The sequence below is a fragment of the Oncorhynchus gorbuscha genome, linkage group LG14 (assembly GCF_021184085.1).
Source record: "Oncorhynchus gorbuscha isolate QuinsamMale2020 ecotype Even-year linkage group LG14, OgorEven_v1.0, whole genome shotgun sequence".
Taxonomy (NCBI): domain Eukaryota; kingdom Metazoa; phylum Chordata; class Actinopteri; order Salmoniformes; family Salmonidae; genus Oncorhynchus; species Oncorhynchus gorbuscha.
In genome coordinates, this window is record NC_060186.1 from 3,634,561 (window position 1) to 3,706,649 (window position 72,089).

The 72,089-nt window shown below is 46.5% G+C and overlaps 1 non-coding gene across 1 annotated transcript; it reads right to left on the reverse strand.

The window, feature by feature from the left end:
- Positions 1-14,578: 14,578 nt before the first annotated feature.
- On the reverse strand, positions 14,579-14,682 carry LOC123995989. Its single transcript, XR_006831935.1, has one exon. It is a non-coding gene; the product is annotated as a U6 spliceosomal RNA (small nuclear RNA).
- Between the last annotated feature and the right edge of the window lie 57,407 nt (positions 14,683-72,089).

Sequence of the window (72,089 nt, forward strand, 5' to 3'; positions counted from 1 at the left end):
GGGATGGAGGGGGAGCTAGAGGAGGTAGGTAGGGAGGGATGGAGGAGATGTTGATAGTCAGAACAAACAAGTCCTGATAAGTGTCTTCTATTCCTCTTTCTGACAAACCAAAGCAGGTTGCCAAGCTGGTTTACAATGAGATGAGTGGTCTTCTACAAAGGTCCCAGCAGGTTGCCAAGCTGGTTTACAATGAGATGAATGGTCTTCTACAACGGTCCCAGCAGGTTGCCAAGCTGGTTTACAATGAGATGAATGGTCTTCTACAACGGTCCCAGCAGGTTGCCAAGCTGGTTTACAATGAGATGAATGTTCTTCTACAACGGTCCCAGCAGGTTGCCAAGCTGGTTTACAATGAGATGAATGGTCTTCTACAACGGTCCCAGCAGGTTGCCAAGCTGGTTTACAATGAGATGAATGGTCTTCTACAAAGGTCCCAGCAGGTTGCCAAGCTGGTTTACAATGAGATGAATGGTCTTCTACAAAGGTCCCAGCAGGTTGCCAAGCTGGTTTACAATGAGATGAATGGTCTTCTACAAAGGTCCCAGCAGGTTGCCAAGCTGGTTTACAATGAGATGAGTGGTCTTTTACAAAGGTCCCAGCAGGTTGCCAAGCTGGTTTACAATGAGATGAATGGTCTTCTGCAAAGGTCCCAGCAGGTTGCCAAGCTGGTTTACAATGAGATGAATGGTCTTCTGCAATGGTGTCCCAGTGTTTCTTAAATATCACACTTGAAAGTCAATTGTACTTGGCTCGCGTAGCACCCCGTATTATTGGCATATTCAACAGCTTTTATGAAATACATTACCTTCAACAGTGTTATATTGTGATCAAGCCATCAATGTTTTGTGATTATTGGTGTGGTAAAAATGTTAGCTAACGGGTTAGCAATTAGCAAAGCTTGACATTTTAGTGGAAATATTACTACTGTCAGTTACTACTGTCAGCTCTTTAATAAGCAGTTTAGCAAAAACAAATTGTCATGCCCTGACCTTCGCATTCTTTGTTTTCTTTATTATATTTGTTAGGTCAGGGTGTGACATGGGTGATATGTGTGTTTTTTGTCTCATCAAGGGTGTTTTGTAGGTTTATGGGGTTGTATCCATCTAGGTGTTTATGTAGGTCTATGGTTGCCTAGATCGGTTCTCAATTAGAGGCAGCTGGTTATCGTTGTCTCTGATTGGGAACCATATTTAGGCAGCCATGTTCTTTGTTTTTTTTTGTGGGTGTTTGTTTGCTGTGTCAGTGTTTGTGCCACACGGGACTGTTTCGGTTCGTTTATATTCACTTTATTGTTTTTGTATTTCATAGTGTTCAGTATTTTCTATTAAAACACGGACACTTACCACGCTGCGTATTGGTCCGATCCCTGCTACTCCTCTTCAGACGAAGAGGAGGAATTCCGTTACACAAACAAGTCCTGTATTATCGTCATACGGTTCCCAGTTATTGGCCACCTTAATGTTATGTTCAATTACAAGTTATACGTTACCGTTCCAACGTTTGGGGTCACTTAGAAATGTCCTTGTTTTTGAAAGAAAAGCACATTTTTTGTCAAATTGATCAGAAGTACAGTGTCGACATTGTAGTGTCTATCAACCTTTTAAACGGTAGTGTAATTGACTATTGTAGATGCTGATTAAAAAAAAAACAATATCTACATAGGCGTTCAGAGGCCCATTGTCAGCAACCATCACTCCTGTGTTCCAATGGCGCGTTGTGTTAGCTAATCCAAGTTTATCATTTTAAAATCATTAGAAAACTATTTTGCAATTATGTTAGCACAGCTGAAAACTGTTCTGATTAAAGAAGCAATAAAACTGGCCTTCTTTAGACTAGTCGAGTATCTGGGGCATCAGCATTTGTGGGTTCAATTACAGGCTCAAAATGGCCAGAAACAAAGACTTTCTTCTGAAACTCGTCAGTCTATTCTTGTTCTGAGAAATTAACGTTATTCCATGCGAGAAATTGCCAAGAAACTGAAGATCTCGTACAACACTGTGTACTCCTCCCGTCACAGAACAACGCAAACCGGCTCTAACCAGAATAGAAAGAGGAGTGAGAGGCCCCAGTACACAACTGAGCAGGAGGACAAGTACATTGAAGTGTCTAGTTTGAGAATCAGACGCCCCACAAGTCCTCAACTGGCAGCTTCATTAAATAGTACCCAAAAAGCACCAGTCTCAACATCAACAGTGAAAAGGCGACTCCGGGATGCTGGCCTTCTAGGCGGAGTTGCAAAGGAAAAACCATATCACAGACTGGCCAATAAAAAGAAAAGATTAAGATGGGCAAAAGAACACAGACACTTGACAGAGGAACTCTGCCTAGAAGGCCAGCATCCCGGAATCGTCTCTTCACTGTTGACGTTGAGACTGGACAGAGGAACTCTGCCTAGAAGGCCAGCATCCCGGAATCGTCTCTTCACTGTTGACGTTGAGACTGGACAGAGGAACTCTGCCTAGAAGGCCAGCATCCCGGAATCGTCTCTTCACTGTTGACGTTGAGACTGGACAGAGGAACTCTGCCTAGAAGGCCAGCATCCCGGAATCGTCTCTTCACTGTTGACGTTGAGACTGGACAGAGTAACTCTGCCTAGAAGGCCAGCATCCCGGAGTCGTCTCTTCACTGTTGACGGTGAGACTGGGACAGAGTAACTCTGCCTAGAAGGCCAGCATCCCGGAGTTGTCTCTTCAATGTTGACGTTGAGACTGGACAGAGTAACTCTGCCTAGAAGGCCAGCATCCCGTAATCGTCTCTTCACTGTTGACGTTGAGACTGGACAGAGGAACTCTGCCTAGAAGGCCAGCATCCCGTAATCGTCTCTTCACTGTTGACGTTGATACTGGACAGAGGAACTCTGCCTAGAAGGCCAGCATCCTGGAATCGTCTCTTCACTGTTGACGTTGAGACTGGACAGAGTAACTCTGCCTAGAAGGCCAGCATCCCGGAGTCGTCTCTTCACTGTTGACGGTGAGACTGGACAGAGTAACTCTGCCTAGAAGGCCAGCATCCCGGAGTCGTCTCTTCAATGTTGACGTTGAGACTGGACAGAGTAACTCTGCCTAGAAGGCCAGCATCCCGTAATCGTCTCTTCACTGTTGACGTTGAGACTGGACAGAGGAACTCTGCCTAGAAGACTAGCATCCCGGAATCGTCTCTTCACTGTTGACGTTGAGACTGGACAGAGTAACTCTGCCTAGAAGGCCAGCATCCCGGAGTCGTCTCTTCACTGTTGACGGTGAGACTGGACAGAGTAACTTTGCCTAGAAGGCCAGCATCCCGGAGTCGTCTCTTCAATGTTGACGTTGAGACTGGACAGAGTAACTCTGCCTAGAAGGCCAGCATCCCGGAGTCGTCTCTTCACTGTTGATGGTGAGACTGGATAGAGTAACTCTGCCTAGAAGGCCAGCATCCCGGAGTCGTCTCTTCAATGTTGACATTGAGACTGGACAGAGTAACTCTGCCTAGAAGGCCAGCATCCCGGAGTCCCCTCTTCACTGTTGACGTTGAGACTGGACAGAGTAACTCTGCCTAGAAGGCCAGCATCCCGGAGTCGTCTCTTCACTGTTGACGTTGAGACTGGACAGAGTAACTCTGCCTAGAAGGCCAGCTTCCCGGAGTTGTCTCTTCACTGTTGACGTTGAGACTGGACAGAGGAACTCTGCCTAGAAGGCCAGCATCCCGGAGTCGTCTCTTCACTGTTGACGTTGAGACTGGACAGAGTAACTCTGCCTAGAAGGCCAGCATCCCAGAGTCGCCTCTTCACTGTTGACGTTGAGACTGGACAGAGTAACTCTGGTGTTTTGCGGGTACTATTTAATGAAGCTGCCAGTCTTAAAAAAAACAAGGAACATTTCTAAGTGACCCTAAATTCTTGAATGGTCGTGTATCCGTTTAATATAGTTCAAAATAGACACGCCCACCTCGTATCCAAAGTGTTCAAAATAGACACGCCCACCTCGTATCCAAAGTGTTCAAAATAGACACGCCCACCTCGTATCCAAAGTGTTCAAAATAGACACGCCCACCTCGTATCCAAAGTGTTCAAAATAGACACGCCCACCTCGTATCCAAAGTGTTCAAAATAGACACGCCCACCTCGTGTCCAAAGTGTTCAAAATAGACACGCCCACCTCGTATTCAAAGTGTTCAAAATAGACACGCCCACCTCGTATCCAAAGTGTTCAAAATAGACACGCCCACCTCGTATCCAAAGTGTTCAAAATAGATACGCCCACCTCGTATCCAAAGTGTTCAAAATAGACACGCCCACCTCGTATCCAAAGTGTTCAAAATAGACACGCCCACCTCGTATCAAAAGTGTTCAAAATAGAAACGCCCACCTCGTATCCAAAGTGTTCAAAATAGACACGCCCACCTCGTATCCAAAGTGTTCAAAATAGACATGCCCACCTCGTATCCAAAATGTTCAAAATAGACACGCCCACCTCGTTTCCAAAGTGTTCAAAATAGACACGCCCACCTCGTATCCAAAGTGTTCAAAATAGACACGCCCACCTCGTATCCAAAGTGTTTACCAGACAGTTGAAAACAATGAGATGAAGGGGACTAAAAGATGATCTGGTTTATAATTAAAGATCTTGGCTGGATGACGACATGGTCTACGTCCTAAATGGCACACCCTATTCCCTATATATAGTGAACACTTTATAGACCCGGGGCCCATAGGATGTTATTTAGGACACAATCTTGACGATGCCACAGATCAATGACATTGATCTGATGTGTTGATTAGAAGCAGGGATGTAGGAAACAGGTAACTACGTCAGGTTTGATCAACATGTGTTGATTAGAAGCAGGGATGTAGGAAACAAGTAACTACGTCGGGTTTGATCAACATGTGTTGATTAGAAGCAGGGATGTAGGAAACAAGTAACTACGTCGGGTTTGATCAACATGTGTTGATTAGAAGCAGGGATGTAGGAAACAGGTAACTACGTCGGGTTTGATCAACATGTGTTGATTAGAAGCAGGGATGTAGGAAACAGGTAACTACGTCGGGTTTGATCAACATGTGTTGATTAGAAGCAGGGATGTAGGAAACAGGTAACTACGTCGGGTTTGATCATGTTTGCAGCTTGTTCAACATGTGTTGATTGTGACGGTCACACTAGTCTGATTAAACAGAAGCTATGAACTGTGGAAGAACCCAAGAGAATGTAAGGACAGCAGAAGTCAACGTAATCAGACCATTCAGATGTAAAGTATCCCATTAAAGCTCCAATCCGTAGCTGGGAAAAATAACAAAGTGGACGCCTCGCCTCTGTTTTCCTAAAAATCTGAGGGGACGATCCTAAAGAAATGTAACCATTCTGGAATTCATAGACAGAGCTATGACTGCAAGGACTGTCCATCCATGATATCAACATGATCGTTTTAAGCATGTTTTGAGGATATACAGTGTTTGTTTACATTTACATTGTTTACAAACATTGGAGTTAAACAAACGTATATTTTGTGTTGTGATGGTGTGCGACCGTTGAACTAAATTCATGAGGCATTTATAAGCTGTATTCTTCAAGAATCAATGGATATATCATACATTTCTAAGTAAAAAAACATTAATGTAGCAACTGCAGATTCTAGCTTTAAATATTATACTGAATGCATTTGACCAACACTTCAACGCAGCTCATATTGTCTCAATCCTAAATGGACCTCTATTCCCTATATAGTGCACTACTCTCTCTCTGCCTCTCTCTCTCTCTTGCTCGCTCTCTGCCCCTCTCTCTGCTCTCTCTCTCTCTCTCTCTCTCGGTCTCTCTCTGCCTCTCTTTCTGCTCTCTCTCTCTCTGCCTCTCTCTCTCTCTGCTCTCTCTCTCTCTCTCTGTCTCTCTCTGCCTCTCTTTCTGCTCTCTCTCTCTCTGCCTCTCTCTCTCTCTCGCTCTCTCTCTCTCTGCCTCTCTCTCTCTCTCTCTGCCTCTCTCTCTCTCTCGCTCTCTCTCTCTCTGCCTCTCTCTCTCTCTCTCTGCCTCTCTCTCTCTGCCTCTCTCTCTCTACTCTCGCTCTCTGCTCCCTCTCTCTCTCTCTCTCTCTGTGTCTCTCTCTCTGCTCTCTCTCTCTGCTCCTCTCTCTCTACTCTCTCTATCTCTCTCCCCTCTACCCCCCTGACTCCCTCAGTTCCCCTGATGTATATGCTTTCCAAAGTGATTTTTGGTAAATTCCCAGTTTGTTTACCTCTACTATCCTAGCCATTTATCATGAGTGTGAGAATTGATAAACTCAGTTATGGGAGCGACATACAATTAGCATATGTATTACCAGATAGTACTTTAATAATGCTAATCCTGAAAAACAGCAGTCTCTCTCTGACTTTGCCAAGGAACCCAGGTGTTGATTTATTGACGTCCGACGTCTTTTCTGCCTTGGCTTAGATCTGCTCAGCATAACAAACACCAAATCACACCACGCTGTCTCTCTCTCTCCCCCCTCTCTCTCTCTCTCTCTCTCTCCCTCCCTCTCTTTCTCTCTCTCGCTCTCCCTCCCTCCCTCCCTCCCTCCCTCCCTCCCTCTCTCTCTCTCTCTCTCTCTCTCTCTCTCCCTCCCTCCCTCTCTTCTCTCTCTCTCTCTGCTTCTCTCTCTCTCTCTCTCTCTCTCTCTCTCTCTCTCTCTCTCTCTCTCTCTCTCTCTCTCTCTCTCTCTCTCTCTCTCTCTCTCTCTCTCTCTCTCTCTCTCTCTCCCTCCCTCCCTCCCTCCCTCCCTCTCTTTCTCTCCCTCCCTCCCTCCCTCCCTCCTTTCTCTCTCTCTCTCTCTCTCTCTCTCTCTCTCTCTCTCTCTCTCTCTCTCTCTCTCTCTCTCTCTCTCTCTCTCTCTCTCTCTCTCTCTCTCTCTCTCTCTCTCTCTCTCTCTCTCTCTCTCTCTCTCTCCTCTCTCACTCCTCTCTCTCTCTCTCTTTCTCCTCTCCTCTCCTATCCCCTCCCCACTCTCTCTCTCTCTGCTGTCTGGGTGATATTGTACACTGCCTGACTGTTTCATTGCTGTGTGTACTATAGGATACCTTTCAGAGACCAGCGGTTTTCCTTGAAAGTAGCCATATTGGTTCTTTCTTTCTTTTTCCCATTCCCAACTCTCTCAGACAATAGCTAATAACATTCTGTCAAAGGTGGCCTATTCTTTTTCCTTTCAGCTCTTATCAGGCCGTATAATTATACACACAAATTGACCGGTTCTCTTCCTTTGCACCCGGGGGCATGAATTGTTGAAAACCTCCCATAAAAATGGATAAGAGGAGGTTCAATTGGAATAAAGAATCTGGGAGTGAAACCAATAACTCCTAATGCCTTTATCTGAGGCCTGCCGAGTATACATCTGCTGTGTGGGCTAGCTCTTTCATTATAGCAGGCCTGCTGTGTTTATGGGCTCCTAGGAACCCCATCTGAATATAAAGCTAGGAGAAATCAATACTGCCTATCTGATCGCATCCTCTCCTCTCCTCTCCTCTCCTCTCCTCTCCTCTCCTCTCCTCTCCTCCCTCTCCTCTCCTCTCCTCTCCTCTCCTCTCCTCTCCTCTCCTCTCTCTCTCTCCTCTCCTCTCCTCTCCTCTCCTCTCCCCTCCCCTCCCCTCCCCTCCCCTCCCCCTCCCCTCCTCCCCTCCCCCTCGTCTCGTCTCGTCTCGTCTCGTCTCGTCTCGTCTCATCTCCTCTCCCTCTCCCTCATTGCTCTGCATGGGATCTTTGTAGAACTCTTCCACCACTTCGGACACTAACGTTCCTACAACATAATCAATACATTTTCTTTACAGCCCTTCTCCTCTCGTCCTCAATCACCCAGAGGATTTATCAAACATTAACCTGCATCTGGAGGTGTGGAGAGGAGGTGGAGATAGAAGATCATTGACTTTCACTCAGATCTCAGAGGTAGTTGCCTGCTGTCCCTGGTTCTGTCCGTATGGTCTGTCACTAACTGATATTGTCCTCACTGGTATGCATGCAGGGGCGGTGACAAGGAGTGCATACCAAATGACATCCTATCCCCTACATAGTACACTACTTTTGACTAGGGCCCATAGGGAAAAGGGTGCACTACTTTAGACCAGGTCCCATAGGGAATAGGGGTGCACTACTTTAGACCAGGGCCCATAGGGAATAGCGGTGCACTACTTTTGACTAGGGCCCATAGGGAATAGGGGTGCACTACTTTTGACTAGGGCCCATAGGGAATAGGGGTGCACTACTTTTGACTAGGGCCCATAGGGAATAGGGGTGCACTACTTTTGACTAGGGCCCATAGGGAATAGGGGTGCACTACTTTAGACCAGGGCCCATAGGGAATAGGGGTGCACTACTTTTGATTAGGGCCCATAGGGAATAGGGGTGCACTACTTTAGACCAGGGCCCATAGGGAATAGGGGTGCACTACTTTAGACCAGGCCCCATAGGGAATAGGGGTGCACTACTTTAGACCAGGGCCCATAGGGAATAGGGGTGCACTACTTTAGACCAGGGCCCATAGGGAATAGGGGTGCACTACTTTAGACCAGGGCTCATAGGGGGACATTTGGGACACATACAGTGTTCCCTCGCTGAATTCTGAAGCAGAACACATTGACCTGATGATGGCTTCCTAAAGGAGACGTTGTGTAATTTACACAGCAGGGAAAACAACCAGAGACAGTCAGCTGCCAGAGGAAGGAGGGTGTGTGTGATGTGCGCCTCTCTCTCTCTTCCTATATGAGTGAGCATTCCATCCATCATGTTGTAGCATTAATCATTACATCATTACATGCCAATGGGGAGGCGGATGCATCCATCATTCAAGGGTGAATAGGTTCTCTTGGAGTCCTGTTGGCACGGTTACGGGCCTGGGAGGAGATGGTGACCAGTTCGTACCTGAACCCCCTCTGGGAGAGGCTCCAATGGGCCTCGACTGGAGAAGGTGACCTGGCCCTACCTGAACCCCCTCTGGGAGAGGCTCCAATGGGCCTCGACTGGAGAAGGTGACCTGGCCCTACCTGAACCCCCTCTGGGAGAGGCTCCAATGGGCCTCGACTGGAGAAGGTGACCTGGCCCTACCTGAACCCCCTCTGGGAGAGGCTCCAATGGGCCTCGACTGGAGAAGGTGACCTGGCCCTACCTGAACCCCCTCTGGGAGAGACTCAATGGGCCTCGACTGGAGAAGGTGACCTGGCCCTACCTGAACCCCCTCTGGGAGAGACTCAATGGGCCTCGACTGGAGAAGGTGACCTGGCCCTACCTGAACCCCCTCTGGGAGAGGCTCCAATGGGCCTCGACTGGAGAAGGTGACCTGGCCCTACCTGAACCCCCTCTGGGCGAGGCTCCAATGGGCCTCGACTGGAGAAGGTGACCTGGCCCTACCTGAACCCCCTCTGGGAGAGGCTCCAATGGGCCTCGACTGGAGAAGGTGACCTAGCCCTACCTGAACCCCCTCTGGGAGAGGCTCCAATGGGCCTCGACTGGAGAAGGTGACCTGGCCCTACCTGAACCCCCTCTGGGAGAGGCTCAATGGGCCTCGACTGGAGAAGGTGACCTGGCCCTACCTGAACCCCCTCTGGGAGAGGCTCCAATGGGCCTCGACTGGAGAAGGTGACCTAGCCCTACCTGAACCCCCTCTGGGAGAGACTCAATGGGCCTCGACTGGAGAAGGTGACCTGGCCCTACCTGAACCCCCTCTGGGAGAGGCTCAATGGGCCTCGACTGGAGAAGGTGACCTGGCCCTACCTGAACCCCCTCTGGGAGAGGTTCCAATGAGCCTCGACTGTAGAAGGTGATCTGGCCCTACCTGAACCCCCTCTGGGAGAGGCACCAATACTATGGCCAGGTTTTATATTCCGACTAAAAGAACACAAACCTCCCCAAGCTGTCTGTCTCTCACACCTGAGTATGGTACAATAATGTTCTCTGAATGGAGATGTGCTAAAGCAGAGAGGATTCATGTTTGGATATCCAACTGGAAAATAACATTTTTGAGACAAGTACAACACTGTATTAAAAAGACTGTAGATAGTTATAGACTCATAGATATAGACTCATAGATAGTTATAGACTCATAGTTATAGACTCATAGATAGTTATAGACTCATAGTTAGTTATAGACTCATAGTTAGTTATAGACTCATAGTTAGTTATAGACTCATAGTTATAGACTCATAGTTAGTTATAGACTCATAGTTAGTTATAGACTCATAGTTATAGACTCATAGTTAGTTATAGACTCATAGTTAGTTATAGACTCATAGTTAGTTATAGACTCATAGTTATAGACTCATAGATAGTTATAGACTCATAGTTAGTTATAGACTCATAGTTATAGACTCATAGATAGTTATAGACTCATAGTTAGTTATAGACTCATAGTTATAGACTCATAGTTAGTTATAGACTCATAGTTAGTTATAGACTCATAGTTATAGACTCATAGTTATAGACTCATAGTTAGTTATAGACTCATAGTTAGTTATAGACTCATAGTTAGTTATAGACTCATAGTTATAGACTCATAGTTAGTTATAGACTCATAGTTAGTTATAGACTCATAGTTATAGACTCATAGATAGTTATAGACTCATAGTTATAGACTCATAGATAGTTATAGACTCATAGTCAGTTATAGACTCATAGTTAGTTATAGACTCATAGTTATAGACTCATAGATAGTTATAGACTCATAGTTAGTTATAGACTCATAGTTAGTTATAGACTCATAGATAGTTATAGACTCATAGTTATAGACTCATAGATAGTTATAGACTCATAGTTATAGACTCATAGATAGTTATAGACTCATAGTTAGTTATAGACTCATAGTTAGTTATAGACTCATAGTTAGTTATAGACTCATAGATAGTTATAGACTCATAGTTATAGACTCATAGATAGTTATAGACTCATAGTTATAGACTCATAGTTATAGACTCATAGTTATAGACTCATAGATAGTTATAGACTCATAGTTAGTTATAGACTCATAGTTATAGACTCATAGTTAGTTATAGACTCACAGTTATAGACTCATAGATAGTTATAGACTCATATATATAGACTCATAGATAGTTATAGACTCATAGTTAGTTATAGACTCATAGTTATAGACTCATAGTTAGTTATAGACTCATAGTTAGTTATAGACTCATAGTTAGTTATAGACTCATAGTTAGTTATAGACTCATAGTTATAGACTCATAGATTGTTATAGACTCATAGTTAGTTATAGACTCATAGTTAGTTATAGACTCATAGTTATAGACTCATAGATAGTTATAGACTCATAGTTAGTTATAGACTCATAGTTAGTTATAGACTCATAGTTATAGACTCATAGATAGTTATAGACTCATAGTTAGTTATAGACTCATAGTTAGTTATAGACTCATAGTTAGTTATAGACTCATAGATAGTTATAGACTCATAGTTATAGACTCATAGATAGTTATAGACTCATAGTTATAGACTCATAGATAGTTATAGACTCATAGTTAGTTATAGACTCATAGTTAGTTATAGACTCATAGTTATATACTCATAGATAGTTATAGACTCATAGTTAGTTATAGACTCATAGTTAGTTATAGACTCATAGATAGTTATAGACTCATAGTTATAGACTCATAGATAGTTATAGACTCATAGTTATAGACTCATAGTTAGTTATAGACTCATAGTTAGTTATAGACTCATAGTTAGTTATAGACTCATAGATAGTTATAGACTCATAGTTATAGACTCATAGATAGTTATAGACTCATAGTTATAGACTCATAGTTATATACTCATAGTTATAGACTCATAGATAGTTATAGACTCATAGTTAGTTATAGACTCATAGTTATAGACTCATAGTTAGTTATAGACTCACAGTTATAGACTCATAGATAGTTATAGACTCATAGATATAGACTCATAGATAGTTATAGACTCATAGTTATAGACTCATAGTTAGTTATAGACTCATAGTTAGTTATAGACTCATAGTTATAGACTCATAGTTAGTTATAGACTCATAGTTAGTTATAGACTCATAGTTAGTTATAGACTCACAGTTATAGACTCATAGATAGTTATAGACTCATAGTTAGTTATAGACTCACAGTTATAGACTCATAGATAGTTATAGACTCATAGATATAGACTCATAGTTAGTTATAGACTCATAGTTATAGACTCATAGTTAGTTATAGACTCATAGTTAGTTATAGACTCATAGTTAGTTATAGACTCATAGTCAGTTATAGACTAATAGTCAGTTATAGACTCATAGTTAGTTATAGACTCATAGTTAGTTATAGACTCATAGTCAGTTATAGACTCATAGTTAGTTATAGACTCATAGTTAGTTATAGACTCATAGTTATAGACTCATAGATAGTTATAGACTCATAGTTAGTTATAGACTCATAGTTAGTTATAGACTCATAGTTAGTTATAGACTCATAGTTAGTTATAGACTCATAGTTATAGACTCATAGTTAGTTATAGACTCATAGATAGTTATAGACTCATAGTTAGTTATAGACTCATAGTTATATACTCATAGATAGTTATAGACTCATAGTTATAGACTCATAGATAGTTATAGACTCATAGATAGTTATAGACTCATAGTTAGTTATAGACTCATAGATAGTTATAGACTCATAGTTAGTTATAGACTCATAGTTAGTTATAGACTCATAGATAGTTATAGACTCATAGTTAGTTATAGACTCATAGTTAGTTATAGACTCATAGTTAGTTATAGACTCATAGATAGTTATAGACTCATAGATAGTTATAGACTCATAGTTAGTTATAGACTCATAGATAGTTATAGACTCATAGTTAGTTATAGACTCATAGATAGTTATAGACTCATAGATAGTTATAGACTCATAGTTAGTTATAGACTCATAGATAGTTATATACTCATAGTTATAGACTCATAGTTATAGACTCATAGATAGTTATAGACTCATAGATATAGACTCATAGATAGTTATAGACTCATAGATAGTTATTGACTCATATATAGTTATAGACTCATAGATAGTTATAGACTCATAGTTAGTTATAGACTCATAGATAGTTATAGACTCATAGTTATAGACTCATAGTTATAGACTCATAGTTAGTTATAGACTCATATATAGTTATAGACTCATAGTTATAGACTCATAGTTATAGACTCATAGTTAGGTATAGACTCATAGTTATAGACTCATAGTTAGTTATAGACTCATAGTTATAGACTCATAGTTATAGACTCATAGTTAGTTATAGACTCATAGTCAGTTATAGACTCATAGATAGTTATAGACTCCTAGTTATAGACTCATAGTTATAGACTCATAGATAGTTATAGACTCATAGTTATAGACTCATAGTTATAGACTCATAGTTAGTTATAGACTCATAGTTATAGACTCATAGTTATAGACTCATAGTTAGATATAGACTCATAGTTAGTTACAGACTCATAGTCAGTTATAGACTCATAGATAGTTATAGACTCATAGTTATAGACTCATAGTTAGTTATAGACTCATAGATAGTTATAGACTCATAGATATAGACTCATAGTTAGTTATAGACTCATAGTTATAGACTCATAGTTAGTTATAGACTCATATTGGGAGAGTGATGTTTGTTGTTTTGGCTGTATACTCTAGTACTTTATATATGAAATGACTATGAGGTTAAAGTGCAGAATGTCAGCTTTAATTTGAGGATAGTTTCATCAATATCAGGTTTACTGTTTAGACGTAACAGCACTTGTTGTACATAGAAGTGGTCCCTCCATTTTAGGGGACCAAAAGTATTGGGACAAATTCATTATATGTCTATTAAAGTAGTCACATGTGTAGTATTTGATCCCATGTTGATAGCACACAATGATTTACATCAAGCTTGAGACTCTACAAACCTGTTGGTTGTATTTGCTGTTTGTTTTGGTTGTGTTTCAGATTATTTGGTGCCCAATAGAAATGAATGGTAAATGTATATATTGTGTAATTTTGGAGTCACTTGTATTGTAAATTAGAATAGAAAACATCTTCTGAACACTTCTACATGGACGTTACCATGGTTACGGATAATCCTGAATTAATTGAGACACACAAATATCATACTCCCGCAAAAATGCTATCCTCAGTGTTATTGTAATGGTGAGAGGTGAGCAGGTCTTGAACTGAACGTCCTGGGACTGCACTGTAGTGTGACTCGGTAATTGTATTTTATATTTGACCTTTATTTAACTAGGCAAGTCAGTTAAAGAACAAATTCTAGTTACAATGTTGGCCTACCACCGGCCAAACCCAGACGACTCTGGGCCAATCGTGCGCCGCCCTATGGGACTCCCAATCACGGCCAGTTGTGATACAGCCTGGATTCAAACCAGGGTGTCTGTAGTGACACGTCTAGCACTGAGATGCAGTGCCTTAGACCGCTGCGCCACTCAGCATCCCCATCATCTGTGTCAAACTGATTGAGATGCAGTGTCTTAGACCGCTGCGCCACTCAGCATCCCCATCATCTGTGTCAAACTGTATGTGAGAGTGTCACACGCATATTGTGCTTGTCTCCACACCCTCCAGGTGTCACTCATTTTCCCCATTTATCCCCTGTGTATTTATACCTGTGTTCTCTGTCTGTCTGTTGCCAGTTCGCAGGGGCCATGCTAATCTTCTCTGTATCGATCCAATTTTAGTATATGTGCTGCCAAAGCGAGCACACGTCTGTTGCCAGTTCATCTTGTCTCGTCAAGCCTACCAGTGTGTTTATTCCCGTACTCATGTTCTCTCCAGTCCATGTTTTCTAGTTTTTTGAGCATTCTGCCTGCCCTGACCCTGAGCCAGTCTGCCGTTCTGTACCTTACTGACCTCTGCCTGCCCTGACCCTGAGCCAGTCTGCCGTTCTGTACCTTACTGACTCTACCCTGGATTACTGACCTCTGCCTGCCCTGACCCTGAGCCAGTCTGCCATTCTGTACCTTACTGACCTCTGCCTGCCCTGACCCTGAGCCAGTCTGCCGTTCTGTACCTTACTGACTCTACCCTGGCTGTGTCACACAGAGCTGTATCCTGAATCGTGATAGAGAGGCTCTGCAACATGTGGAGGCCCTGATGTTTTCCCTGGCTGACCTGTATAATTTATCAGTTTTAATTGTTCCAAGCTGCTCGCTTTTCATTTGGCCCAGCATCTATTTGGGCAGCTGCATATTCACCAGAGCATGCTAGGTTCTTCTACCCTGCTCAAACTTATAGAGGCTGTTTTCTCCCCGTTCAACCTTGTTTCACCCAGTTTCTCCCCCCCCCACAGAGATTGGGGGAGGAGAGGAAGAGGAGAGGGGAGGAGATGGAGATGGAGGGGGGGGGGGAGTGGGAGAGTGGGAGGAGGGAGAAAACGTGGGGGAGAGAGAGGAAAGTGAGGAGAGGGAGTGGGGGAGGGTTGAGAAGGAGGAGGGAAGAGAGGAGAGGGAGAGAGAGAGAAGAGAGGGAGGAGATGGAGGGGAGAGGAGAAGAGAGAGGAGAGGAGATGGAGGGGGGAGAGTGGGAGGGGGAAGAGAGGAGAGGGAGAGAGAGGAGAAGATAGGGGAGGAGATGGAGGAGGGAGAGTGGGAGGAGGGAGAAGAGGTGGGGGAAAGAGAGGAGAGGGGAGTGGGGGGTGAGCGGGAAGAGAGGATAGGGAGAGAGAGAGAGAGAGAGAGAGAGAGAGGGGATTGGGGGTGAGCGGGAGGAGGGAGAAGAGAAGAGGGAGAGAGAGAGAGAGAGAGAGAGAGGGGGATTGGGGGTGAGCGGGAGGAGGGAGAAGAGAAGAGGGAGAGAGAGAGAGAGAGAGAGAGAGAGAGAGGGGATTGGGGGTGAGCGGGAGGAGGGAGAAGAGAAGAGGGAGAGAGAGAGAGAGAGGGGATTGGGGGTGAGCGGGAGGAGGGAGAAGAGAAGAGGGAGAGAGAGAGAGAGAGAGAGAGAGAGGGGATTGGGGGTGAGCGGGAGGAGGGAGAAGAGAAGAGGGAGAGAGAGAGAGAGAGGGGATTGGGGGTGAGCGGGAGGAGGGAGAAGAGAAGAGGAGAGAGAGAGAGAGAGGGGGATTGGGGGTGAGCGGGAGGAGGGAGAAGAGAAGAGGGAGAGAGAGAGAGAGAGGGGATTGGGGGTGAGCGGGAGGAGGGAGAAGAGAAGAGGGAGAGAGAGAGAGAGAGGGATTGGGGGTGAGCGGGAGGAGGGAGAAGAGAAGAGGGAGAGAGAGAGAGAGAGGGGATTGGGGGTGAGCGGGAGGAGGGAGAAGAGAAGAGGGAGAGAGAGAGAGAGAGGGGATTGGGGGTGAGCGGGAGGAGGGAGAAGAGAAGAGGGAGAGAGAGAGAGAGAGGGGATTGGGGGTGAGCGGGAGGAGGGAGAAGAGAAGAGGGAGAGAGAGAGAGAGAGGGGATTGGGGGTGAGCGGGAGGAGGGAGAAGAGAAGAGGGAGAGAGAGAGAGAGATTAGCAGAGACAGAGAGAGAGAGAGAGAGAGAGAGAGAGAGAGAGATTAGCAGAGACAGCATGGGGTTAGTGAACGAAGGAGTCAACAACTCTGCTGAGCGTACAACCAGAGAAAATGAACTGTTGGAAGGCATTTCAGGCCATTCTACATTAACAGAGGTTATAATTAGTGTCTACTCAGCTGCAGTGTAGTATGCATACTGTATAGAGACCACAGCCAAGACAGCCTCCGAGGCCTCTTCAAGAGATCTCTTCTTAAACTGACTATCGGTCTTGTTGTTCGTTCTCCAGTAGCCAGAGGAAGCATCCAACATCTCCACCCCAAGTAGAACCCTGTTACCTTTACAGTGCATTTCTTTTCACCAAGGCCCATAGGATTCTAGTCAAAAGTAGTGCACTATATAGGGAATAGGGTGCCATGTGGGACACAGCCTATATGTGTACAGTGGCCGTTTCAAGAGATCTCATCCTGAAGGAGTTTATGGTCGTATTGAGTGTTCTCCAACAGCCAGATAGAGCCAGAAGACACATCCAGCAACCCCCACACAACACACAACCTCTGGTTAAAGTCCCTCTCTCTTCCACAACACACAACCTCTGGTTAAAGTCTCTCTCTCTGCCACAACACACAACCTCTGGTTAAAGTCTCTCTCTCTTCCACAACACACAACCTCTGGTTAAAGTCTCTATCTCTTCCACAACACACAACCTCTGGTTAAAGTCTCTCTCTCTTCCACAACACACAACCTCTGGTTAAAGTCTCTCTCTCTTCCACAACACACAACCTCTGGTTAAAGTCTCTATCTCTTCCACAACACACAACCTCTGGTTAAAGTCTCTCTCTCTTCCACAACACACAACCTCTGGTTAAAGTCTCTCTCTCTTCCACAACACACAACCTCTGGTTAAAGTCTCTATCTCTTCCACAACACACAACCTCTGGTTAAAGTCTCTCTCTTTCCACAACACACAACCTCTGGTTAAAGTCTCTCTCTCTTCCACAACACACAACCTCTGGTTAAAGTCTCTCTCTCTTCCACAACACACAACCTCTGGTTAAAGTCTCTCTCTCTTCCACAACACACAACCTCTGGTTAAAGTCTCTCTCTCTGCCACAACACACAACCTCTGGTTAAAGTCTCTCTCTCTTCCACAACACACAACCTCTGGTTAAAGTCTCTATCTCTCTTCCACAACACACAACCTCTGGTTAAAGTCTCTCTCTCTTCCACAACACACAACCTCTGGTTAAAGTCTCCCTCTCTTCCACAACACACAACCTCTGGTTAAAGTCTCCCTCTCTTCCACAACACACAACCTCTGGTTTAAAGTCTCTCTCTCTTCCACAACACACAACCTCTGGTTAAAGTCTCCCTCTCTTCCACAACACACAACCTCTGGTTAAAGTCTCTCTCTCTCTTCCACAACACACAACCTCTGGTTAAAGTCTCTATCTCTTCCACAACACACAACCTCTGGTTAAAGTCTCCTCTCTTCCACAACACACAACCTCTGGTTAAAGTCTCTCTCTCTTCCACAACACACAACCTCTGGTTAAAGTCTCTCTCTCTTCCACAACACACAACCTCTGGTTAAAGTCTCTCTCTCTGCCACAACACACAACCTCTGGTTAAAGTCTCTCTCTCTTCCACAACACACAACCTCTGGTTAAAGTCTCTATCTCTCTTCCACAACACACAACCTCTGGTTAAAGTCTCTCTCTCTTCCACAACACACAACCTCTGGTTAAAGTCTCCCTCTCTTCCACAACACACAACCTCTGGTTAAAGTCTCCCTCTCTTCCACAACACACAACCTCTGGTTTAAAGTCTCTCTCTCTTCCACAACACACAACCTCTGGTTAAAGTCTCCCTCTCTTCCACAACACACAACCTCTGGTTAAAGTCTCCTCTCTTCCACAACACACAACCTCTGGTTTAAAGTCTCTCTCTCTTCCACAACACACAACCTCTGGTTAAAGTCTCTATCTCTCTTCCACAACACACAACCTCTGGTTAAAGTCTCTCTCTCTTCCACAATACACAACCTCTGGATGAAGTGAGCCAATATCTGGAGCTGTGGCTGCAGCCAACAAGGTGCTTGTACAAGGAACCTTAGAGACAAGACAATACACCTCTAGAAGGAACCATAGATACAATAAGCCTCTAGAAGGAACCATAGAGACAATAAGCCTCTAGAAGGAACCATAGAGACAATAAAACTCTAGAAGGAATTTAGAGACATTAAAAACTCTAGAAGGAACCATAGAGACAATAAAACTCTAGAAGGAACCATAGAGACATTAAAAACTCTAGAAGGAGCCATCGAGACAATAAGCCTCTCGAAGGAACCATAGAGACAATAAAACTCTAGAAGGAACCATAGAGACATTAAAACCTCTATAAGGAACCATAGACATTAACATCTCTACAAGGAACCATAGAGATAATACACCTCTAGAAGTAACCATAGAGACATTAAAACCTCTAGAAGGAACCATGGAGACAAGACAATACACCTCTAGAAGGAACCATGGAGACAAGACAATACACCTCTAGAAGGAACCATAGAGACAAGACAATACACCTCTAGAAGGAACCATAGAGACAAGACAATACACCTCTAGAAGGAACCATGGAGACAAGACAATACACCTCTAGAAGGAACCATAGAGACAAGACAATACACCTCTAGAAGGAACCATAGAGACATTAAAACCTCTAGAAGGAACCATAGAGACATTAAAACCTCTAGAAGGAACCATAGAGACAAGACAATACACCTCTAGAAGGAACCATAGAGACAAGACAATACACCTCTAGAAGGAACCATAGAGACAAGACAATACACCAGATGAGACCTAAGGTTAGACTCATAATGTGGTTTGCACCAACATGGTTTTATCTTAGATTAAAGCTGACCTAGATTTTGAACATCTATTTTCAGATGTAACAACCCCCCCCCACCCTCTATAACAACCACCCCACCTTCCATAACAACCACCCCACCTTCCATAACAACCACCCCACCTTACATAAAAACCACCCCACCCTCCATAACAACCACCTCACCCTCATAACAACAACCCACCTTCCATAACAACCACCCCACACTCCATAACAATCACCCCACCCTCCATAACAACCACCCCACCCTCCATAACAATCACCCCACCTTCCATAACAACCACCCCACCCTCCATAACAATCACCTCACCTTCCATAACAACCACCCCACCTTCCATAACAACCACCCCACCCTCCATAACAATCACCTCACCTTCCATAACAACCACCCCACCCTCCATAACAATCACCTCACCTTCCATAACAACCACCCCACCCTCCATAACAACCACCCCACCCTCCATAACAATCTCCCCACCCTCCATAACAACCACCACACCCTCCATAAAAACCACCCCACCTTCCATAACAACCACCCCACTCTCCATAACAACCACCCCACTCTCCATAACAACCACCCCACTCTCCATAACAACCACCCCACTCTCCATAACAACCACCCCACACTTCATAACAACCACCCACCTTCCATAACAACCACCTCACCCCCATAACAACCACCCCACCTTCCATAACAACCACCTCACCCCCATAACAACCACCTCACCCTCATAACAACCACCTCACCCCCATAACAACCACCCCACCCCTCCATAACAACCACCTCACCCCCATAACAACCACCCACCTTCCATAACAACCACCTCACCCCCATAACAACCACCCTTCCATAACAACCACCTCACCCTCATAACAACCACCTCACCCCCATATCCACCACCCCACCCCCATAACAACCACCTTACCCCCATAACAACCACCTCACCCTCATAACAACCACCTCATCCCCATAACAACCACCCCCACCCCCATAACAACCACCCCCCACCCCCATAACAACCACCCCCACCCCCATAACAACCACCTCACCCCCATAACAACCACCCCCACCCCCATAACAACCACCTCACCCCCATAACAACCACCCCCACCCCCATAACAACCACCCCCACCCCCATAACAACCACCCCCACCCCCATAACAACCACCCCCACCCCCATAACAACCACCCCACCCCTCAAACCAATAACAGCAACATCCATTTACTTCCTGTTCCAGACATTAGACGTTAATATGTGAACCATTCAGATGTGTTGTAGCTAATATCAAATTAAAATCAAATGTTATTGGTCACATACACATGTTTAGCTATTGTTATTGGTCACATACACATGGTTAGCAAATGTTATTGGTCACATACACATGGTTAGCAGATGTTATTGGTCACATATACATGGTTAGCAGATGTTATCGGTCACATACACATGGTTAGCAGATGTTATTGGTCACATACACATGGTTAGCAGATGTTATTGGTCACATACACATGGTTAGCAGATGTTATTGGTCACATACACATGGTTAGCAGATGTTATTGGTCACATACACATGGTTAGCAGATGTTATTGGTCACATACACATGGTTAGCAGATGTTATTGGTCACATACACATGGTTAGCAGATGTTATTGGTCACATACACATGGTTAGCAGATGTTATTGGTCACATACACATGGTTAGCAGATGTTATTGGTCACATACACATGGTTAGCAGATGTTATTGGTCACATACACATGGTTAGCAGATGTTATTGGTCACATACACATGGTTAGCAGATGTTATTGGTCACATACACATGGTTAGCAGATGTTATTGGTCACATACACATGGTTAGCAGATGTTATTGGTCACATACACATGGTTAGCAGATGTTATTGGTCACATACACATGGTTAGCAGATGTTATTGGTCACATACACATGGTTAGCAGATGTTATTGGTCACATACACATGGTTAGCAGATGTTATTGGTCACATACACATGGTTAGCAGATGTTATTGGTCACATACACATGGTTAGCAGATGTTATTGGTCACATACACATGGTTAGCAGATGTTATTGGTCACATACACATGGTTAGCAGATGTTATTGGTCACATACACATGGTTAGCAGATGTTATTGGTCACATATACATGGTTAGCAGATGTTATCGGTCACATACACATGGTTAGCAGATGTTATTGGTCACATACACATGGTTAGCAGATGTTATTGGTCACATACACATGGTTAGCAGATGTTATTGGTCACATACACATGTTTAGCAAATGTTATTGGTCACATACACATGTTTAGCTAATGTTATTGTAGGTGTAGCTACATGTTTATGCTTCTAGATCTGACAACAAAACCTAATACACACAATCTAGTAAAGGAACAGGATGTTAATATATAAATATATGGATGAGCAGCGACAGAACGGCTAAGATGCAATAGATAGTGAAGAATAGATAGTGAAGGACACAGTATATACATATGAGATGAGTAATGTAAGATATGTAAACATTATTAAAGTGGCATTATTAAAGTGACTAGTGTTCCATTTATTAAAGTGACCAATGATATCAAGTCTGTAGGTAGGCAGCCGCCTCTCTGTGTTAGTAGTGGCTGTTTAACAATCTGATGGCCTTGAGATAGAAACTGTTTTTCAATCTCTCTGTCCCAGCTTTGATGCACCAGTACTGACCTCGGCTTCTGGACGGGAGCGGGGTGAACAGGTAGTGGCTCGGGTGGTTATTGTCCTTGATGATCTTTTTGGCCTTCCTGTAACATCAGGTCATGGAGTTTGCCCCCTGTAAAGCATTGTGCAGACCGCACCACCCTCTGGAGAGCCCTGCGGTTGTGGGTGGTGCAGTTGCCATACCAGGCGGTGATACAGCCCAACAGGATGCTCTCAATTGTGCACATGTAAAAGTTAGTGAGGGTTTTAGGTGACATGCCACATTTTTCAGCCTGCTGAGGTTGAAGAGGCGCTGTTGCGCCTTCTTCACAACACTGTCTGTGTGTATCGCACACACAAACACGCACACTCTTACATTACACACACTCACACAACACACGCACACACGCACGCACGCACGCACACACACACACACACACACACACACACACACACACACACACACACACACACACATATGCAGATGCACAAACGCACACAGGCACACAGACACACACAGCCTCTTTTGAACAGTGTTATAGATGCAGACATCACGTCAGGGAGGGTCTAAAGTAGGGGAGCTGAACAGGGAGGGCCTAAAGTTGGGGAGCTGAACAGGGAGGGCCTAAAGTTGGGGAGCTGAACAGGGGGGGCCTAAAGTAGGGGAGCTGAACAGGGAGGGCCTAAAGTAGGGGAGCTGAACAGGGAGGGCCTAAAGTTGGGGAGCTGAACAGGGAGGGCCTAAAGTAGGGGAGCTGAACAGGGAGGGCCTAAAGTAGGGGAGCTGAACAGGGAGGGCCTAAAGTAGGGGAGCTGAACAGAGAGGGCCTAAAGTAGGGGAGCTGAACAGGGAGGGCCTAAAGTAGGGGAGCTGAACAGGGAGGGTCTAAAGTAGGGGAGCTGAACAGGGGGGCCTAAAGTAGGGGAGCTGAACAGGGAGGGCCTAAAGTAGGGGAGCTGAACAGGGAGGGCCTAAAGTAGGGGAGCTGAACAGGGAGGGCCTAAAGTAGGGGAGCTGAACAGGGAGGGCCTAAAGTAGGGGAGCTGAACAGAGAGGGCCTAAAGTAGGGGAGCTGAACAGGGAGGGCCTAAAGTAGGGGAGCTGAACAGGAGGGCCTAAAGTAGGGGAGCTGAACAGGGAGGGCTTAAAGTAGGGGAGCTGAACAGGGAGGGCCTAAAGTTGGAGAGCTGAACAGGGAGGGCCTAAAGTAGGGGAGCTGAACAGGGAGGGCCTAAAGTAGGGGAGCTGAACATGGAGGGCCTAAAGTAGGGGAGCTGAACAGGGGGGCCTAAAGTAGGGGAGCTGAACAGGGAGGGCCTAAAGTAGGGGAGCTGAACAGGGAGGGCCTAAAGTAGGGGAGCTGAACAGGGAGGGCTTAAAGTAGGGGAGCTGAACAGGGAGGGCCTAAAGTTGGAGAGCTGAACAGGGAGGGCCTAAAGTAGGGGAGCTGAACAGGGAGGGCCTAAAGTAGGGGAGCTGAACAGGGAGGGCCTAAAGTAGGGGAGCTGAACAGGGAGGGCCTAAAGTAGGGGAGCTGAACAGGGAGGGCCTAAAGTAGGGGAGCTGAACAGAGAGGGCCTAAAGTAGGGGAGCTGAACAGGGAGGGCCTAAAGTAGGGGAGCTGAACAGGGAGGGCCTAAAGTAGGGGAGCTGAACAGGGAGGGCTTAAAGTAGGGGAGCTGAACAGGGAGGGCCTAAAGTTGGAGAGCTGAACAGGGAGGGCCTAAAGTAGGGGAGCTGAACAGGGAGGGCCTAAAGTAGGGGAGCTGAACAGGGAGGGCCTAAAGTAGGGGAGCTGAACAGGGAGGGCCTAAAGTAGGGGAGCTGAACAGGGAGGGCCTAAAGTAGGGGAGCTGAACAGGGAGGGCTTAAAGTAGGGGAGCTGAACAGGGAGGGCCTAAAGTTGGAGAGCTGAACAGGGAGGGCCTAAAGTAGGGGAGCTGAACAGGGAGGGCCTAAAGTAGGGGAGCTGAACAGGGAGGGCCTAAAGTAGGGGAGCTGAACAGGGAGGGCTTAAAGTAGGGGAGCTGAACAGGGAGGGCTTAAAGTTGGAGAGCTGAACAGGGAGGGCCTAAAGTTGGAGAGCTGAACAGGGAGGGCCTAAAGTTGGAGAGCTGAACAGGGAGGGCCTAAAGTAGGGGAGCTGAACAGGGAGGGCCTAAAGTAGGGGAGCTGAACAGGGAGGGCCTAAAGTAGGGGAGCTGAACAGGGAGGGCCTAAAGTAGGGGAGCTGAACAGGGAGGGCTTAAAGTAGGGGAGCTGAACAGGGAGGGCCTAAAGTTGGAGAGCTGAACAGGGAGGGCCTAAAGTAGGGGAGCTGAACAGGGAGGGCCTAAAGTTGGAGAGCTGAACAGGGAGGGCCTAAAGTAGGGGAGCTGAACAGGGAGGGCCTAAAGTTGGAGAGCTGAACAGGGAGGGCCTAAAGTAGGGGAGCTGAACAGGGAGGGCCTAAAGTTGGAGAGCTGAACAGGGAGGGCCTAAAGTAGGGGAGCTGAACAGGGAGGGCCTAAAGTAGGGGAGCTGAACAGGGAGGGCCTAAAGTTGGGGAGCTGAACAGGGGGAGCCCGAAGTTGGGGAGCTGAACAGGGAGGGCCTAAAGTTGGGGAGCTGAACAGGGAGGGCCTAAAGTTGGGGAGCTGAACAGGGAGGGCCTAAAGTTGGGGAGCTGAACAGGGAGGGCCTAAAGTTGGGGAGCTGAACAGGGAGGGCCTAAAGTTGGGGAGCTGAACAGGGAGGGCCTAAAGTTGGGGAGCTGAACAGGGAGGGCCTAAAGTAGGGGAGCTGAACAGAGAGGGCCTAAAGTAGGGGAGCTGAACAGGGAGGGCCTAAAGTTGGAGAGCTGAACAGGGAGGGCCTAAAGTAGGGGAGCTGAACAGGGAGGGCCTAAAGTTGGAGAGCTGAACAGGGAGGGCCTAAAGTAGGGGAGCTGAACAGGGAGGGCCTAAAGTTGGAGAGCTGAACAGGGAGGGCCTAAAGTAGGGGAGCTGAACAGGGAGGGCCTAAAGTAGGGGAGCTGAACAGGGAGGGCCTAAAGTTGGGGAGCTGAACAGGGGGAGCCCGAAGTTGGGGAGCTGAACAGGGAGGGCCTAAAGTTGGGGAGCTGAACAGGGAGGGCCTAAAGTTGGGGAGCTGAACAGGGAGGGCCTAAAGTTGGGGAGCTGAACAGGGAGGGCCTAAAGTTGGGGAGCTGAACAGGGAGGGCCTAAAGTTGGGGAGCTGAACAGGGAGGGCCTAAAGTTGGGGAGCTGAACAGGGAGGGCCTAAAGTTGGGGAGCTGAACAGGGGGGCCTAAAGTTGGGGAGCTGAACAGGGGGGGCCCGAAGTTGGGGAGCTGAACAGGGAGGGCCTAAAGTTGGGGAGCTGAACAGGGAGGGCCTAAAGTTGGGGAGCTGAACAGGGGGGGCCCGAAGTTGGGGAGCTGAACAGGGAGGGCCTAAAGTTGGGGAGCTGAACAGGGAGGGCCTAAAGTTGGGGAGCTGAACAGGGAGGGCCTAAAGTTGGGGAGCTGAACAGGGGGGGCCCGAAGTTGGGGAGCTGAACAGGGAGGGCCTAAAGTAGGGGAGCTGAACAGGGAGGGCCTAAAGTTGGGGAGCTGAACAGGGGGAGCCCGAAGTTGGGGAGCTGAACAGGGAGGGCCTAAAGTTGGGGAGCTGAACAGGGAGGGCCTAAAGTTGGGGAGCTGAACAGGGGGGGCCCGAAGTTGGGGAGCTGAACAGGGAGGGCCTAAAGTTGGGGAGCTGAACAGGGAGGGCCTAAAGTTGGGGAGCTGAACAGGGAGGGCCTAAAGTTGGGGAGCTGAACAGGGAGGGCCTAAAGTTGGGGAGCTGAACAGGGAGGGCCTAAAGTAGGGGAGCTGAACAGGGAGGGTCTAAAGTAGGGTAGCTGAACAGGGCGGGCCTAAAGTTGGCGTAAGCTGACCTTGATTCAGATTCTCTGCGATATCGCGATGTCAGTGACCAATCGAAGCTCACCATAGCTTCCAACCCCTACTGGATTGGGTGACAATGTCTGTTGATACGTAGCACTACCTAGCTTGCTATCTTGTTAGCACCCACGTGAGGGCGGGGCTAGGAGAGTGGTGCTTGTATAGTGTAAACACACAGTCATGACATATCAATTTGGTACCCCCGTACATAGACTCTGTACCAGTACCCCCTATATACAGCCTCCACATTGACTCTGTACTGGTAACCCCTGTATATAGTTTCCACATAGACCCTGTACCGGTACCCCCTGTATATAGCCTCCACATAGACCCTGTACCGGTACCCCCTGTATATAGCCTCCACATTGACCCTGTACCGGTACCCCCTGTATATAGCCTCCACATAGACCCTGTACCGGTACCCCCTGTATATAGTCTCCACATTGACCCTGTACCGGTACCCCCTGTATATAGTCTCCACATAGACCCTGTACCGGTACCCCCTGTATATAGCCTCCACATTGACCCTGTACCGGTACCCCCTGTATATAGCCTCCACATAGACCCTGTACCGGTACCCCCTGTATATAGTCTCCACATAGACCCTGTACCGGTACCCCCTGTATATAGCCTCCACATAGACCCTGTACCGGTACCCCCTGTATATAGCCTCCACATAAACCCTGTACCGGTACCCCCTGTATATAGCCTCCACATAGACCCTGTACCGTTACCCCCTGTATAGAGCCTCCACATAGACCCTGTACTGGTACCCCCTGTATAGAGCCTCCACATAGACCCTGTACCGGTACCCCCTGTATAGAGCCTCCACATAGACCCTGTACCGGTACCCCCTGTATATAGTCTCCACATAGACCCTGTACCGGTACCCCTGTATATAGTCTCCACATAGACCCTGTACCGGTACCCCCTGTATATAGCCTCCACATAGACCCTGTACCGGTACCCCCTGTATATAGTCTCCACATAGACCCTGTACCGGTACCCCCTGTATATAGTCTTCACATAGACCCTGTACCGGTACCCCCTGTATATAGTCTCCACATTGACTCTGTACCGGTACCCCTGTATATAGTCTCCACATAGACCCTGTACCGGTACCCCCTGTATATAGCCTCCACATAGACCCTGTACCGGTACCCCTGTATATAGTCTCCACATAGACCCTGTACCGGTACCCCTGTATATAGCCTCCACATAGACCCTGTACTGGTACCCCCTGTATATAGTCTCCACATAGACCCTGTACCGGTACCCCCTGTATGTAGTCTCCACATAGACCCTGTACCGGTACCCCCTGTATATAGTCTCCACATAGACCCTGTACCGGTACCCCCTGTATATAGCCTCACATAGACCCTGTACCGGTACCCCCTGTATATAGTCTCCACATAGACCCTGTACCGGTACCCCCTGTATATAGTCTCCACATAGACCCTGTACCGGTACCCCTGTATATAGCCTCCACATAGACCCTGTACCGGTACCCCTGTATATAGTCTCCACATAGACCCTGTACCGGTACCCCCTGTATATAGCCTCCACATTGACTCTGTACCGGTACCCCTGTATATAGTCTCCACATTGACTCTGTACCGGTACCCCCTGTATATAGCCTCCACATTGACTCTGTACCGGTACCCCCTGTATAGAGCCTCGCTGTTGCTATTTCACTGCTGCTCTTTAATTACTTCTTACTTTTATTTTTGGGGGGTGGTATTTTTCTTAAAACTGCATTGTTGGTTAAGGACTTGTAAGTACACATTTCTCTGTAAGGTCTACTACAACTGTTGTATTCAGCATTTAACTGTAAGGTCTACTGCACCTGTTGTATTCAGCATTTCACTGTAAGGTCTACTACACCTGTTGTATTCAGCATTTCACTGTAAGGTCTACTACAACTGTTGTATTCAGCATTTAACTGTAAGGTCTACTACACCTGTTGTATTCAGCATTTCACTGTAAGGTCTACTACACCTGTTGTATTCAGCATTTCACTGTAAGGTCTACTACACCTGTTGTATTCAGCATTTCACTGTAAGGTCTACTACACCTGTTGTATTCAGCATTTCACTGTGAGGTCTACTACACCTGTTGTATTCAACATTTCATTGTAAGGTCTACTACACCTGTTGTATTCAACATTTCACTGTAAGGTCTACTACACCTGTTGTATTCAGCATTTCATTGTAAGGTCTACTACACCTGTTGTATTCGGCTCATGTGACAAGTAACATTTGATTTGATTTGATTTGAGATGTGAAAAACATGATCTCTCTTTCTCTGGAGGAGCCGATCTCAGGTGGAAAAGACTTGGCAGGCAGAAAACACGAGGAGGCCATTATGCCAATTTAGAGCGAGTCAGGGGAGGCTTTCTTTGAAACACCACTTTTAAATCGCAGTCAAAACCGTGTACTCTCATTCTCTCTCTCTACAGCTACGTCTCACCCAGACGTCAGGGCTTCAACGCATGATGGGAACAGCACAGGCAGACCTCAAAGCATTGGCATCCCCCATCACTATCACACAGTATGTCACACACAACTCACAAACACACACACACACTCACCCAACACACACACACACACACACACACACACACACACACACACACACACACACACACACACACACACACACACACACACACACACACACACACACACACACACACACACACACACACACACACACACACACACACACACACACACACACACACACACACACACACACACACACAACAAACAGACACATCATATGAATGTAGCAGGCCTATTTATAGACCACCATCCTGAGTAGTTTCCTGTTCCTTTATTTATTCATGTTGAGTTGTGTTTTCAGGTCCAGTCTCCCTTCTTTTTTTTGTTGCGTCCTCCTGACATTGAAGTGAAGTGAGGTCTCTTTCTCTTTCTGTTTTCTGTAACGCCTTCTTCCGTCTGTCACGTTTTCCACTGAACGAATCACCCATTCAGACATCCCTCTGTCCTTCCTCTCAGTCAGTTAATCGACGAGATTATGAAGAGTACGGCTCAACATTCTATCCCTCCGTCCTTCCTCTCAGTCCGTTCGGTCACGAGGATATGAAGAGTACGGACCAACATTCTATCCCTCCGTCCTTCCTCTCAGTCCGTTCGGTCACGAGGATATGAAGAGTACGGCCCAACATTCTATCCCTCCGTCCTTCCTCTCAGTCACGAGGATATGAAGAGTACGGCTCAACATTCTATCCCTCCGTCCTTCCTCTCAGTCACGAGGATATGAAGAGTACGGACCAACATTCTATCCCTCCGTCCTTCCTCTCAGTCACGAGGATATGAAGAGTACGGACCAACATTCTATCCCTCCGTCCTTCCTCTCAGTCCGTTCGGTCACGAGGATATGAAGAGTTGAGGCTCAACATTCTAACCCTCCGTCCTTCCTCTCAGTCACGAGGATATGAAGAGTACGGACCAACATTCTATCCCTCCGTCCTTCCTCTCAGTCACGAGGATATGAAGAGTTGAGGCTCAACATTCTAACCCTCCGTCCTTCCTCTCAGTCACGAGGATATGAAGAGTTGAGGCTCAACATTCTAACCCTCCGTCCTTCCTCTCAGTCACGAGGATATGAAGAGTACGGCCCAACATTCTATCCCTCCGTCCTTCCTCTCAGTCACGAGGATATGAAGAGTACGGACCAACATTCTATCCCTCCGTCCTTCCTCTCAGTCACGAGGATATGAAGAGTACGGTCCAACATTCTATCCCTCCGTCCTTCCTCTCAGTCCGTTCAGTCACGAGGATATGAAGAGTACGGCCCAACATTCTATCCCTCCGTCCTTCCTCTCAGTCACGAGGATATGAAGAGTACCGTCCAACATTCTATCCCTCCGTCCTTCCTCTCAGTCACGAGGATATGAAGAGTGCGGCCCAACATTCTATCCCTCCGTCCTTCCTCTCAGTCCGTTCAGTCACGAGGATATGAAGAGTACCGTCCAACATTCTATCCCTCCGTCCTTCCTCTCAGTCACGAGGATATGAAGAGTACCGTCCAACATTCTATCCCTCCGTCCTTCCTCTCAGTCACGAGGATATGAAGAGTGCGGCCCAACATTCTATACCTCCGTCCTTCCTCTCAGTCACGAGGATATGAAGAGTGAGGCTCAACTTCCTCCGACTGAAGAAGTTATGAACGTGTTTTATTTATCGAGAAAAGCAGGAAAGGCCACGACAAGAACACTGACTACGTTCCAAATGACACCCTAGTCCCTAATATAGTGCACTACGTTAGCCTAGAGACCTATGGGCCCTGGTCAAAAGTAGTGAACTAATAAGGGTTTAGGAAGCCATTTAGGACATACACACTGTGTATGTTCCTTGACAGAGAGGTTGTTGAATTATTAGTTGGTGTTACTATAAAAGAAATGTCGGGAGACATGGAGCCGATGGAGTTACAAAATACACATTGGCTGTATCCCAAATAGTATCCCAAATAGTGTCTGTATCCCAAATAGTGTCTGTATCCCAGATAGTGTCTGTATCCCAGATAGTGTCTGTATCCCAGATAGTGTCTGTATCCCAGAAAGTGTCTGTATCCCAGATAGTATCCCAGATAGTGTCCCAGATAGTGTCTGTATCCCAGATAGTGTCCCAGATAGTGTCCCAGATAGTGTCTGTATCCCAGATAGTGTCGGTATCCCAAATAGTGTCTGTATCCCAGATAGTGTCGGTATCCCAAATAGTGTCTGTATCCCAGATAGTGTCGGTATCCCAAATAGTGTCTGTATCCCAGATAGTGTCTGTATCCCAGATAGTATCCCAGATAGTGTCCCAGATAGTGTCTGTATCCCAGATAGTATCCCAGATAGTGTCCCAGATAGTGTCTGTATCCCAGATAGTGTCGGTATCCCAGATAGTGTCGGTATCCCAGATAGTGTCGGTATCCCAGATAGTGTCGGTATCCCAAATAGTGTCTGTATCCCAGATAGTGTCGGTATCCCAAATAGTGTCTGTATCCCAGATAGTGTCTGTATCCCAGATAGTATCCCAGATAGTGTCCCAGATAGTGTCTGTATCCCAGATAGTATCCCAGATAGTGTCCCAAATAGTGTCTGTATCCCAAATAGCACTCTATTACCTTGATAGTGCACTACATTGACCAGGACCCAAAGGGTAAGTTGGTTTCATAAATAAAGGTTAAATAAATCTATCTGATAACACTGAGTTAGCGATACAATCACACTGGAACATATGCTAGATGATATCTGAGTATGTTTTTCATGTTGGAAATCTGAGACAGTGTTTGTCTCTTTAGCTGTTTGGAGACAAAGGGACTGAATGTCACAGAGCCACACACACACACACACACACACACACACAGTCACACACCCCAAACAACTCCCTCTTCCCTCTTGGGTTCTGAAATAAAACTAACGTCCCAGTATGTGTTGTTTTTCCTCAATATTCCACAATAATTAATGAAATTCCACACACAAAAAATTGCGCTGTATAAACAGTATGAGTCACAGCGGCTGCAGGGTTATCAAGGTAACCTTCCTAATGAAACGTGAAGTACTTTTACTCGGTGTCAAATTGTGTTTGGGAGGGCCCATATCCGACTCACGTTTAGCGTTTTAATACACGAAGCTGCCAGGCTGGCAGAAAACAAATGACATGTGAAAGGTGTTTGATTGCCAGAGTCCCTCAAGGCTTCATAATAACACGGTACTACCACAAGCACAAGCAACCAATACAAATAAAATGGCCGACATCAACTTCTATACTGTATAGAGTGAGAAAACAAACTAAGGGTATAATAGCAGTAAGGCAAGTCATTGTGCCATTAGAGGTTTATAATTATACTAAACAGGTGGAGAATAGCGCTAGCTTTATTAGCATCATTATAATAAACAGGTGGGGAATAGCTCTAGCTTTATTAGCATCATTCTACTAAACAAGATGGAGAATAGAGCTAGCTTTATTAGCATCATTCTACTAAACAAGATGGAGAATAGGGCTAGCTTTATTAGCATCATTCTACTAAACAAGATGGAGAATAAAGTTAGCTTTATTAGCATCATTATACTAAACAGGTGGGGAATAGCTCTAGCTTTATTAGCATCATTCTACTAAACAAGATGGAGAATAAAGCTAGCTTTATTAGCATCATTCTAAATAAACAGGTGGAGTATAGCGCTAACTTTATTAGCATCATTATGCTAAACAAGGAGCTATGCTGTATGCTGTACAGGTGATAAAAACAGGTCAGAAACACATTGGTCAAGCCAGCTAGGTTCTAATAGCTCTCTGGCTGACTACATCCCCATCTGTACGCGTTTACGCCCTGGAATAATGTGAGTTCTGCACTGCGTGTTAGTAGAGGTTGTCTACATTCAGATTCCACATGACTGTTTCTGGCGAGGCTGGTTTATTGGTCTCCCCTCCTTCTAATGCATCTCTTTACGTACCTGGGGATGATGCACCTCATAACAATGGGAAATGATTGACACCCTTCATAAAGATCAGCAATAATAGGAGCAGTGTGACAGGGGGCAGTGTGACAGGGGGCAGTGTGACTGGGGACAGTGTGACAGGGGACAGTGTGACAGGGGACAGTGTGACAGGGGACAGTGTGACAGGGGACAGTGTGACAGGGGACAGTGTGACTGGGTTAGTGTGACAGGGGGCAGTGTGACAGGGGGCAGTGTGACAGGGGGCAGTGTGACAGGGGGCAGTGTGACAGGGGACAGTGTGACAGGGGACAGTGTGACAGGGGACAGTGTGACAGGGGACAGTGTGACAGGGGACAGTGTGACTGGGTTAGTGTGACAGGGGACAGTGGGACAGGGGGCAGTGTGACAGGGGGTAGTGTGACAGGGGACAGTGTGACAGGGGACAGTGTGACAGGGGACAGTGTGACAGGGGACAGTGTGACAGGGGGCAGTGTGACAGGGGACAGTGTGACAGGGGACAGTGGGACAGGGGGCAGTGTGACAGGGGGCAGTGTGACAGGGGGCAGTGTGACAGGGGACAGTGTGACAGGGGACAGTGTGACAGGGGGCAGTGTGACAGGGGGCAGTGTGACAGGGGACAGTGTGACAGGGGACAGTGTGACAGGGGACAGTGTGACTGGGTTAGTGTGACAGGGGGCAGTGTGACAGGGGGCAGTGTGACTGGGGGCAGTGTGACAGGGGGCAGTGTGACAGGGGACAGTGTGACAGGGGACAGTGTGACAGGGGGCAGTGTGACAGGGGACAGTGTGACAGGGGACAGTGTGACAGGGGACAGTGTGACAGGGGACAGTGTGACAGGGGACAGTGTGACTGGGGCAGTGTGACAGGGGGCAGTGTGACAGGGGGCAGTGTGACTGGGGTTAGTGTGACAGGGGACAGTGTGACTGGGGTTAGTGTGACAGGGGACAGTGTGACTGGGTTAGTGTGACTGGGGCAGTGTGACTGGGGTTAGTGTGACTGGGGCAGTGTGACTGGGGTTAGTGTGACAGGGGACAGTGTGACTGGGGTTAGTGTGACAGGGGACAGTGTGACTGGGGCGGTGTGACTGGGGCAGTGTGACTGGGGTTAGTGTGACTGGGGCAGTGTGACTGGGGTTAGTGTGACAGGGGACAGTGTGACTGGGGTTAGTGTGACTGGGGCAGTGTGACAGGGGCAGTGTGAGGGGGGGTAGATATAGATTTCCTGATTCATCACATTACAGTTATTTGAAGAAAAAGAAGAAGAAGCAGAAGAAGCAGAAGAAGCAGAAGGAGAAAAAGAAGAAGAAGAAGGAGAAGAAGAAGAAGAAGAAGAAGAAGAAGAAGAAGAAGAAGCAGAAGGAGAAAAAGAAGAAGAAGAAGAAGCAGAAGGAGAAAAAGAAGGAGAAAAAGAGGGAGAAGAAGAAGAAGGAGAACAAGAAGAAGGAGAAAAAGAGAGAGAAGAAGAAGAAGAAGAAGAAGAAGAAGAAGAAGAAGAAGAAGAAGAAGAAGAAGGAGAAAAATAAGAAGAAGGAGGAGAAGGAGAAAAGAAGAAGGAGGAGAAGGAGAAAAAGAAGAAGAAGAAGCAGAAGGAGAAAAAGAAGAAGAAGAAGCAGAAGGAGAAAAAGAAGAAGAAGAAGCAGAAGGAGAAAAAGAAAAAGAAGAAGGTCTGCTGCAGTATAAACCTGCTCATGTCCTTTATAGAGCCCCACATCTCTAGTCAGCAGCACAGATGCCATCTTCCACCACCTCTCCTTCCCTGTCTCACCCTCCCTCCTCCCCTCCCAGCTGGCACTGTATGGGTGCCTGGACATGGCCCAGCCAGTGGTGTGTGTCCATCCATCCAGCGTCTGTCTACATGTGGTTCACATACACCCCCCCTCCCCAGACACACACACACACACACACATTAAACCCACAGAGTCGGCCTCCTGTCAGCACTCAGTCAATATCCAGGACACTTGGAACTGCCCCTGTAATGTTCTGTCCATCTGTCTGCTTTGGTTATGGCTCACGATGAGGGAGTGTTGTTGTCTGTCTGCTTTAGTTATGGCTCACAATGAGGGAGTGTTGTTGTCTGTCTGCTTTGGTTATGGCTCACGATGAGGGAGTGTTGTTGTCTGTCTGCTTTGGTTATTGCTCACGATGAGGGAGTGTTGTTGTCTGTCTGCTTTAGTTATGGCTCACGATGAGGGAGTGTTGTTGTCTGTCTGCTTTGGTTATGGCTCATGATGAGGGAGTGTTGTTGTCTGTCTGCTTTGGTTATGGCTCATGATGAGGGAGTGTTGTTGTCTGTCTGCTTTGGTTATTGCTCACGATGAGGGAGTTAGATGAGCGTTGTTGTGTTGTTGTTGCTGAAATGGTAAATGAACAGCAACCCAAATGGGAGGCCACGTTGTTTGTCTCCTTGCGGGCTGAAAAACAACTGTCCTGGAATGGGCTCTGGCAGCGAGCACAGCGACAATGACACCAACCCAGGGCGGCCTCACTACATAGGACACTACTCTGGGCCCTGGGCCTCACTACATAGGGCATTACTCTGGACCCTGGGCCTCACTACATAGGGCATTACTCTGGACCCTGGGCCTCACTACATAGGGCATTACTCTGGGCCCTGGGCCTCACTACATAGGGCACTACTCTGGGCCCTGGGCCTCACTACATAGGGCACTACTCTGGGCCCTGGGCCTCACTACATAGGGCACTACTCTGGGCCCTGGGCCTCACTACATAGGGCATTACTCTGGACCCTGGGCCTCACTACATAGGGCATTACTCTGGGCCCTGGGCCTCACTACATAGGGCACTACTCTGGGCCCTGGGCCTCACTACATAGGGCACTACTCTGGGCCCTGGGCCTCACTACATAGGGCATTACTCTGGACCCTGGGCCTTACTACATAGGAGACTACTCTGTGCCCTGGGCCTCACTACATAGGGCACTACTCTGGGCCCTGGGCCTCACTACATAGGACACTACTCTGGGCCCTGGGCCTCACTACATAGGACACTACTCTGGGCCCTGGGCCTCACTACATAGGGCATTACTCTGGGCCCTGGGCTCACTACATAGGGCACTATACTGGGCCCTGGGCCTCAGTACATACTGTAGGGCACTACACTGGGCCCTGGGCCTCACTACATAGGACACTACTCTGGTCCCTGGGCCTCACTACATAGGACACTACTCTGGGCCCTGGGCCTCACTACATAGGGCACTACTCTGGGCCCTGGGCTCACTACATAGGGCACTACACTGGGCCCTGGGCCTCAGTACATACTGTAGGGCACCACACTGGGCCCTGGGCCTCAGTACATACTTTAGGGCACCACACTGGGCCCTGGGCCTCAGTACATACTGTAGGGCACTACACTGGGCCCTGGGCCTCAGTACATAGGGCACCACACTAGGCCCTGGGCCTTAGTCAGATAGAAAACAAGGAGCCATCTGGGACTCTAGCCAGGTCTCAGTACATAGGGCACCACACTGGGCCCTGGACCTCAGTACATACTGTAGGGCACTACACTGGGCCCTGGGCCTCAGTACATAGGGCACCACACTGGGCCCTGGGCCTTAGTCAGATAGAAAACAAGGAGCCATCTGGGACTCTAGCCAGGTCTCAGTACATAGGGCACCACACTGGGCCCTGGGCCTTAGTCAGATAGAAAACAAGGAGCCATCTGGGACTCTAGCCAGGTCTCAGCTGGACCTTTGCAGCTGCTGCTGCTCTCTCAGTACACTGTATTACTATTAGGGTTGGAATATTCTGATGTCACAAAGACTTTCCCTGGCAACATCTCATCACTAGGCTGCTATGGTGTGGTGTGGTGTGGTGAGGTGTGGTGTGGTGTAGTGTAGTGTAGTGTACTGGGGTGTGGTGTAGTGTAATGGGGTGTGGTGTAGTGTGGTGTGGTGTGGTGTGGTGTGGTGTGGTGTGGTGTGGTGTGGTGTGGTGTGGTGTAGTGTAGTGTGGTGTAGTGTAGTGTGGTGTAGTGTAGTGTAGTGTAGTGGGGTGTGGTGTGGTGTAGTATAGTGTAGTGGGGTGTGGTGTAGTGTAGTGGGGTGTGGTGTGGTGTGGTGTAGTGTAGTGTAGTGGGGTGTGGTGAGTGTAGTGTAGTGTAGTGTAGTGTAGTGTAGTGTAGTGTAGTGTAGTGTGGTGTGGTGTAGTGTAGTGGGGTGTGGTGGGGTGTGGTGTGGTGTAGTGTAGTGGGGTGTGGTGGGGTGTGGTGTGGTGTAGTGTAGTGGGGTGTGGTGTAGTGTAGTGGGGTGTGGTGGGGTGTGGTGTAGTGTTGTGTAGTGGGGTGTGGTGGGGTGTGGTGTGGTGTAGTGTAGTGTAGTGTAGTGTAGTGTGGTGGGGTGTGGTGTGGTGTGGTGTAGTGTAGTGGGGTGTGGTGGGGTGTGGTGTGGTGTAGTGGGGTGTGGTGTAGTGTAGTGGGGTGTAGTGTAGTGTAGTGTAGTGTGGTGTGGTGTAGTGGGTGTGGTGGGGTGTGGTGTAGTGTAGTGTAGTGTAGTGTAGTGTAGTGTAGTGTAGTGTAGTGTAGTGTAGTGGGGTGTGGTGTGGTGTGGTGTAGTGTAGTGTAGTGTGGTGTGGTGTGGTGTGGTGTGGTGTGGTGTGGTGGGGTGGGGTGTGGTGTAGTGTAGTGTAGTGGGGTGTGGTGTGGTGTACTGTAGTGTAGTGTGGTGGGGTGTGGTGTAGTGTAGTGTAGTGGGGTGTGGTGTGGTGTAGTGTAGTGGGGTGTAGTGTAGTGTAGTGTGGTGTGGTGTAGTGGGGTGTGGTGGGGTGTGGTGTAGTGTAGTGTAGTGTAGTGGGGTGTGGTGTGGTGTAGTGTAGTGTAGTGTGGTGTGGTGTAGTGTGGTGTAGTGTAGTGTGGTGTGGTGTGGTGTAGTGGGGTGTGGTGTGGTGTGGTGTAGTGGGGTGTGGTGGGGTGTGGTGTGGTGTAGTGTAGTGTGGTGTGGTGTGGTGTAGTGTAGTGTAGTGGGGTGGGGTGTGGTGTGGTGTAGTGTAGTGTAGTGTAGTGGGGTGTGGTGTGGTGTAGTGTGGTGTATGGTGGTGTAGTGTAGTGTAGTGGGGTGTGGTGTAGTGTAGTGTAGTGGGGTGTGGTGTGGTGTAGTGTGGTGTATGGTGGTGTAGTGTAGTGTAGTGGGGTGTGGTGTGGTGTGGTGTAGTGTAGTGTAGTGTAGTGTAGAGGGGTGTGGTGTAGTGGGGTGTGGTGTAGTGTAGTGTAGTGTAGTGTAGTGTAGTGTAGTGTAGTGTGGTGTGGTATGATGCTGTGTGGTATGGTGTAGTGTAGTGTAGTGTAGTGTAGTGTAGTGTAGTGTAGTGTAGTGTAGTGGGGTGTGGTATGATGCTGTGTGGTATGGTGTAGTGTAGTGGGGTGTGGTGTAGTGTAGTGTAGTGTAGTGTAGTGTAGTGTAGTGTAGTGTAGTGTAGTGTAGTGTAGTGTAGTGTAGTGTGGTGTGGTGTAGTGTAGTGTAGTGTGGTGTGGTGTGGTGTGGTGTGGTGTGGTGTCGTGTCGTGTCGTGTCGTGTGGTGTAGTGTAGTGTAGTGTAGTGTAGTGTAGTGTAGTGTAGTGTAGTGTAGTGTAGTGTAGTGTAGTGTAGTGTGGTGTGGTGTGGTGTGGTGTGGTGTGGTGTGGTGTAGTGTGGTGTAGTGTGGTGTGGTGTGGTGTGGTGTGGGAAGGTGTGGTGGGGTGTTGTGGTGTGGTGTTGTGGTGTGGGACGGTGTGGTGTTGTGGTTTGGGACGGTGGGGTGTGGTGTTGTGGTGTGGGACGGTGGGGTGGTGTGTGGTGTGGGACGGTGGGGTGGTGTGTGGTGTGGGACGGTGGGGTGTTGTGGTTTGGGACGGTGTGGTGTTGTGGTGTGGGACGGTGGGGTGTTGTGGTTTGGGACGGTGGGGTGTTGTGGTGTGGGACGGTGGGGTGGTGTGTGGTAGTTCCTGCCAACTCCCATACTCCTCATCAACACTAGGAGAGAGAATCAACGGTCTGATAAAACTCCCAATGTATCACTTTTTGCTCTGTTCTATTTCAACGTTTTATCATTTGCTAAACACTTAGTGCCTGAGTGCCATGCAGGCCAGCTTTCATATCCAGAAGCATGAATCAGCGAGCCGGGCCGAAGGTGGACATATGGGGTATTCTATAGCAGGACTGTCCCTTGGGTTTCCAGAACCAGAGACGAGAACCATTCGGCCGCCTGCCAAAACGGCACCCTGTTCCCTTTATATAAGTGCACTGATTTTGACTGGTCCTTAGTTTCTGTGCTGTTGGAGGTTATCCCAGGTCAGGCCAGTGGAGAAGGAAATGTCTTTCTGTTTCCTGAAGGAGAATGAGAATCCCAGATCTGTTAGGTCTGGACTGAAACATTTCCATAATGTCTAAATCATTCAATGATGCCCTGGAGGAGAAACGGAGAGCTGGCTGAACAGTGTGGCTACGTCACAAATAGAACCCTATGCCCTTTATAGTGCACTACTTTAGACCAGGGCTCCCATAGGGCTCATAGGAATCTGGTCAAAAGTAGTGCACTAAATAGGGAATAGTGTGCTCTTTCTGACACACACTATACCAATGCAGAACAGGGTCATCAAGATTAATCTCCTCCAGATTACACACGTGAGTCTGTAGTCCTACATCTCATCCAGATTACACCTGTGAGTCTGTAGTCCTACATTTCATCCAGATTACACCTGTGAGTCTGTAGTCCTACATCTCATCCAGATTACACGTGAGTCTGTAGTCCTACATTTCATCCAGATTACACATGTGAGACTGTAGTCCTACATCTCATCCAGATTACACACGTGAGTCTGTAGTCCTACATCTAATCCAGATTACACATGTGAGTCTGTGTAGCCCTGCGGTACTTCTTACTGTGAGAGTGGTTGGTTTGTTTGTGTGGGTTTGGAGCCAGGGCAACTTTCACCCTAAATTCCTATCTATATTTATAAGACCTACTGTGATACCTTCAAGGGGATGTATTGAGAGAAGCTACTTTTTCATGCCAGAGGCAAAAGGTCCAGTTTGTAGATGGAGACGGTAACTGAGATCTGAACCATCACGGTGCTCTGTCTGGTGACACCAACACGGAGAGAGGAGGAAACGGTTGCAACTCTTGTTTCCTGTTCGCCCTCTTGTTTCCTGTTGGCTGTTTGAACCTTACGTAACATAGTGATCAGAACAAAAGAGTTTATTTAATACAACAAAAATAACAATGGTTTTTAAGTGAAAGGTTATCCTGTCAATGTATGGTGTCTTTATTCTTTTGGAACTTCTGTACGTGTAATGTTCACTGTTCATTTTCATTGTTTATTTCACTTTTGTATATTGTCTACTTCACTTGTTTTGGCGATGTTTAAACACGTGTTTCCTCCATATGTTACCATAGTCAAAATACATCACCTGGACGGAGTGTCGTTGTAGCAGTAAGGGAGGGATCGACCTTTACAGAATGTTGACCTGGAGGGAGTGTCGTTGTAGCAGTAAGGGATGGATCGACCTTTACAGAATGTTGACCTGGAGGGAGTGTCGTTGTAGCAGTAAGGGATGGATCGACCTTTACAGAATGTTGACCTGGAGGGAGTGTCGTTGTAGCAGTAAGGGATGGATCGACCTTTACAGAATGTTGACCTGGAGGGAGTGTCGTTGTAGCAGTAAGGGATGGATCGACCTTTACAGAATGTTGACCTGGAGGGAGTGTCGTTGTAGCAGTAAGGGATGGATCGACCTTTACAGAATGTTGACCTGGAGGGAGTGTCGTTGTAGCAGTAAGGGATGGATCGCCCTTTACAGAATGTTGACCTGGAGGGAGTGTCGTTGTAGCAGTAAGGGATGGATCGACCTTTACAGAATGTTGACCTGGAGGGAGTGTCGTTGTAGAAGTAAGGGATGGATCGACCTTTACAGAATGTTGACCTGGAGGGAGTGTCGTTGTAGCAGTAAGGGATGGATCGACCTTTACAGAATGTTGACCTGGAGGGAGTGTCGTTGTAGCAGTAAGGGATGGATCGACCTTTACAGAATGTTGACCTGGAGGGAGTGTCGTTGTAGAAGTAAGGGATGGATCGACCTTTACAGAATGTTGACCTGGAGGGAGTGTCGTAGCATTAAGGGATGGATCGACCTTTACAGAATGTTGACCTGGAGGGAGTGTCGTTGTAGCAGTAAGGGATGGATCGACCTTTACAGAATGTTGACCTGGAGGGAGTGTCGTTGTAGCAGTAAGGGATGGATCGACCTTTACAGAATGTTGACCTGCAGGGAGTGTCGTTGTAGCAGTAAGGGATGGATCGACCTTTACAGAATGTTGACCTGGAGGAAAATGCGGGGATGGTCATGGTTTTCACATTTCAGTCAAGGCGAGGGTTTAGTATTTATTTTGAAATCTAGTCCAGGGAGGGTCATTTTGTAATTGATGAAATGTCTATATTTCTCCGTGTTCTAGAACTAGTTGCTTATTAGGCTGAATGTCAATGTGTGCCAGATGTCGCCCCTCATCTCTGAGTCTCCTCTGGACGTGCAATATTAAGTGTGCTTATAGGCTAGTTAGTGTGGTCTCAATCACATGATCCATAGTCTATAGTCTAGTGCATGCTGGGAAATGCACAGAGCAAAGTTGCAGTTGGAAGATAGCTGCTGGGAGGGTGTACAACCAGGGTACATTACACTGCAATGGGTTTTCTAACCCTGAACCTGGTCTGCTCTTGCTGATCACAGCTTGTTTGTGTGCTGCCTAACCAATAGCTGTGCTGTGTGCTGCCTAACCAATAGCTGTGCTGTGTGCTGTGTGCTGTGTGCTGCCTAACCAATGGCCGTGCTGTGTGCTCTGTGCTGCCTAACCAATAGCTGTGCTGTGTGTTGCCTAAACAATGGCCGTGCTGTGTGCTGTGTGCTGCCTAACCAATAGCTGTGCTGTGTGCTGTGTGCTGTGTGCTGCCTAACCAATAGCTGTGCTGTGTGCTGTGTGCTGCCTAACCAATAGCCGTGCTGTGTGCTGCCTAACCAATAGCTGTGCTGTGTGCTGCCTAACCAATGGCCGTGCTGTGTGCTCTGTGCTGCCTAACAAATAGCTGTGCTGTGTGTTGCCTAAACAATGGCCGTGCTGTGTGCTGTGTGCTGCCTAACCAATAGCTGTGCTGTGTGCTGTGTGCTGTGTGCTGCCTAACCAATAGCTGTGCTGTGTGCTGTGTGCTGCCTAACCAATAGCCGTGCTGTATGCTGCCTAACCAATAGCTGTGCTGTGTGCTGCCTAACCAATGGCCGTGCTGTGTGCTCTGTGCTGCCTAACAAATAGCTGTGCTGTGTGTTGCCTAAACAATGGCCGTGCTGTGTGCTGTGTGCTGCCTAACCAATAGCTGTGCTGTGTGCTGTGTGCTGTGTGCTGCCTAACCAATGGCCGTGCTGTGTGCTCTGTGCTGCCTAACCAATAGCTGTGCTGTGTGTTGCCTAAACAATGGCCGTGCTGTGTGCTGTGTGCTGCCTAACCAATAGCTGTGCTGTGTGCTGTGTGCTGTGTGCTGTGTGCTGCCTAACCAATAGCTGTGCTGTGTGCTGTGTGCTGCCTAACCAATAGCTGTGCTGTGTGCTGCCTAACCAATGGCTGTGCTGTGTGCTGCCTAACCAATGGCCGTGCTGTGTGCTGTGTGCTGCCTAACCAATGGCCGTGCTGTGTGCTGTGTGCTGCCTAACCAATGGCCGTGCTGTGTGCTGTGTGCTGCCTAACCAATGGCCGTGCTGTGTGGGCCTACGGTGGCAGTTCAGGAGGAGAGTCAAAAGCTTCTTCCGAATTTTTTGGGGGGGGGATTAGGTTATGGGCTATGTTCTGTTCAGTTTGAGAAGGACATGAGGTCAATTTTAATTGCTTGCTACTCCTTTAATTGATTTTATTAAATACAAGATGTTTCCTGTCCATTATGTTGACGTCACAATAAGTCAGATTTGAGTAATTTACATTGTGGTGCTGAAACATGAAGCAGCAGCTGGGGCACAGTGAACCAGAAATGGACAGCTCACAGTGCTGAAAGTAGGCACATTCGAGTAGGCATCATTCATTTAAACCATCTTCATATTAATTAGACTTTACTAACAACAAGAGGGCTTTGTGTTGGAGCCCATTTCTTCCCCTCTAAAGAAATGAGAGGTAAGACCTACCTGTTTGACAGACGACATTAGGCTGCTATATCCATAGATTTTGTCAGTCAATTCCTCCACCCACCATGTCCTCTTTAACTGGCCTACCTCCATGTCAGTGAAGGGCTGTGAAGTTAAAACTAAGACTCGAACTGAGGGGGTGTGAGAGGGTATGCCAAAAACAAGCACAGGCCTTGTTAGTTTAAGATTTTGTTCTTGGACAGATCAGAGCCTTTGATATTGCAGTTTTTAGAAACTGTTCTTCGACCTGTAATCATTTCATGGCAACGCAGGAAGTCTGATAGCAGGAAGTCTGATAGCAGGAAGTCTGATAGCAGGATAGCAGGAAGTCTCATAGCAGGAAGTCTGATAGCAGGAAGTCTGATAGCAGGAAGTCTGATAGCAGGAAGTCTGATAGCAGGAAGTCTGATAGCAGGAAGTCTGATAGCAGGAAGTTTGATAGCAGGACGTCTGATAGCAGGATGTCTGATAGCAGGAAGTCTGATAGCAGGAAGTCTGATAGCAGGAAGTTTGATAGCAGGACGTCTGATAGCAGGAAGTCTGATAGCAGGAAGTTTGATAGCAGGAAGTTTGATAGCAGGAAGTCTGATAGCAGGAAGTCTGATAGCAGGAAGTCTGATAGCAGGAAGTTTGATAGCAGGACGTCTGATAGCAGGAAGTCTGATAGCAGGAAGTCTGATAGCAGGAAGTCTGATAGCAGGACGTCTGATAGCAGGAAGTCTGATAGCAGGAAGTCTGATAGCAGGACGTCTGATAGCAGGAAGTCTGATAGCAGGAAGTTTGATAGCAGGAAGTCTGGTAGCAGGAAATCTGATAGCAGGAAGTCTGGTAGCAGGAAGTCTGATAGCACACAGGGCTGTGGGCCATAGGTTGTGTGTTCGCATACCACCATGGACAAGAGTAGGGGTAAGAAAGATGTCTTTTATAGCAAAATCATTCCATGAATCTATAATCCTATTTGCAGGTATTTTTTTTCCAAACATTTAATGCGATTCTACTTCATTTTGTAATATTATCAGACTATGTTTTAAATACTTACCGACATTACAGACTAAGAATGGATAGAGAGATAGGCCTATGTGTTCAACCTTATAAGTTATTTGATCCGATGCCAAATCAGTGTGTCTTGTTTGCAACGAAACTGTCCCCAAATAATGACATTTGAGATGTCATTAGGAATCTGTGGATGGCACTTTCAAAAGTTATTTCCACATTTCTACCCCAGACAGAGTAGAACTACTACTATTGGCCACTCTTTATCTGTGGCTTAACCAATGAGAGAAGGTCACAAGTGTTTCCCTGAAATCTGGTTGGGGTTTAAATAGCTTCTATTGTACAGAAAGTGAATATTGATATTGACAGAATTGGATTATTCGACAAGCAGAGTCCATTTGTCTTGTCTCCTCGGCTATAGAAGGTTGTAGCTCAGCCTCTGAATGTCAAAGTAACTAACCAATGATATTCCAATATGCATCAGAGTCACGTCTCTCCCGGGGGTTTTACGGATAGTTTCTAGCATAAAGCGTTGTTGAAGATCACTTAAGTTAAAATGGGGTAGGTCTGTGTTTTCTTTCACATTTTCTTGAATAAAAGTTAGGCCCATGGCTTACATTCTCACACCCCCTCAATTCAAGTCTTGGTTTTAAATGGACAGCCCTTCACTGACACGGGGGTAGGCTAGTTAAAAGAGAGCATGGTGGGTGGAGGAATTGACCGACGACTATATGGATATAGCAGCCTATAGCCTAATGTCGTCTGTCAAACTGGTAGACCTAACTCTTATTTCTTAAATAGGAAGAAAAACATCTGAGGAATCTCCTGAGTGGCGCATTGGTCTAAGACACTGCATTTCAGTGAAAAGGCGTCAAGAGGCGTCACTTCAGTTCCTGGCTCCAATCCAGGCTGCATCACATCTGGCCGTGATTGGGAGTCCCGTAGGGCAGCGCACAATTGTCCCAGCGTCGTCCGGGGTAGGCCCTCATTGTAAATAATAATATTTGTTCCTAACTGGCTTGCCTACTGAAATAAAGGTTAAATTAAAAGAAATTGAGTCCAACAGAAAGCCCCCTTCTTGTCTAATTAAAATGAGTACAATTTCACCTACTTTCAGCACCGTGAGCTGTTCATTTCTGGTTCACTGTGCCCCAGCTGCTGCTTCAAGTTTCAGCACCACAATGTAAGTTATACGAATCTGGCTTTTTGTGACGTCAATAACTCTGATAAAAACATAATGGGCAAGAAACTATATTGTTTTTCATAAAAAATCATTTAAAGTACTAGTAAGCTATCAAAGTTTTTTAAAAATTGTTTACAAATTTGGTTTTACCTTTATTTAACTGGGCAAGTCAGTTAAGAAGAAATTCTTATTTTCAATGATGGCCTAGTTGACAGTGGGTTAACTGCCTGTTCAGTTGACCTCCTGTTCTCCTTCTCAAACTGAACAGAACATAGGCAAGTCCATGACGGAAAAATATTTTCGGGAAAGAATCCTTTGACTCTCCTCCTGAACGGCCACCGAAGGACCAACACAGATCAGCCATTGGCTAGACAGCACACAGCACAGCCATTGGTTAGGCAGCACACAGCACAGCCATTGGCTAGGCAGCACACAGCACAGCCATTGGTTAGGCAGCACACAGCACAGCCATTGGCTAGGCAGCACACAGCACAGCCATTGGCTAGGAAGCACACACATCAGCCATTGGCTAGGCAGCACACAGCACAGCCATTGGCTAGGCAGCACACAGATCAGCCATTGGCTACACAGCACACAGCACAGCCATTGGCTAGACAGCACACAGCACAGCCATTGGCTAGGCAGCACACAGCACAGCCATTGGCTAGGCAGCACACAGCACAGCCATTGGCTAGGCAGCACACAGATCAGCCATTGGCTAGACAGCACACAGCACAGCTATTGGTTAGGCAGCACACAGCACAGCCATTGGCTACACAGCACACAGCACAGCCATTGGCTAGACAGCACACAGCACAGCCATTGGTTAGGCAGCACACAGCACAGCCATTGGCTAGGCAGCACACAGCACAGCCATTGGTTAGGCAGCACACAGCACAGCCATTGGCTAGGCAGCACACAGCACAGCCATTGGCTAGGAAGCACACACATCAGCCATTGGCTAGGCAGCACACAGCACAGCCATTGGCTACACAGCACACAGCACAGCCATTGGCTAGACAGCACACAGCACAGCCATTGGCTAGGCAGCACACAGCACAGCCATTGGCTAGGCAGCACACAGCACAGCCATTGGCTAGGCAGCACACAGATCAGCCATTGGCTAGACAGCACACAGCACAGCTATTGGTTAGGCAGCACACAGCACAGCCATTGGCTACACAGCACACAGCACAGCCATTGGCTAGACAGCACACAGCACAGCCATTGGCTAGGCAGCACACAGCACAGCCATTGGCTAGGCAGCACACAGCACAGCTATTGGTTAGGCAGCACACAGCACAGCCATTGGCTAGGCAGCACACAGCACAGCCATTGGCTAGGCAGCACACAGCACAGCCATTGGCTAGGCAGCACACAGCACAGCCATTGGCTAGGCAGCACACAGCACAGCTATTGGTTAGGCAGCACACAGCATAGCCATTGGCTAGGCAGCACACAGCACAGCCATTGGCTAGGCAGCACACAGCACAGCCATTGGCTAGGCAGCACACAGCACAGCCATTGGCTAGGTAGCACACAGCACAGCCATTGGCTAGGTAGCACACAGCACAGCCATTAGCTAGGTAGCACACAGCACAGCCATTGGCTAGGCAGCACACAGCACAGCCATTGGCTAGGCAGCACACAGCACAGCCATTGGCTAGGCAGCACACAGCACAGCCATTGGCTAGGCAGCACACAGCACAGCCATTGGCTAGGTAGCACACAGCACAACCATTGGCTAGGTAGCACACAGCACAGCCATTAGCTAGGTAGCACACAGCACAGCCATTGGCTAGGCAGCACACAGCACAGCCATTGGCTAGACAGCACACAGACATGTTTTTTTGATCAGCAATAGCAGGTCAGGCTCAGGGTTGGAACATCCATTGCAGTGTAATGTACTCTAGTTGTATTTACATCGTCCCCAGCAGCTTTCTTATTAATATAACTATGCTCTGTGCTTTTTCCCAGCATGCAGTAGGCTGTAGACTATGGATCATGTGATTGAGACCACACTAACTAGCCTATAGGCAGGCACACTTAATATTGCACGTCCAGAGGAGACTCAGAGATGAGGGGCGACATCTGGCACACATTGACATTCAGCCTAATAAGCAACTAGTTCTAGAACACTGAGAAATATAGACATTTCATCAATTACAAAATGACATGACCCTCCCTGGACTTGATTTCAAATAAAATACTAAACCCTCGCCTTGACTGAAATTGAAAAAGCATGACCCTGCCCTCATTTTCCTCCAGGTCGATCCTATTACAGGGGCTGGATCACTGGCTTGCTGGGGCTCTCTCACACCGTCCCTGGGAAGGGCTAAATAAATACATTTGATTTGATTTGATCCATCCCTTATCTGATCAAGCTCATTTGACTGGAATAAACAACAGCACAGAACTTCAACTGGTTTTGCCACAAGTCTAGAGCCTAAAATCCAGACCTGTTTGGTGTTAACATTCCACTCCTTAGACTCTGTGGACCATGGCATATGCCAAAGATGTTTGGAGTAGAATGTTAACACAGACAGACTGGTACCCAGGCTAATTTGTTGCCTTGGTGATGTACATCAAGACACCTGTCGGACACGCCCAGTTAGAATTCTGTCATCTTTATGTTCTGTTATGTCTTCGCTTCCTGATATATTGGTCAATTATCAAGATATTTGGTGATAATCTAAAGTGTATTATATATCTGTCTCTTGTCTATCGAATAGGTCAAGGTGTGTCCAGAAGGCTTCTATAGCATGTTCTGATTGGCTGCTCCTTGGTGATGTGCTTCCTGGTTCCATTCTGCAAGCCAATCATCAGCCTGTCCCACACCCTGCTGGCCAGGTATCACAGAATACGAAGGTTCCCTGTGACAACATTCCACACCCAGGGAACCTTCTTATTCTGTGATACCTGGCCAGCAGAGTGAGGAATGTTGTCCCAGGGAACAACACATCGAGACACCTGTCGGACACGCCCAGATAGAACAACACATCAAGACACCTGTCGGACACGCCCAGATAGAACAACACATCAAGACACCTGTCGGACACGCCCAGATAGAACAACACATCAAGACACCTGTCGGACACGCCCAAATAGAACAACACATCAAGACACCTGTCGGACACGCCCACACAGAACAACACATCAAGACACCTGTCGGACACGCCCAGATAGAACAACACATCAAGACACCTGCTGGACACGCCCAGATAGAACAACACATCAAGACACCTGCTGGACACGCCCAGATAGAACAACACATCAAGACACCTGTCGGACACGCCCAGATAGAACAACACATCAAGACACCTGCTGGACACGCCCAGATAGAACAACACATCAAGACACCTGCTGGACACGCCCAGATAGAACAACACATCAAGACACCTGCTGGACACGCCCACACAGAATAACACATCAAGACACCTGCTGGACACGCCCACACAGAATAACACATCAAGACACCTGCTGGACACGCCCACACAGAACAACACATCAAGACACCTGCTGGACACGCCCAGATAGAACAACACATCAAGACACCTGTCGGACACGCCCAGACAGAACAACACATCAAGACACCTGTCGGACACGCCCAGATAGAACAACACATCAAGACACCTGTCGGACACGCCCAGATAGAACAACACATCAAGACACCTGTCGGACACGCCCAGATAGAACAACACATCAAGACACCTGCTGGACACGCCCAGACAGAACAACACATCAAGACACCTGTCGGACACGCCCAGATAGAACAACACATCAAGACACCTGTCGGACACGCCCAGATAGAACAACACATCAAGACACCTGTCGGAAACGCCCAGATAGCTTCACAGACTGAGACATCAAGAACACAGGGACATATCTACCATAACAACAGACAGAAGAATGTACAGCCAGGCCCATGACATCATAATAGACCACAGGTACATATCTACCATAACAACCAGGCCCATGACATCATAATAGACCACAGGTACATATCTACCATAACAACCAGGCCCATGACATCATAATAGACCACAGGTACATATCTACCATAACAACCAGGCCCATGACATCATAATAGACCACAGGTACATATCTACCATAACATTAACTATATGGGAGCAGAGGAACTATATGGGAGCAGAGGAACTATAGGGTAGCAGAGGAACTATAGGGTAGCAGAGAGGTGTGGGGTTTTCCAGTAGAACATAGTGATGGGTTTTCCAGTAGAACATAGTGATGGGTTTTCCAGTAGAACATAGTGATGGGTTTTCCAGTAGAACACAGTGATGGGTTTTCCAGTAGAACATAGTGATGGGTTTTCCAGTAGAACATAGTGATGGGGTTTCCAATAGAACACAGTGATGGGTTTTCCAGTAGAACACAGTGATGGGTTTTCCAGTAGAACATAGTGATGGTTTTCCAGTAGAACACAGTGATGGGTTTTCCAGTATAACATAGTGATGGGTTTTCCAGTATAACATAGTGATGGGGTTTCCAGTAGAACATAGTGATGGGTTTTCCAATAGAACACAGTGATGGGTTTTCCAGTAGAACACAGTGATGGGTTTTCCAATAGAACACAGTGATGGGTTTTCCAGTAGAACATAGTGATGGTTTTTCCAGTAGAACATAGTGATGGTTTTCCAGTAGAACATCATAGTGATGGGTTTTCCAGTAGAACATCATAGTGATGGGTTTTCCAGTAGAACATAGTGATGGGTTTTCCAGTAGAACATAGTGATGGGTTTTCCAGTAGAACATAGTGATGGGTTTTCCAGTAGAACATAGTGATGGGTTTTCCAGTAGAACATAGAGATGGGTTTTCCAGTAGAACATAGTGATGGGTTTTCCAGTAGAATATAGTGATGGGTTTTCCAGTAGAACATAGTGATGGTTTTTCCAGTAGAACATAGTGATGGGTTTTCCAGTAGAACATAGTGATGGGTTTTCCAGTAGAACATAGTGATGGGTTTTCCAGTAGAACATAGTGATGGGTTTTCCAGTAGAACACAGTGATGGGGTTTCCAGTAGAACACAGTGATGGGTTTTCCAGTAGAACATAGTGATGGGTTTTCCAGTAGAACATAGTGATGGGTTTTCCAGTAGAACATAGTGATGGGTTTTCCAGTAGAACATAGTGATGGGTGTTCCAGTAGAACATAGTGATGGTTTATCCAGTAGAACATAGTGATGGGTTTCCAGTAGAACATAGTGATGGTTTATCCAGTAGAACATAGTGATGGTTTTCCAGTAGAACATAGTGATGGTTTTCCAGTAGAACATAGTGATGGTTTTCCTTTAGGTGTCTTTGTTATAACTGAATGTTGCTGATTCTGCTGCTGTCACAGGTTATTCTGGCCATGTCTCGAACCATACAGATGTTATATGGCTGAGTTCTTTCACCTTATTAAACCAACACCTTTCTATCAACCCATGAATACTGGTGCATTTATGGGGCTGGATTAGAGGCAGACCACCTCAGGCTCCTTGGCTGGATATAAGAGATGTATTCTGAGATAGGACATCTCCTTAGGCAGCAGAGAGAGAGAGAGAGAGAGAGAGAGAGAGAGAGAGAGAGAGAGAGAGAGAGAGAGAGAGAGAGAGAGAGAGAGAGAGAGAGAGAGAGAGAGAGAGAGAGAGAGAGAGACAGAGAGAGAGAGAGAGAGAGAGAGAGAGAGAGAGAGAGACAGAGAGAGAGAGAGAGAGAGAGAGAGAGAGAGAGAGAGAGAGAGAGAGAGAGAGAGAGAGAGAGAGAGAGAGAGAGAGAGCAGCAGCACCTAGGTATTCTGCACAGATTCTGCCAGACCTTGGCCCTGACAGTAAATCTCAGTAAGACTGAGAAAAAAAATGGTGTTCCAAAAAAGGTACAGTCACCAGGACCACAAATACAAATTCCATCTGTACACCGTTGCCCTACAGCACACAAACAGCTATACATACCTTGGCCTAAAAATCAGCGCCACAGTTAACTTTCACAAATCTGTGAATGATCTGAGAGACAAGGCAAGAAGGGCCTTCTACGTCATCAAAAGGAACATAAAATTCGACATACCAATTAGGATCAGGCTAAAAAGACGTGAATCAGTTATAGAGCCCATTGCCCTTTATGGTTGTCTGGGGAGGAGGTCCGGGGTCCGCTCACCAACCAAGATTTCACAAAATGGGACAAACACCAAACTCAGACTCTGCATGCAGATTTCTGCAAAAATATCCTCAGTGTACGTAAAACGTAAAACACCAAATAATGCAGAGCAAAATTAGGCCAGGCCCGCTAATTATCAAAATCCAGAAAAGAGCCGTTAAATTTTACAACCACCTAAAAGGAAGCAATTCCCAAACCTTCCATAACAAAGCCATTACCTACAGAGAGATGAACCTGGAGAAGAGTCCCCTAAGCAAGCTGGTCCTGGGGCTCTGTTCACAAACACACCCTACAGAGCCCCAGCACAGCAGCACAGTTAGACCCAATCAAATCATGACAAAACAAAAAGATAATTACTTGACACATTGGAAAGAATTAACAAAAAAACAGAGAAAACTAGAATGCTATTTGGCCCTAAACAGAGAGTACACAGTGGCAGAATACCTGACCACCGTGACTGACCAAAAATTAAGGAAAGCTTTGACTATGTACGGACTCAGTTTGCATAGCCTTGCTATTGAGAAAGGCCGCCGTAGGCAGACATGGCTCTCAAGAGAAGACAGGCTATGTGCTCACTGCCCACAAAATGAGGTGGAAACTGAGCTGCACTTCCTAACCTCCTGCCCAATGTCTGACCATATTAGAGACACATATTTCCCTCAGATTACACAGATCCACAAAGAATTTGAAAACAAATCCAATTTTGATAAACTCCCATATCTACTGGGTGAAATTCCACAGGGTTCCATCACAGCAGCAAGATTTGTGACCTGTTGCCACGAGAAAAGTTAAACCAATGAAGAACAAACACCATTGCAAATACAAACTATATTTATGTTTATTTATTTTCCCTTTTGTACTTTAACCATTTTCACATTGTTACAACACTGTGTATATATATAAAATGACCTGTCCCTGACAAACTGATCCTAAACCACATCCAGTAGTCAGTTCTCTGTCTATGATAAACTGATCCCAAACTACATCCAGTCAATTCTCTGTCTCTGACAAACTGATCCCAAACTACATCCAGTCAGTTCTCTGTCTCTGACAAACTGATCCCAAACTACATCCAGTCAATTCTCTGTCTATGATAAACTGATCCCAAACTACATCCAGTCAGTTCTCTGTCTCTGATAAACTGATCCCAAACTACATCCAGTCAATTCTCTGTCTATGATAAACTGATCCCAAACTACATCCAGTCAGTTCTCTGTCTCTGATAAACTGATCCCAAACTACATCCAGTCAATTCTCTGTCTATGATAAACTGATCCCAAACTACATCCAGTCAGTTCTCTGTCTCTGATAAACTGATCCCAAACTACATCCAGTCAGTTCTCTGTCTCTGATAAACTGATCCCAAACTACATCCAGTCAATTCTCTGTCTATGATAAACTGATCCCAAACTACATCCAGTCAATTCTCTGTCTATGATAAACTGATCCCAAACTACATCCAGTCAGTTCTCTGTCTCTGATAAACTGATCCCAAACTACATCCAGTCAGTTCTCTGTCTCTGACAAACTGATCCCAAACTACATCCAGTCAGTTCTCTGTCTCTGACAAACTGATCCCAAACTACATCCAGTAGTCAGTTCTCTGTCTCAGACAAACTGATCCCAAACTACATCCAGTAGTCAGTTCTCTGTCTATGATAAACTGATCCCAAACTACATCCAGTCAATTCTCTGTCTCTGACAAACTGATCCCAAACTACATCCAGTCAGTTCTCTGTCTCTGACAAACTGATCCCAAACTACATCCAGTAGTCAGTTCTCTGTCTCAGACAAACTGATCCCAAACTACATCCAGTAGTCAGTTCTCTGTCTCTGACAAACTGATCCAAAACCACATCCAGAAGTCAGTTCTCCGGTTGACCAGACATTATGTTTCTGAAGTTATGACTGACTGATATTGACTGAATGCCTGACTGTGTTCCCAATGCACCATCTGTGAGGCAGTTTCACAAGCCTGGCAGAAGTCCCTTTGAAAGAGACAGTACAAGCTGTAGGCCTGTGCGTGTTCAGTCTCACAAAACGTCCAAGGTTACCCTCATCTTTACCTGTAGGTAACCTTGATGCTCCACTGCTGATTTTCAGTAAGAGAGGTTCTCCCTGTTTTAACACATGAATGCACTGACACACACACACACACACACACACACACACACACACACACACACACACACACACACACACACACACACACACACACACACACACACACACACACACACACACACACACACACACACACACACACACACTAGAGGTCGACCGATTATGATTTTTCAACGCCGATACCGATACCAATTATTGGAGGGCCAAAAAAGCCGATACCGATTAATCGGCCGATAAAAAATAAAAAAACGTTTTTATTTGTAATAATGACAATTACAACAATACTGAATGAACACTTATTTTAACTTAATATAATACATCAATAAAATCAATTTAGCCTCAAGTAAATAATGAAACATGTTCAATTTGGTTTAAATAATGCAAAAACAAAGTGTTGGAGAAGAAAGTAAAAGTGCAATATGTGCTATGTAAGAAAGCTAACGTTTAAGTTCCTTGCTCAGAACATGAGAACATATGAAAGCTGGTGGTTCCTTTTAACATGAGACTTCAATATTCCCAGGTAAGAAGTTTTAGGTTGTAGTTATTATCGGAATTATGGGACTATTTACCTCTATACCATTTGTATTTCATTAACCTTTGACTAGTGGATGTTCTTATAGGCACTTTAGTATTGCCAGTGTAACAATATAGCTTCCATCCCTCTCCTCACTCCTCTCTGGGCTCGAACCAGTAACACAACGACAACAGCCACCATCGAAGCAGCGTTACCCATGCAGAGCAAGGGGAACAACTACTAGAAGGCTCAGAGCGAGTGACGTTTGAAACGCTATTAGCGCGCGCTAACTAGCTAGCCATTTCACTTCGGTTACACTAGCCTCATCTTGGGAGTTGATAGGCTTGAAGTCATAAACAGCGCAATGCTTGACGCACAATGAAGAGCTACTGGCAAATCGCACGAAAGTGCTGTTTGAATTCATGTTTACACGCCTGCTTTTGCCTACCACCTCTCAGTCAGATACTTAGATACTTGTATGCTTGTTTGCTCAGTCAGATTATATGCAACACAGGACACGCTAGATAATATCTAGTAATATCATCAACCATCTGTAGTTAACTATCAAATCAAATCAAATCAAATTATTTATATAGCCCTTCGTACATCAGCTGATATCTCAAAGTGCTGTACAGAAACCCAGCCTAAAACCCCAAACAGCAAACAATGCAGGTGTAAAAGCACGGTGGCTAGGAAAAACTCCCTAGAAAGGCCAAAACCTAGGAAGAAACCTAGAGAGGAACCAGGCTATGTGGGGTGGCCAGTCCTCTTCTGGCTGTGCCGGGTGGAGATTATAACAGAACGTGGCCAAGATGTTCAAATGTTCATAAATGACCAGCATGGTTGAATAATAGTAAGGCAGAACAGTTGAAACTGGAGCACCAGCATGGCCAGGTGGACTGGGGACAGCAAGGAGTCATCATGTCAGGTAGTCCTGGGACATGGTCCTAGGGCCCAGGCCAGTTGAAACTGGAGCAGCAGCATGGCCAGGTGGACTGGGGACAGCAAGGAGTCATCGTGTCAGGTAGTCCTGGGGCATGGTCCTAGGGCTCAGGTCCTCCGAGAGAGAGAAAGAAAGAGAGAAGGAGAGAATTAGAGAACGCACACTTAGATTCACACAGGACACCGAATAGGACAGGAGAAGTACTCCAGATATAACAAACTGACCCTAGCCCCCCGACACATAAACTACTGCAGCATAAATACTGGAGGCTGAGACAGGAGGGGTCAGGAGACACTGTGGCCCCATCCGAGGACACCCCGGACAGGGCCAAACTAATGGTTGTGATTGATTGATTTTTACAAGATAAGTTTAATGCTAGCTAGCAACTTACCTTGGCTTACTGCATTTGCGTAACAGGCAGTCTCCTTGTGGAGTGCAACGAGAGAGAGGCAGGTCGTTATTGCGTGGACTCGTTAACTGCAATGTTGCAAGATTGGATCCCCCGAGCTGACAAGGTGAAAGTCGTTCTGCCCCTGAACAAGGCAGTTAACCCACCGTTTCTAGGCCGTCATTGAAAATAAGAATGTGTTCTTTACTGAATTGCCTAGTTAAATAAAGGTAAATAAAAATTAATAAAAACATTTAAACAAAAATCGGCAAATCGGCACCCTAAAATACCGATTTCCGAATGTTATGAAAACTTGAAATCGGTCCAAATTAATCGGCCATTCCGACCTCTTAACACACACACTTTTTATATATTTTTTATTTCACCTTTATTTAACCAGGTAGGCTAGTTGAGAACAAGTTCTCATTTGCAACTGCGACCTGGCCAAGATAAAGCATAGCGGTGTGAACAGACAACACAGAGTTACACATGGAGTAAACAATTAACAAGTCAATAACACAGTAGAAAAAAAGGGGAGTCTATATACATTGTGTGCGAAAGGCATGAGGAGAAGGGCGAATAATTACAATTTTGCAGATTAACACTGGAGTGATAAATGATCAGATGGTCATGTACAGGTAGAGATATTGGTGTGCAAAAGAGCAGAAAAGTAAATAAATAAAAACAGTATGGGGATGAGGTAGGTAAAAATGGGTGGGCTATTTACTGTACAGACTGTACAGCTGCAGTCTATGAGGGTGCCCTTGTTTACAGATTTAGGGTTGTACCTGGTGGGTTCCTTGATGATTTGTGTGAGATTGAGGGCATCTAGCTTAGATTGTAGGACTACCGGGGTGTTAAGCATATCCCAGTTTAGGTCACCTAACAGAACAAACTCTGAAGCTAGATGGGGGGCGATCAATTCACAAATGGTGTCCAGGGCACAGCTGGGAGCTGAGGGGGGTCGGTTGCAGGCGGCACACACACACACGCACACACAACTACACACCACTACACTGATACTACTGAACCACGACACTGATACTGTTGAACCACTACTACACACTGATACTACTGAACCACTACTACACACTGATACTACTGAACCACTACTACACACTGATACTACTGAACCACTACTACACACTGATACTACTACTGAACCACTACTACACACTGATACTACTGAACCACTACTACACACTGATACTACTGAACCACTACTACACACTGATACTACTGAACCACTACTACACACTGATACTACTGAACCACTACTACACACTGATACTACTGAACCACTACTACACACTGATACTACTGAACCACTACTACACACTGATACTACTGAACCACTACTACACACTGATATTATTGAACCACTACTACACACTGATACTACTGAACCACTACTACACACTGATACTACTGAACCACTACTACACACTGATATTATTGAACCACTACTACACACTGATACTACTGAACCACTACTACACACTGATATTATTGAACTACGTCACAGACCACCACAGACTGATTACTGTCTCCATGCAGACCACTCTACAGACCACCACAGACTGATTACTGTCTTACTGCAGACTATGTCACAGACCACCACAGACTGATTACTGTCTCCATGCAGACCACTCCACATACCACCACAGACTGATTACTGTCTTACTACAGACCACTCCACAGACCACCACAGACTGATTACTGTCTCCATGCAGACCATGTCACAGACTACCACAGCCCAGACTAATGTCTCCATGCAGACCACTCCACAGACCAGACTACTGTCTCCATGCAGACCACTCCACAGACCACCACATACCAGACTACTGTCTCCATGCAGACCACTCCACAGACCACCACAGCCCAGACTAATGTCTCCATGCAGACCATGTCACAGACCACCACAGCCCAGACTACTGTCTCGATGCAGACCATGTCACAGACCACCACAGCCCAGACTAATGTCTCCATGCAGACCACTCCACAGACCAGACTACTGTCTCCATGCAGACCACTCCACAGACCACCACATACCAGACTACTGTCTCCATGCAGACCACTCCACAGACCACCACATACCAGACTAATGTCTCCATGCAGACCATGTCACAGACCACCACAGCCCAGACTACTGTCTCCATGCAGACCATGTCACAGACCACCACAGACCAGACTACTGTCTCCATGCAGACCATTACACAGACCACCACAGCCCAGACTACTGTCTCCATGCAGACCACTCCACAGACCACCACAGCCCAGACTACTGTCTCCATGCAGACCACTCCACAGACCACCACAGCCCAGACTAATGTCTCCATGCAGACCATGTCACAGACCACCACAGCCCAGACTACTGTCTCCATGCAGACCATGTCACAGACCACCACAGCCCAGACTACTGTCTCCATGCAGACCACTCCACAGACCACCACATACCAGACTAATGTCTCCATGCAGACCATTCCACAGACCACCACAGACCAGACTACTGTCTCCATGCAGACCACTCCACAGACCACCACAGCCCAGACTACTGTCTCCATGCAGACCATTCCACAGACCACCACAGACCAGACTAATGTCTCCATGCAGACCACTCCACAGACCACCACAGCCCAGACTACTGTCTCCATGCAGACCACTCCACAGACCACCACAGACCAGACTAATGTCTCCATGCAGACCACTCCACAGACCACCACAGACCAGACTACTGTCTCCATGCAGACCATTCCACAGACCACCACAGACCAGACTAATGTCTCCATGCAGACCACTCCACAGACCACCACAGCCCAGACTACTGTCTCCATGCAGACCATTCCACAGACCACCACAGACCAGACTAATGTCTCCATGCAGACCACTCCACAGACCTCCACAGCCCAGACTAATGTCTCCATGCAGACCATGTCACAGACCACTACAGACCAGACTACTGTCTCCATGCAGACCATGTCACAGACCACCACAGCCCAGACTAATTTCTCCATGCAGACCATGTCACAGACCACCACAGACCAGACTACTGTCTCCATGCAGACCACTCCACAGACCACCACAGACCAGACTACTGTCTCCATGCAGACCATGTCACAGACCACCACAGCCCAGACTACTGTCTCCATGCAGACCACTCCACAGACCACCACATACCAGACTAATGTCTCCATGCAGACCATTCCACAGACCACCACAGACCAGACTACTGTCTCCATGCAGACCACTCCACAGACCACCACAGCCTAGACTACTGTCTCCATGCAGACCATTCCACAGACCACCACAGACCAGACTAATGTCTCCATGCAGACCACTCCACAGACCACCACAGCCCAGACTACTGTCTCCATGCAGACCACTCCACAGACCACCACAGACCAGACTAATGTCTCCATGCAGACCACTCCACAGACCACCACAGACCAGACTACTGTCTCCATGCAGACCATTCCACAGACCACCACAGACCAGACTAATATCTCCATGCAGACCACTCCACAGACCACCACAGCCCAGACTACTGTCTCCATGCAGACCATTCCACAGACCACCACAGACCAGACTAATGTCTCCATGCAGACCATGTCACAGACTACCACAGCCCAGACTAATGTCTCCATGCAGACCACTCCACAGACCAGACTACTGTCTCCATGCAGACCACTCCACAGACCACCACATACCAGACTACTGTCTCCATGCAGACCACTCCACAGACCACCACAGCCCAGACTAATGTCTCCATGCAGACCATGTCACAGACCACCACAGCCCAGACTACTGTCTCGATGCAGACCATGTCACAGACCACCACAGCCCAGACTAATGTCTCCATGCAGACCACTCCACAGACCAGACTACTGTCTCCATGCAGACCACTCCACAGACCACCACATACCAGACTACTGTCTCCATGCAGACCACTCCACAGACCACCACATACCAGACTAATGTCTCCATGCAGACCATGTCACAGACCACCACAGCCCAGACTACTGTCTCCATGCAGACCATGTCACAGACCACCACAGACCAGACTACTGTCTCCATGCAGACCATTACACAGACCACCACAGCCCAGACTACTGTCTCCATGCAGACCACTCCACAGACCACCACAGCCCAGACTACTGTCTCCATGCAGACCACTCCACAGACCACCACAGCCCAGACTAATGTCTCCATGCAGACCATGTCACAGACCACCACAGCCCAGACTACTGTCTCCATGCAGACCATGTCACAGACCACCACAGCCCAGACTACTGTCTCCATGCAGACCACTCCACAGACCACCACATACCAGACTAATGTCTCCATGCAGACCATTCCACAGACCACCACAGACCAGACTACTGTCTCCATGCAGACCACTCCACAGACCACCACAGCCCAGACTACTGTCTCCATGCAGACCATTCCACAGACCACCACAGACCAGACTAATGTCTCCATGCAGACCACTCCACAGACCACCACAGCCCAGACTACTGTCTGCATGCAGACCACTCCACAGACCACCACAGACCAGACTAATGTCTCCATGCAGACCACTCCACAGACCACCACAGACCAGACTACTGTCTCCATGCAGACCATTCCACAGACCACCACAGACCAGACTAATGTCTCCATGCAGACCACTCCACAGACCACCACAGCCCAGACTACTGTCTCCATGCAGACCATTCCACAGACCACCACAGACCAGACTAATGTCTCCATGCAGACCACTCCACAGACCTCCACAGCCCAGACTAATGTCTCCATGCAGACCATGTCACAGACCACTACAGACCAGACTACTGTCTCCATGCAGACCATGTCACAGACCACCACAGCCCAGACTAATTTCTCCATGCAGACCATGTCACAGACCACCACAGACCAGACTACTGTCTCCATGCAGACCACTCCACAGACCACCACAGACCAGACTACTGTCTCCATGCAGACCATGTCACAGACCACCACAGCCCAGACTACTGTCTCCATGCAGACCACTCCACAGACCACCACATACCAGACTAATGTCTCCATGCAGACCATTCCACAGACCACCACAGACCAGACTACTGTCTCCATGCAGACCACTCCACAGACCACCACAGCCCAGACTACTGTCTCCATGCAGACCATTCCACAGACCACCACAGACCAGACTAATGTCTCCATGCAGACCACTCCACAGACCACCACAGCCCAGACTACTGTCTCCATGCAGACCACTCCACAGACCACCACAGACCAGACTAATGTCTCCATGCAGACCACTCCACAGACCACCACAGACCAGACTACTGTCTCCATGCAGACCATTCCACAGACCACCACAGACCAGACTAATGTCTCCATGCAGACCACTCCACAGACCACCACAGCCCAGACTACTGTCTCCATGCAGACCATTCCACAGACCACCACAGACCAGACTAATGTCTCCATGCAGACCACTCCACAGACCTCCACAGCCCAGACTAATGTCTCCATGCAGACCATGTCACAGACCACTACAGACCAGACTACTGTCTCCATGCAGACCATGTCACAGACCACCACAGCCCAGACTAATTTCTCCATGCAGACCATGTCACAGACCACCACAGACCAGACTACTGTCTCCATGCAGACCACTCCACAGACCACCACAGACCAGACTACTGTCTCCATGCAGACCATGTCACAGACCACCACAGACCAGACTACTGTCTCCATGCAGACCACTCCACAGACCACCACATACCAGACTAATGTCTCCATGCAGACCATTCCACAGACCACCACAGACCAGACTACTGTCTCCATGCAGACCATGTCACAGACCACCACAGACCAGACTACTGTCTCCATGCAGACCATGTCACAGACCACCACAGCCCAGACTAATTTCTCCATGCAGACCATGTCACAGACCACCACAGCCCAGCCTAATGTCTCCATGCAGACCATGTCACAGACCACCACAGACCAGACTACTGTCTCCATGCAGACCACTCCACAGACCACCACAGACCAGACTACTGTCTCCATGCACCATGTCACAGACCACCACAGACCAGACTACTGTCTCCATGCAGACCACTCCACAGACCACCACAGACCAGACTACTGTCTCCATGCAGACCATGTCACAGACCACCACAGCCCAGACTAAACTTTTATAAATTCATATTCTGTTAACTCATACCCAAATAATGTTGTTGATTCAGCTAACACCGACTATTTAAAAATGCTTGCTATTTCCTCATAGAGGATGATGTCATCCTACTGAGGAGAATGAACTGACCAATCAGCAATCTTCCTGCATTAATATTTGCGTATGACCGGTATACACCCAAACCATTCTGTTGTTGCGGTTCGCCCACAACATTCCAACACAGAAAAAGCTGCTTTTAAACATAATCAATTACCTTGTTTTTTTTTTTGTGTGTTTGCAAGGGAAACTATTTCATCATATTATAATTAATTATAGGTCATATTTCATAGACATCTGAAAACCCTGGAGAGTTAGTGTAAATATGAACAGTGAACCATCCCCTTCCATACACAGCTAAACGGCTGCTGAACCATCCCCCTCCATACACAGCTAAACGGCTGCTGAACCATCCCCTCCATACACAGCTAAACGGCTGCTGAACCATCCCCTCCATACACAGCTAAACGGCTGCTGAACCATCCCCTCCATACACAGCTAAACGGCTGCTGAACCATCCCCTCCATACACAGCTAAACGCTGAACCATCCCCCTCCATACACAGCTAAACGGCTGCTGAACCATCCCCTCCATACACAGCTAAACGGCTGCTGAACCATCCCCTCCATACACAGCTAAACGGCTGCTGAACCATCCCCCTCCATACACAGCTAAACGGCTGCTGAACCATCCCCCTCCATACACAGCTAAACGGCTGCTGAACCATCCCCCTCCATACACAGCTAAACGGCTGCTGAACCATCCCCTCCATACACAGCTAAACGGCTGCTGAACCATCCCCTCCATACACAGCTAAACGGCTGCTGAACCATCCCCTCCATACACAGCTAAACGGCTGCTGAACCATCCCCTCCATACACAGCTAAACGGCTGCTGAACCATCCCCCTCCATACACAGCTAAACGGCTGCTGAACCATCCCCCTCCATACACAGCTAAACGGCTGCTGAACCATCCCCTCCATACACAGCTAAATGGCTGCTGAACCATCCCCTCCATACACAGCTAAACGGCTGCTGAACCATCCCCCTCCATACACAGCTAAACGGCTGCTGAACCATCCCCTCCATACACAGCTAAACGGCTGCTGAACCATCCCCCTCCATACACAGCTAAACGGCTGCTGAACCATCCCCCTCCATACACAGCTAAACGGCTGCTGAACCATTCCCCTCCATACACAGCTAAACGGCTGCTGGGTCTGGCTGCTGGGTCTGGCTGCTGCTGGGTCTGGCTGCTGCTGGGTCTGGCTGCTGGGGTCTGGCTGCTTATGGGTCTGACTGCTGGGTCTGGATGCTGGGTCTGGCTGCTGGGTCTGGCTGCTGCTGGGTCTGACTGCTGCTGGGTCTGGATGCTGGGTCTGGCTGCTGGGACTGGCTGCTGCTGGGTCTGGCTGCTGCTGGGTCTGACTGCTGCTGGGTCTGACTGCTGCTGGGTCTGGCTGCTGGGTCTGGCTGCTGGGTCTGGCTGCTGGGTCTGGCTGCTGGGTCTGGCTGCTGCTGGGTCTGGCTGCTGGGTCTGGCTGCTGGGTCTGGCTGCTGCTGGCATCGTTAAGGACTCTATTGATTACTCTGTGTTGGGAGAGTTCCTCGTTCTCCATGTCGATTACAGATGTGGTGACTGTTTCACCTCGGTCTGTCTCATCCGGTTAAACTGTTACTGAGGGAGAGGCGGCGAGCTGCTGATATGGCTTGTGTCCCAACCGGCACCCTATTCTATATACAGTGGACCCTGGTCTAAAGTAGTGCACTGGGAATAGGGCTCTGGTCTAAAGTAGTGCACTATATAGGGAATAGGGCTCTGGTCTAAAGTAGTGCACTATATAGGGAATAGGGCTCTGGTCTAAAGTAGTGCACTATATAGGGAATAGGGCTCTGGTCTAAAGTAGTCCACTATATAGGGAATAGGGCTCTGGTCTGCTGTGCACTATATAGGGAATAGGGCCCTGGTCTATAGTAGTGCACTATATAGGGAATAGGGCTCTGGTCTAAAGTAGTGCACTATATAGGGAATAGGGCTCTGGTCTAAAGTAGTGCACTATATAGGGAATAGGGCTCTGGTCTAAAGTAGTGCACTATATAGGGAATAGGGCCCTGGTCTAAAGTAGTGCACTATATAGGGAATAGAGCTGGTCTAAAGTAGTGCACTATATAGGGAATAGGGTCCTGGTCTAAAGTAGTGCACTATATAGGGAATAGGGCCCTGGTCTAAAGTAGTGCACTATATAGGGAATAGGGCTCTGGTCTAAAGTAGTGCACTATATAGGGAATAGGGCTCTGGTCTAAAGTAGTGCACTATATAGGGAATAGGGCCCTGGTCTAAAGTAGTGCACTATATAGGGAATAGGGCTCTGGTCTAAAGTAGTGCACTATATAGGGAATAGGGCTCTGGTCTAAAGTAGTGCTGGGAATAGGGCCCTGGTCTAAAGTAGTGCACTATATAGGGAATAGGGCTCTGGTCTAAAGTAGTCCACTATATAGGGAATAGGGCTCTGGTCTAAAGTAGTGCACTATATAGGGAATAGGGCTCTGGTCTAAAGTAGTGCACTATATAGGGAATAGGGCTCTGGTCTAAAGTAGTGCACTATATAGGGAATAGGGCTCTGGTCTAAAGTAGTGCACTATATAGGGAATAGGGCTCTGGTCTAAAGTAGTGCACTATATAGGGAATAGGGCTCTGGTCTAAAGTAGTGCACTATATAGGGAATAGGGCTCTGGTCTAAAGTAGTGCACTATATAGGGAATAGGGCTTTGGTCTAAAGTAGTGCACTATATAGGGAATAGGGCTCTGGTCTAAAGTAGTGCACTATATAGGGAATAGGGCTCTGGTCTAAAGTAGTGCACTCTGTAGGGAATAGGGCTCTGGTCTAAAGTAGTGCACTATATAGGGAATATGGCTCTGGTCTAAAGTAGTGCACTATATAGGGAATAGGGCCCTGGTCTAAAGTAGTGCACTATATAGGGAATATGGCTCTGGTCTAAAGTAGTGCACTATATAGGGAATAGGGCCCTGGTCTAAAGTAGTGCACTATATAGGGAATATGGCTCTGGTCTAAAGTAGTGCACTATATAGGGAATAGGGCCCTGGTCTAAAGTAGTGCACTATATAGGGAATAGGGCTCTGGTCTAAAGTAGTGCACTATATAGGGAATAGGGCTCTGGTCTAAAGTAGTGCACTATATAGGGAATAGGGCTCTAGTCTAAAGTAGTCCACTGGGAATAGGACCCTGGTCTAAAGTAGTGCACTATATAGGGAATAGGGCTCTGGTCTAAAGTAGTGCACTATATAGGGAATAGGGTCTGGTCTAAAGTAGTGCACTATATAGGGAATAGGGCTCTGGTAGTGCTATATAGGGAATAGGGCTCTGGTCTAAAGTAGTCCACTATATAGGGAATAGGCTCTGGTCTAAAGTAGTGCACTATATAGGGAATAGGGCCCTGGTCTATAGTAGTGCACTATATAGGGAATAGGGCTCTGGTCAAAGTAGTGCTATATAGGGAATAGGGCTCTGGTCTAAAGTAGTGCACTATATAGGGAATAGGGCTCTGGTCTAAAGTAGTGCACTATATAGGGAATAGGGCCTGGTCTAAAGTAGTCTATATAGGGAATAGAGCTCAGGTCTAAAGTAGTGCACTATATAGGGAATAGGGCCCTGGTCTAAAGTAGTGCACTATATAGGGAATAGGGCCCTGGTCTAAAGTAGTGCACTATATAGGGAATAGGGCTCTGGTCTAAAGTAGTGCACTATATAGGGAATAGGGCTCGGTCTAAAGTAGTGCACTATATAGGGAATAGGGCCCTGGTCTAAAGTAGTGCACTATATAGGGAATAGGGCTCTGGTCTAAAGTAGTGCACTATATAGGGAATAGGGCTCGGTCTAAAGTAGTGCACTATATAGGGAATAGGGCCCTGGTCTAAAGTAGTGGGGAATAGGGCTCTGGTCTAAAGTAGTCCACTATATAGGGAATAGGGCTCTGGTCTAAAGTAGTGCACTATATAGGGAATAGGGCTCTGGTCTAAAGTAGTGCTATATAGGGAATAGGGCTCTGGTCTAAAGTAGTGCACTATATAGGGAATAGGGCCCTGGTCTAAAGTAGTGCACTATATAGGGAATATGGCTCTGGTCTAAAGTAGTGCTATATAGGGAATAGGGCTGGTCTAAAGTAGTGCACTATATAGGGAATATGGCTCTGGTCTAAAGTAGTGCACTATATAGGGAATAGGGCCCTGGTCTAAAGTAGTGCACTATATAGGGAATAGGGCTCTGGTCTAAAGTAGTGCACTATATAGGGAATAGGGCTCTGGTCTAAAGTAGTGCACTATATAGGGAATAGGGCTCTAGTCTAAAGTAGTCCACTATATAGGGAATAGGACCCTGGTCTAAAGTAGTGCACTATATAGGGAATAGGGCTCTGGTCTAAAGTAGTGCACTATATAGGGAATAGGGCCCTGGTCTAAAGTAGTGCACTATATAGGGAATAGGGCTCTGGTCTAAAGTAGTACACTATATAGGGAATAGGGCTCTGGTCTAAAGTAGTGCACTATATAGGGAATAGGGCTCTGGTCTAAAGTAGTGCACTATATAGGGAATAGGGCTCTGGTCTAAAGTAGTACACTATATAGGGAATAGGGCTCTGGTCTAAAGTAGTGCACTATATAGGGAATAGGGCTCTGGTCTATAGTAGTGTACTATATAGGTAATAGGGCTCTGGTCTAAAGTAGTGCACTATATAGGGAATAGGGCTCTGGTTTAAAGTAGTGCACTATATAGGGAATAGGGCTCTGGTCTAAAGTAGTGTACTATATAGGGAATAGGGCCCTGGTCTAAAGTAGTGCACTATATAGGGAATAGGGCTCTGGTTTAAAGTAGTGCACTATATAGGGAATAGGGCTCTGGTTTAAAGTAGTGCACTATATAGGGAATAGGGCTCTGGTCTAAAGTAGTGCACTATATAGGGAATAGGGCTCTGGTTTAAAGTAGTGCACTATATAGGGACAAATGTTAATTTGGGATTCACACATTGGTAAAACAAACCATTAAAGTCACTGTTAATGAGCTATTCCATAGGGATAGTGTATGTATGGCATGTTTGAACTAGTTTGGGTGCCAATGCACAGAGGGACTATAAACAGATATGGGTTGTTACTGTCCACATCTCTATGTTTGTTCAGTAATCAGATGGACTTTGTACGATTTTAGAGAAATGTTAATACTTGAATTCAACAGGAAGACCCACCGCAGCTAACTATATCAAACTACCTGAACTATAAAGGAACATAGGGACTATAACTACCTGAACTATAGGGGAACATAGGGACTATAACTACCTGAACTATAGGGGAACTATAACTACCTGAACTATAGGGAACAGGGACTATAACTACCTGAACTATAGGGGAACATAGGGACTATAACTACCTGAACTATAGGGGAACATAGGGACTATAACTACCTGAACTATAGGGGAACATAGGGACTATAACTACCTGAACTATAGGGGAACATAGGGACTATAACTACCTGAACTATAGGGGAACATAGGGACTATAACTACCTGAACTATAGGGAACATAGGGACTATAACTACCTGGGGGAACTATAAACTACCTGAACTATAGGGAACATAGGGACTATAACTACCTGAACTATAGGGGAACATAGGGACTATAACTACCTGAACTATAGGGGAACATAGGGACTATAACTACCTGAACTATAGGGGAACATAGGGACTATAACTACCTGAACTATAGGGGAACATAGGGACTATAACTACCTGAACTATAGGGGAACATAGGGACTATAACTACCTGAACTATAGGGGGACTATAACTACCTGAACTATAGGGGAACATAGGGACTATAACTACCTGAACTATAGGGGAACATAGGGACTATAACTACCTGAACTATAGGGGAACATAGGGACTATAACTACCTGAACTATAGGGAACATAGGGACTATAACTACCTGAACTATAGGGGAACATAGGGACTATAACTACCTGAACTATAGGGGAACATAGGGACTATAACTACCTGAACTATAGGGGAACATAGGGACTATAACTACCTGAACTATAGGGGAACATAGGGACTATAACTACCTGAACTATAGGGAACATAGGGACTATAACTACCTGAACTATAGGGGAACATAGGGACTATAACTACCTGAACTATAGGGGAACATAGGGACTATAACTACCTGAACTATAGGGAACATAGGGACTATAACTACCTGAACTATAGGGAACATAGGGACTATAACTACCTGAACTATAGGGGAACATAGGGACTATAACTACCTGAACTATAGGGGAACATAGGGACTATAACTACCTGAACTATAGGGGAACATAGGGACTATAACTACCTGAACTATAGAGGAACATAACTATAGGGAACATATAACTACCTGAACTATAGGGGAACATAGGGACTATAACTACCTGAACTATAGGGGAACATAGGGACTATAACTACCTGAACTATAGGGGAACATAGGGACTATAACTACCTGAACTATAGGGGAACATAGGGACTATAACTACCTGAACTATAGGGGAACATAGGGACTATAACTACCTGAACTATAGAGGAACATAGGGACTATAACTACCTGAACTATAGGGAACATAGGGACTATAACTACCTGAACTATAGGGGAACATAGGGACTATAACTACCTGAACTATAGGGAACATAGGGACTATAACTACCTGAACTATAGGGGAACATAGGGACTATAACTACCTGAACTATAGGGGAACATAGGGACTATAACTACCTGAACTATAGAGGAACATAGGGACTATAACTACCTGAACTATAGGGGAACATAGGGACTATAACTACCTGAACTATAGGGGAACATAGGGACTATAACTACCTGAACTATAGGGGAACATAGGGACTATAACTACCTGAACTATAGGGGAACATAGGGACTATAACTACCTGAACTATAGGGGAACATAGGGACTATAACTACCTGAACTATAGGGGAACATAGGGACTATAACTACCTGAACTATAGGGAACATAGGGACTATAACTACCTGAACTATAGGGGAACATAGGGACTATAACTACCTGAACTATAGGGGAACATAGGGACTATAACTACCTGAACTATAGGGAACATAGGGACTATAACTACCTGAACTATAGGGGAACATAGGGACTATAACTACCTGAACTATAGGGGAACATAGGGACTATAACTACCTGAACTATAGGGGAACATAGGGACTATAACTACCTGAACTATAGAGGAACATAGGGACTATAACTACCTGAACTATAGGGGAACATAGGGACTATAACTACCTGAACTATAGGGGAACATAGGGACTATAACTACCTGAACTATAGGGGAACATAGGGACTATAACTACCTGAACTATAGGGGAACATAGGGACTATAACTACCTGAACTATAGGGGAACATAGGGACTAAACTACCTGAACTATAGGGGAACATAGGGACTATAACTACCTGAACTATAGGGGAACATAGGGACTATAACTACCTGAACTATAGGGGAACATAGGGACTATAACTACCTGAACTATAGGGAACATAGGGACTATAACTACCTGAACTATAGGGGAACATAGGGACTATAACTACCTGAACTATAGGGGAACATAGGGACTATAACTACCTGAACTATAGGGGAACATAGGGACTATAACTACCTGAACTATAGGGGAACATAGGGACTATAACTACCTGAACTATAGAGGAACATAGGGACTATAACTACCTGAACTATAGGGGAACATAGGGACTATAACTACCTGAACTATAGGGGAACATAGGGACTATAACTACCTGAACTATAGGGGAACATAGGGACTATAACTACCTGAACTATAGGGGAACATAGGGACTATAACTACCTGAACTAACATAGGGACTATAACTACCTGAACTATAGGGAACATAGGGACTATAACTACCTGAACTATAGGGGAACATAGGGACTATAACTACCTGAACTATAGGGGATAACATAGGGACTATAACTACCTGAACTATAGGGAACATAGGGACTATAACTACCTGAACTATAGGGGAACATAGGGACTATAAACTACCTGAACTATAGGGAACATAGGGACTATAACTACCTGAACTATAGGGGAACATAGGGACTATAACTACCTGAACTATAGGGGAACATAGGGACTATAACTACCTGAACTATAGGGGAACATAGGGACTATAACTACCTGAACTATAGGGGAACATAGGGACTATAACTACCTGAACTATAGGGGAACATAGGGACTATAACTACCTGAACTATAGGGAACATAGGGACTATAACTACCTGAACTATAGGGGAACATAGGGACTATAACTACCTGAACTATAGGGGAACATAGGGACTATAACTACCTGAACTATAGGGGAACATAGGGACTATAACTACCTGAACTATAGGGAACATAGGGACTATAACTACCTGAACTATAGGGGAACATAGGGACTATAACTACCTGAACTATAGAGGAACATAGGGACTATAACTACCTGAACTATAGGGAACATAGGGACTATAACTACCTGAACTATAGGGAACATAGGGACTATAACTACCTGAACTATAGAGGAACATAGGGACTATAACTACCTGAACTATAGGGGAACATAGGGACTATAACTACCTGAACTATAGGGAACATAGGGACTATAACTACCTGAACTATAGGGGAACATAGGGGGACTATAACTACCTGAACTATAGGGGAACATAGGGACTATAACTACCTGAACTATAGGGGAACATAGGGACTATAACTACCTGAACTATAGGGGAACATAGGGACTATAACTACCTGAACTATAGGGGAACATAGGGACTATAACTACCTGAACTATAGAGGAACATAGGGACTATAACTACCTGAACTATAGAGGAACATAGGGACTATAACTACCTGAACTATAGGGGAACATAGGGACTATAACTACCTGAACTATAGGGGAACATAGGGACTATAACTACCTGAACTATAGGGGAACATAGGGACTATAACTACCTGAACTATAGGGGAACATAGGGACTATAACTACCTGAACTATAGGGAACATAGGGACTATAACTACCTGAACTATAGGGAACATAGGGACTATAACTACCTGAACTATAGGGGAACATAGGGACTATAACTACCTGAACTATAGGGAACATAGGGACTATAACTACCTGAACTATAGGGGAACATAGGGACTATAACTACCTGAACTATAGGGGAACATAGGGACTATAACTACCTGAACTATAGGGGAACATAGGGACTATAACTACCTGAACTATAGGGGAACATAGGGACTATAACTACCTGAACTATAGGGGAACATAGGGACTATAACTACCTGAACTATAGGGAACATAGGGACTATAACTACCTGAACTATAGGGGAACATAGGGACTATAACTACCTGAACTATAGGGGAACATAGGGACTATAACTACCTGAACTATAGGGGAACATAGGGACTATAACTACCTGAACTATAGGGGAACATAGGGACTATAACTACCTGAACTATAGGGGAACATAGGGACTATAACTACCTGAACTATAGGGAACATAGGGACTATAACTACCTGAACTATAGGGGAACATAGGGACTATAACTACCTGAACTATAGGGAACATAGGGACTATAACTACCTGAACTATAGAGGAACATAGGGACTATAACTACCTGAACTATAGGGGAACATAGGGACTATAACTACCTGAACTATAGGGGAACATAGGGACTATAACTACCTGAACTATAGGGGAACATAGGGACTATAACTACCTGAACTATAGGGGAACATAGGGACTATAACTACCTGAACTATAGGGGAACATAGGGACTATAACTACCTGAACTATAGGGGAACATAGGGACTATAACTACCTGAACTATAGGGGAACATAGGGACTATAACTACCTGAACTATAGGGAACATAGGGACTATAACTACCTGAACTATAGGGGAACATAGGGACTATAACTACCTGAACTATAGGGGAACATAGGGACTATAACTACCTGAACTATAGGGGAACATAGGGACTATAACTACCTGAACTATAGGGGAACATAGGGACTATAACTACCTGAACTATAGGGGAACATAGGGACTATAACTACCTGAACTATAGGGGAACATAGGGACTATAACTACCTGAACTATAGGGGAACATAGGGACTATAACTACCTGAACTATAGGGGAACATAGGGACTATAACTACCTGAACTATAGGGGAACATAGGGACTATAACTACCTGAACTATAGGGGAACATAGGGACTATAACTACCTGAACTATAGGGGAACATAGGGACTATAACTACCTAATCAAGTGTCAGTATGTTGTTCTTGTAACTATATTTTCTGACTTGGGGCTGCATAGAGAATTGTCATTATACTGTTCTATTCCAGGCCTCCAGACCGATGACAAAACACACCGTGGGGTATCTTCTACAGACTTGTGTGTGTGTGACTATTAGTTGAGCTGGTTTGAGAAAAGTGTTAACGGGAATAATAACACCGTCCGTGTGCATTACTGGCTGGGAAATTATCAACAATTAGGCTGCGCTTTGTTCCAGGTCCACAAGATGGCGAACATCAAATGACTGTACAGGAGACCACAGCCATTGATATCACTCCTCTGGAGTCACTGAAGACACTGTAGCAAAGTGTTTCTGAGATTATGAATTGTGTTTTTAATGCAATGTATTATCACATCATTTAGATTTATATATATGCCATTTAGCAGACACTTTTATCCAAAGCGACTTACAGTCATGTGTGCATACATTCTACGTATGGGTGGTCCCAGGGATCGAACCCACTACCCTTGCGTTACAAGCACCATGCTCTACCAACTGAGCTACAGAAGGACATATTATATATATTTAGATTTATGCTCGTGTCAGAATTACCCCCTAAATCCGTGCGTAATGTCCGT